Source organism: Gobio gobio (assembly GCF_949357685.1).
Source record: "Gobio gobio genome assembly, chromosome: 8".
NCBI classification, from domain to species: domain Eukaryota; kingdom Metazoa; phylum Chordata; class Actinopteri; order Cypriniformes; family Gobionidae; genus Gobio; species Gobio gobio.
This window is the reverse complement of record NC_137114.1, coordinates 47,991,593-48,063,681: the sequence shown is the minus strand read 5'-3', so window position 1 is coordinate 48,063,681 and position 72,089 is coordinate 47,991,593. Positions and strand designations below refer to the sequence as shown.

General features: G+C 39.4%; 3 protein-coding genes across 3 annotated transcripts in view; all 3 read right to left on the bottom strand.

Moving 5' to 3' along the window:
• The window catches only part of LOC307130716 (uncharacterized protein), a 16,281-nt gene extending 8,892 nt beyond the window's left edge, over positions 1-7,389 (bottom strand). The window contains exons 1-2 of the mRNA XM_079823839.1: positions 7,261-7,389; positions 6,539-6,787 (exon numbers count right to left, since the gene is read on the bottom strand). Of these exons, the coding sequence (XP_079679965.1) occupies positions 6,539-6,623 (85 nt within the window). The 5' untranslated portion in view covers positions 6,624-6,787; positions 7,261-7,389. The remainder of the gene's footprint in view (positions 1-6,538; positions 6,788-7,260) is intronic.
• A 5,992-nt stretch (positions 7,390-13,381) lies between these two features.
• On the bottom strand, positions 13,382-24,195 carry LOC307129937 (uncharacterized protein). Its single transcript, XM_079822742.1, has 3 exons — positions 24,059-24,195; positions 21,385-21,657; positions 13,382-15,377 (listed from the first exon to the last, which is right to left on the bottom strand). The coding sequence occupies exons 2-3, from the start codon at positions 21,491-21,493 to the stop codon at positions 14,254-14,256; spliced, it is 1,233 nt and encodes a 410-aa protein (XP_079678868.1). The 5' UTR covers positions 21,494-21,657; positions 24,059-24,195; the 3' UTR covers positions 13,382-14,253.
• Positions 24,196-46,286: 22,091 nt separating this feature from the next.
• Positions 46,287-66,430, bottom strand: LOC307131150 (uncharacterized protein). Its single transcript, XM_079824638.1, has 4 exons — positions 66,271-66,430; positions 65,559-65,819; positions 52,133-52,831; positions 46,287-48,540 (listed from the first exon to the last, which is right to left on the bottom strand). Exons 2-4 carry the CDS (start codon positions 65,653-65,655, stop codon positions 47,423-47,425), a joined length of 1,914 nt encoding a protein of 637 aa, XP_079680764.1. The 5' UTR covers positions 65,656-65,819; positions 66,271-66,430; the 3' UTR covers positions 46,287-47,422.
• Positions 66,431-72,089: the final 5,659 nt, after the last annotated feature.

The following is a 72,089-nucleotide window of genomic DNA, read 5'->3' as shown; positions in this document are numbered from 1 at the left end:
GTTTTGGATTGCAAAACTAACACCGTGCATTGGTCTGTCACCGTCTGGGTATCCATTCCAGAATAAAGTATAGTTTTTTTCCCGGACAGAACCAACACCGGTCAGCCAGGTTTCACTCAGGGCAGCGATGGAGATGTTAAGTCGGAGTAGTTCTGCATCAATCAGGGCTGATTTACGAGGTGAGACGCAGTCCATGTCAGAACTAACACCAAGAGAGCGTACATTCCAGCATGCGATGGAGGTGTATGCGACAATATTGGTGCTACATAGCACTAAAAAAGGTTGCCCTATGATTACGAACCAAGAACCATTTTTGGTGCCATATAGAACCTTTTTTTTTAGAGTGTAATGACATTTTAACTGAGTTTAACTGTAGGTCAGTTTCATTTAACTGTATGGGCATGGTAGTCACAGTTTCATTTAACTGTATGGGCATGGTAGTCACAGGTAAAATCATGCTCCTCATTACCATAGGTATATGATTTCGAAAATAAATAAATAAATAATAATAATAAACTATTGAATTTGGTTGTGCTAGTATTTACATGGTCGCGGCTGTTTTCAGCTGATTCACCACAGAACCTTTAATGTTCCCATATCACACGATTGTATAAAACAACATTCGGAGTCAAAGTGCCGGTTCATCACTTCATAGAGCAGCAGAAACGCAGCGTACGTTCGTCTGCGGCAGCGCTGTTGCGCGGATATTCGCCTTTTGCAGTTTCATGCGCCCAAATTTTTAAACAGCGCCTAATATGGACACAGTCTATGGAGGAGGGAAGGTCTCTCTCGCTTTGGCCTGTCAATTCAGAAGACAAACCAATGGGCCGCTGTCCCTGCATGATGGGCCAGTCTGTGGCAAAACATTTTATAAATAAATAAATAACCTTGTATCGGCCCCAAAGTGCGTCTGCCCACCGGGAAAATGCCCGGTATGCCAGATTACCTGTCCAGCCCTGCCTGAGGACCCTGGACCCTTGCGAGTCACGCCTCTGGCAGGCTGAAGAAAGGAAGTTGTCTCCACATTGGTGAAAAACCCCACTTCGACCAGTCTCCGAATCCACCCAGATCCATGCAGGATCCTCTGAATCATCCTCGCCTTCAGTGGAAGCTGGAGAGGATGATGAGGGTGCCACATCAAAATCAGGATCTGACTCTCCTGAGTCTGTGGTGTCAGAGGGAGAAGATAATACATCATGGAGCTCGCTGAAGGGGTCAAGCTGCATAATCATTTCTAAAACTTTGGTACAATTCAAGCCCCTTCTCATGTTGCTCTTCTCACCATCAAATGACCAGCAGGATGGCATGCAAGTGTTTAAATCCACCTTGTTTTTGTTTAGTCTGCACTTCTCTCCATCAAAAGGCAGCAGGTGCATAAATACATAATAACTTTGTTTTTGTTTACTCCATGTAGTTCTGAGAGCTGAGGTGCATATTTTGATTTTCTCAGATATATCAAGGTAAGTTGACGTTAAAGTCTCTCTTTCTCTCTCTTTCATACACACACACACACACACACACACACACACACACACACACACACACACACACACACACACACACACACACACACACACACACACACACACACACACACACACACACACACACACACACACACACACACACACACACACACACACACACACACACACACACACACACACACACACACACACACACACACACACAATAATATGCTGTTATACTCCATATAAAAGTCCATAGAAAAGCCAGAAACTAAGCTTTTTTTTTGCACAGGCCTATCTAAAGTGTTAATGGTGCCACCTGGTTATCAACTGTAAAAATTACACAGTTTACCACTTCCCAACAGGGAAAACCATCAACAATCAAAAATGCATGAGTATATGGTGTCATGGCTATGCAATCAAAAAATGTGGCTATAATGGAAGTCAATGGGGCAAAAACAGCCGCGAAGATTAAATGAGGGAGACTTTTTTTTTATTTGATGCTGCACAAAAACTAACAATGCATCAAAGCCAATGTTTATTCTAATCTTTGACATGTCCAAGACTGTGATAAAAGGTTAAAAAAAATCCAGTCCATAATCACATTTTATATTGAAAATAAGTCATTTTGTGGGTTTTTTGTACCCTCAAATCAGTGACCTCAATTATGAACTTGGCAATTAAAGAGTTAAAATCCTGATAATATTTTTCTATTTTAGATTTTTTTTGTACATTTAGTAGTTTTGATCAGGACTGAGTTTGATTATTAGATTTATGCAACAAAAATTTGAAAAAAAAAAAAAAAAATTATCTGATACATTTTTACAGCAGTTTAATTTAGTGGATGTTTTCATCCACGAACATAATGAAAGGGTAGTGAATTTGAACAATGCACAAGGGTTAAGCTTTAACTTAAGTGTCAAACAATTCTTAGTAAAAATTAGGACTTTTCTAAGAGTAGGAGACTTTTATAAAGAAGTTAAAAGCAACCTTCAGCAAAGTCTAAGACTGACTAAAGTGGCACTTAAGTGTTTCAAACTAACGACTACAATGATGTCAACCCAAAATGGCTGCCCTCAACCTCTGAATCAGCCAATAGTGAGCCTGCAAGGGTGAAGTCACAGCAGCATGAAACCAATCATTTAATGCAATTATAATAACATCAGTGTTTCCCCTACCATTGTTCAGGGGGGGCCCCGCCCTCCCAAAACGACCCCCCGCCCCCCCTGAATGAGTGACAAAAAATATTTGTCATTACGGTCGACAATAAGAATTGCCCGATGGTTCAGTGCCAGCGTGAAAGACACTCCCAGAGCTGCATCTTCAGGGAAACTGATCATTTGCGCATTTTTAAGCCTTGCCAATTTAAATATTCAAGCCAAGCGCTCATAGACGAGAAAGTGTCTCTCAGTTTGATACTCGCAAAGGGCAGCAACACAACACACACACACACACACACGCACGGCCACGCGTCTCACAGTGCGCGAATATTCACACAAAATTATATCAAAATGCCTGTCTTGTTGAGTATCATCGTAAACATAGTCGGTTAGGTCTTTTAAATCAACGTAAACATGAAATTTGCCAGTCACCGCCAGTATTTATGGTCAAGTTTGTAAGTTTTAATGGTCCACAGAATATCTAAACATGCAATATATCAAAAGAAAGAACAGACCCACTGTTTTATTCCAGCTTCATATATTATTTTTTTAATCAACACTTGAATGTTGCAAGTTTCATGAAAAAGCAACATTTTGAGCATAAAGCTGAAAAAAATCAAGTTTTTGTAAAAGACTATCGTTATGTCTGAACGATGAACAAAACACAGATGTTGTAGATCGAGTCCATCAACACCCCAAAGCTTCACAGTCCTAGAGCTCGTCCTGGGTTGACAGTTCATTCAATAACATTAGGCAGTTGTGATGTATATGCTGTTTAATGGTGATGATCGAGTTATTTTACATATGCATCTGCTTATGATATCGCACGTTGCTTCTTCGGCAGTGTTTTGATCAGGAGATTCTGTTCTCGTGCAGGAAATGCGCTACAGCGCCCCCTACCGTATAACAGTGAACACACGGAAAGCCGGAAAATATCGTCATTGGCTATATAAATATTGAGATAACAAAAGACAAACAAAAAAAAAAAATTTTTAATTTTAAAAAGGATTTATCTGTATTTTTATGCAGTGACATATAATTTTATGCAGACTATGCAGTGATATTTTACATTTGATTACTATTTTTGTACCTGACAATCTAGTTTAGACCTACATGAAAATAACTGTTTATTTCATTTGTATGTTTGTTCTGCTGTATTTATTTGTGCTTTTGCTCATAATTTGATTATTTGTTCTTATTTTATTACTGACGGTCTTTAACAATATAAAAAAAAATATATGAGTTAGGATATTAGTTTTTAGAGTCATAACCTTATTTATTAAGCTTATATGGCTCAAAAACAATACTAGGCCTATTTTATTTTATTTGTCGTTTTTTTTTGTGGTGGGGTCAGTGAAAATTCTGACAGGGCAAGTAAAAATTTGAACCCCTGCAGGGCTCCAGAGTGCGACTAAATGGTCGCATTTTGCGACTAAAATTTGAGAGTGTGCGACTGAATTTTACATCCAGTCGCACATGTGCGACCAGTACATTTGCCTACTGTCGGTACTGGAGAAATTCAGAAAATACACTTACTATTTATAATTGATAGACGTTATGTCTGGCAAATTCTATCTTTGCCAGCCGTTTCTATATGAGAGAATATTAAACCATTTGTCCGTGATGCATTTTTGCCATTCGCAATCCAGAAGAGAGCGAAAGCGAGCGCTCTCTCACGTGGAGCTACAGCAACACAACAGCACAGTCAGCTTAATGAGGGACGATGGCCAAGAACTAAACAAAAGTTTAGTCTGCTTAAACTTAAGGGATGTGCTGTGATATTAATCAAATTTTATTTTCGATTTTGGCTTCCAAGAATTATAAAAAGATGGTATGAGGTAAAACTATTCCTATAGCCGTGTTCCGTCGAGCTCATCCTTCCCTTCACAGCCTTGCGCTGTCATTTCTCCTTAAACCTAAACTAAACGTCAGATTCAGTGATTGTTGTAAACTGCAGTCTCTACTGTTGCTAAACTGCGGGATGTGTTTGATAATAAAGAGCTATTAAATGCACAATAATCCGCGCAAGAGATGCCGTTTCCAACTTCAAGGCGGCTTATGTGTGTGTGCTGCGAAATGGACCGACTTGCACTTAATATTCACACGAAGCCTAAACCATCAAATAAACAACAAATAGCCGGTGTCAAAATGATCGGATTGGAGAGTAGTTATTTTAACAGTTTATATCTTAAATGGGCGTAAATAGTTTGGAGAAATAGGAGAATATGATAGTATTAGTTCTACATTCGATCGGTCTTAAAGGGGCAGCGTCTAATAAACCTGCTGACGATTGAGCCATTAATTCGAATCGAACAAAAGGCAAATAGAAAATATTCACATCTCTTGAATGAATAACTTAAGCTTTTATAAGCATTAATCTATCAATTTATACAGTGAAAACTATGCAGTGTTATTTTACATTTCATTACTTTATTAGATTTCTTTGTAGGTTTGTTCTTTACTGTAATATTAATGTTAGCAGAGCTTCCGAATGCCTGCACACTGGTCCATTTACACATAGATGTTTTATATTTTTGTTCAAACTTTGCGGTTTCTTTTGCTATAGATATTTTACTCTTCAGATTATAAAGCCATGTGAATTATGTTCTTAATTATGTTTTTGTTTTTTTTAATATATATAAAAAAAATATATAAAGTATAATAAAAAGAACCGATAAGAATACTGTTAAAGTACCGGATCGATAAGCAGTATCGATAAGAGTAGTAATACTATTAAAACCTTAACGATACCGATCCCTATTAGTAATACAGTGGAAATTAGTAGATTTGTTTAGCATGTTGATTTACGGTGTGCGCCCCTAAAATTTCTGGTTGTGCCCCTAAAATTTTCAGTTGGGGGCCACTGTGCTCCTAGTGAAAAAAGTTAGTCTGGAGCCCTGCCCTGAAAAAAATTCTTAGCATTGGGCCCTGAAATATATTCCCCCCCAAAACAACATCAACCAAAAAAAAAAAAAACACGGATTTGCGTGTAGTAACTTTAATGGTAAAAATGTAAAAATGCAATGGAGAAGGTGACGAACCTAAACAGGCAAAAATTAGGGGTTTTTTTTCTTAAAAGCAACAAAATCCAGAGCAAAAACTCAAGCTAAGCCAACCTCTGTTGTGTTGTAAATATTTGTGTGATGTATAAAAAAATGTTGTTTATATTTATTTACCAAATTTATTTATTTATTGTCTATGGCAACACCGAGTATCCGTAACACTCCCGCTCCGCGACACTAGTAGTTTCGGGAGGTTTAACTTAAGTGTCAAAAAATTCTTAGTAAAAATTAGGACTTGTCTAAGAGTAGGAGACTTTTATAAAGAAGTTAAAAGCAACCTTCAGCAAAGTCTAAGACTGACTAAAGTGGCACTTAAGTGTTTCAAACTAACGACTACAATGATGTCAACCCAAAATGGCCGCCCTCAACCTCTGAATCAGCCAATAGTGAGCCTGCAAGGGTGAAGTCACAGCTGCATGAAACCAATCATTTAATGCAATTATAATAACATCATTTAATTAAGATTGAAATTTTAATATTTACAATGATTTTTAAAAATTGCTTTGCATTGTGCAAAATTATCACAAATTAGTATTGATGCAGTGGATTCATTTTCTCTTGATTTTTTATTTTCATATCATTCATATAATTTTCCTCATTTACAGTTGAGTTAAGATGATGATGATACACGGGGCAACTTTTTGAGCAATGTCGCACTGGGCCCACGACCGATATAAAGTATCCAGATAGAAATGTGTTGCCCATTCTAAACGGGAAAAGTGCACAAGCAACATTGACTTGAAACACGAAATCCCAAATTTTAAAAAAAGATCTTTTGCTGCTTATTATTTCACAGCTACTAAAGCAGTCAATAATGAAGAATCAAGAATGAAGAATGAACACCAACCTATTTGTTCCTCAGTATCTTCATGTTTTATTCTGGATGGATCTGGATAACTCATGTCTTCAATCTCCTCTTTAATAAACTCCATCTTTAACAGTCACACAGATTTCAGCTGCTACACCTGGAGTTTGTCCTTCTCTTGTAGGATGATGTGAATATTCCCAGTATTTATTGGTGAATTGTTGTGGGAGGGGCTTCACTGCAGGTGTGAACTGTGATCACTGTGAGATACTGACGCCCACAGGACCAGACCTGGAAAAATCAAAGATAAATTACTGAATTTACGTTGGATTACTTAAATTACATTTACATTTACACTTAAATTAAGTGAACACATGTTTTCTGTCAGGAATATGGAGTATTTTAATGCAAGTTAGATATTAATTGCATTTAAAACAAGGTTTGTTCAACTCCTGTCCAAGTCTGAGAGAAACAACAGGACCATCATGTTTAACTGAGCTGCTGAAAAGCCTCTTTGTCTCCAAAAGTTCCCTGTTTTCACCTCATTCATTATGCTGATGTCTGAGATCTTCTGTAAAGTGGCACATTAAGCACATTTTATTGGTGTAATAGAGTCAAGAGTCTGTGAAAAACTCTCTGCCAACATATTATTACACTCTAATGATAAACCAGGACACACACACATTTCATTACATTGGTCCTTTAACATGTAAACTCTGGAGCTGATTAATGTTAAACTCTGTAATCTGAGAAACATCTCTCACCTGCAGACTGGAAATATAAGGCATTCGGATGATATATTCCACTTTTGTCCTTCATTCACGTTAACAGCGTTGCTTTCAGCTTCAACTGGAGTGTCTGCTCTCATCTCGTCTCGCGCTTCTCTCTTCTGCGCATACTCAGTGCGCATGGTGTCATATTTCTTAAAGGGGCCGCGTTTCCTTAAAGCACCCCTATAGACCCTTTTCAGACTGTGATGACGCGTTTTAACGGTCATCAAAATCGTAAATCCTGCAACGTTTTTTGTGTTTTCATTAAAAAAAAAAGTATGTACATTTATAACACTAATACTTTGCATTTTATTACTTTTGCATCAAATGATAAAAAAAAAACAAGTTATCGCTGCTGTGAGGGCATTTCTACAGTCTATACATGGATTTCTCGGCGACGTCATCACTGCTTGCGCACGCACCCGAGAGGCAGAAAGAAGAAACCTCTCGTGTTGTAGGTTAGTAGCGGCGTGTCTGTAAGTCAAAATGCCAAGGAGTTGCTGCGTGTTTAATTGTATCAACAGAGCCAGTGCTGGGTGCCTGATGTTTAACATACCTAGGGGGAAGCATGCGTTTGCCAAAAAATTATTACCTAACATGATCATTCATACATGTATCACAGCAACACTGCAAAATTAAAGACAGACAAACAGATCCAACTAAAATCACGTTTTATTGAGTCAGCAGTTATATACAAACAATAAGGAAAGCTTCAATGTTGTTGCAGTAGCGGACCAGCGATCTGTCTTTCTGCCTCCAGGATGCGCACGCACCCTGTAATGTTTGTAAACAGGAAACCCGTGTATGGGAGTGATGGTAAAAATTTACATCTTTTTCTCTTTTGACTGCCGTTACCAATCTCACTCTATTTTTTGTCTCTTTTTGAAAGTTGTGAAATCACTATTGTGCGTTTTTCTTTTGCTATTTGAGAAAATGGGTACACAAAAAAAATATTGTATGTATTCTCTCATTCACAACTACAATAGTTAACCCAACCATAATGACTTCCGCTCTGAAAAACACGGAAATGTGAAAAGGGTAAATTATGCTTTTTCGAATATTACATTTCAGGCAATGTGTTATAGGTTTTTTTTTTTTTTTTATGTAGTAGGTCTGCAAAAATGTTAAGATCGACGGGAACATGGTCTTTATTGGCTGTCTGTGAACAATGTGTACTTTGACCTGCCCTCAAACACTGGTGTTGTCGCTGAGACTGGAAGAGTTTGGTTTGTTATGAAGGTAAAAGTATGCCATAAAGAATCGCATGCGCATGGTAATATCTGTAATAGTGTACACAAACAAATATGATCTGTATTCTTTTGACTTCCATTTTTCCACGCTTACACTTCTGACACGTTTTTTTCCCACCAAAATATGACCAAAAGTATTGCAAGCCTCTGAACATCGATTTGCAAATGAAAACAACAGAGTCAGGAACTGCAAAACATATTGGCTGTGTAAACCAATTGTTTAAAAAAAAAAAAAAAAAATATCTAAATGACTTGTGTACGTAGGGCAAAAAAGTTCCCCCTTTAAAGGGTTAGTTCACCCAAAAATGAAAATTATGTCATTAACCTCTTAACAAGCGCCCATTTTTGTGGAATTTTTTGAAAACGATATACCCAAATGAAAATGTCTGCAGCTCTTAAACCCTATGGTCTATATTCATAAACCTGGTCTTATTTTAAACTAGACACTTGAAATATTGCTACCCAAGAGTCATAATAACTCAAAGTAATATGGGAACAGAGTAATATACATGTAAATATACATGTAAGTGACTCACGTTTTTTGTTTTTTGTTTTCAATTAGGGAAAAAAATATTATAATTTAATGTTAAGAGCCTGAAAATAACTTAAATATAAAACTGAATGTCTAATCATGTCATGATTCAAATATGAGGATGATTCTCTCAGTAATGTAGCTTCTGTGAGCTTTTATGTCAAGAAAAGTCTAGGCGTCATTTCAAAAAGGTCATTTATTTCAGAACATTTGCTATTGTAAAGAGTAGTTTTTCATTCAAATAAATCTGCAATAAACTGCAATATACTACTAATTATAATGGATAAACAGTTACTGAAAAACTAAAGCAACTATTTACAGAGATTACAAAGTGTAAAAAACTCATTTAGCTGATGGGAAGCGTCAGTGACAGACTGCGCGCTCCACTGCAGTTGCGCCATGGAGAACGTGCAGCCAGCGCGCAAACAGTATTCACCAAAGCCTACTTACGCAAACTGCGCAAGATAATGCCTTTTGATTGGTTACTAAGTCCATCAATCAAACCTTTGTTGAAAAGGCATTGGCTGGGCACCGAGTGCCTTTATCCAACGAAAACCATGGGCGCAATGATTGACAGCTCACCAAGCCTGTAAGGCACTTCCTCTATATGATGCATCCCAGAAGAGTCTCTGATTGAAGGAGAGAGACGAGGGAGGGCTTAAAATACGTGGGAGAAGCCATTCTAGCAGGGGGAGTTTGCCAGACACGGAATAGAATCGATATTTCATTGAAAATGGACATGATTGATCACGCTAACTCAAAACTCTCTTGCAAACAACGGAGGATTTTTAGTTTTTTCCCTATTTTTTCGTTGTTTTGGATTAAAAAGTGGGATGCATTTTGAAGAATGGACTCTTACACAGAGATGTATGCGGGTGTTTATTGGATTCGTCCGATCTGATCTGAACGACAGGAGATGAAAGATGAGTAACGCTGATATTTTTCTAATGTTTACATGGCCGGTCCTTTAGTGTTTCATTTAACCCTTTCCTCTCTGGTGTATTTATTGCAAAAACAAGTTCAGAACATGAATCTTGAGTGTTTTAGCTTTCAAATGATGCATAGTTTGTGATAGTTGATTGAATATTTTGTATAAAACAAAAGTAGATAAAAGTACACTCCCCCCCACTTCCGTCAACCCCCCCGTCCACGAACCGGTGCGGGTTAAGAAGTTAAATTACTTACCCTTTAATTAAGATATTTTTGTTGAAATCCGATGGCTCAGAAAGGCCTTCAATTGACAGCAATGTAACTTGCACTCACAAGACCCATAAACGGTACTAAATACGTTGTTCAGTTCAGTTCAGTTTTATTATCAGAAGGTTGCGTGTTCACATCACGTCGGGGTCAAGCAATCCCTTCATGATGTGAGATGGAGGTCCAGTGGGTTAAACCATGGAACTGATATGCAGAAGGTTGCTGGTTCGATCCCAGTGGTCACCACCAGTGTGTCCTTGAGCAAGGCAATTTACTCCATGTTGCTCCAGGGGGATTGTCCCTGTAATAAGGGCACTGTAAGTCGCTTTGGATAAAAGCGTCTGCCAAATGCATAAATATTTCATCCGTTTAGGAAATTTAGTTTGCACAGGTGACACACACATAACATACAGTCACACACTTAGACATTCATTTAAAATTGACAGCATATTATCTATGATTGCCGTTGATTTAACATTGAAATCGCAGTCGGTATAAATGAGTGTTTAAACCTCTTAGTTTTATCTTCTACATACTTCAATATTTCCCCTCTCACAATCTTCTCAAATGTTTTCATCACCAGAGAGGTGAGGGCTACTGGTCAAACCCTTTGGGGTCCTACATTTTGCCACAGGAACAACTGTGGAGTGTTTCCAAATTTGTGGGATAATTTGCTTCTTAAGGGAATCTGTAAAATCTGTGTGAATATATCACTTAACCTTGCCACTAATGTTGTCCAGTCCAGGGCTTTTATTTACTTTTATCTTTTTAAAAAACCTAGCCACTGTAGGAGCATCATTATTAAACACTGTATTACCTTGTGAATAATCATACTTTACACTATCATCATCCACATTAAATCTTAAATAAAAATTGTTTAATTCATTAGCTAAACATACATTAGACGAATATCCATTTAAAAAGACCATAGTCCTATTGGTTTCCTGCAGACCTGTCATTAATTTCATTCCGTTCCACACTGCCCTTAGATCTGAATTAAAAAATTGATGTTCTATTATTTCTTTATAATTATGTTTTGCCTTCGCAATAGCTGCTCTTACTTCCTTCCTTTTAACAGAATAAGCAATTTTGTCACCGCTTTTGAAAGCAACCCTTTTTTCCTTTAAAAGATTTCTCAATTCTGAATTAAACCAGGGCTTATTATTTGAAATGCAGGTGACCACTTTAGTATCAATCACATTATCAACACAAAATGAAATGTAACTGCATACCACATCAGTCAACTCATTAATATTATCAGACAGTTCGTGAAAAGCAGTCCAGTCCGTGCACTCGAAGCAACTTGCAGTGCCGATATACCCTCCTCATTCCACACTTGGATCTTCCGCGTTTCTGTGCCTCTCCTTCGTAGCACAGTCTTATATATTGGGAACAAGTGCACCACGCTATGGTCCGAAGAGCCCAGTGGGGGCTCCGCAACGGATCGGTACACTCCGCGTATGGATCCGTAACACAGGTCAAGAGTCTTATTTCCACGAGTATTACAGGTAATGTACTGATGGAAGTGGCTTAATGTTTTTTTGCAGTTACTGTGGTTGAAATCACCCATGACCAGGCATGGGGCGTCAGGTGAAATGGACTGAAGTCGTTGTAACACGGAGAACAATACTTCGTTGGCATTTTTAGTATTGGCTTTCGGGTGGATGTACACAACAGTCAGGAACACTTGAGGAAATTCCCTGGGCAAATAATATGGTCTTACGGAAATAGACAATAGCTCAATGTCCGGTGAGCAGATTTTCTCCTGTACAGTCACATTATTACACCATTGTGGGTTAACATAAAAGCATACTCCACCTCCCTGCTGCTTCCCCGTTGTGTCTGGATCCCGATCAAGACGTACTGATACTCCAAATCCATTGAGGTTAAAAGCAGAATCCGTGTCAGCGGCCGGCAGCCACGTCTCCGTAAAGGCCAACACACACGCATCTCTGAACTCACGTGTGTAAAAAAACTTGTGCCTGAAGTTCGTCCACCTTGTTTTTTAACGACTGGACATTAGCAAGGACTATTGAGGGTAGAGGCAGACGTTTCTTCCTTGTTAAAATTCTCAGCCGCTGTCTCACACCACCCTCTTTTCCGTATCCTCCTACTTCCACGATTTTCTTCAGGACTAAAGAGCCCTTTGTTATAAGGAGTAGTAATGTCCTTAAGCAGGGGAAAGTTTGCTAGTTGCCTCGGTGCCAAGCTGCCTGTGTTCAGTCCAAGGAGAAAGTCTCGGGTGTATTGGATCCTATTCGGTAATGTTCCAATGGCCAAATTAGGAAAAAGTAATAAAACTAGAATAAATATGGCACTCATCTTCCTTAAAACCATCGCCGAATAAGAAAATATTTTAAAAGTAAACCAGAAAACACTGTCAAAAAGCCACGGAACGCACTCAAACAAACAAGACGCAAGATGCAATCATACTCACTGCAGACACCTGTTACGAGTCGCCGCATGAGCAGCGCCACCAAACATCAAAATGTTACAATGTCCATCTCACTACAGTAGTTCTACAATAATTTTATGAAGCGACGAGAATCGTTTTTGTGCGCAAAAAACAAAAAAAACACTATAATAACGGTCTTGTCTTCCGTTTTGGCTTCTGACGTGAACTCATGAAGCATTTTGCAGCTTCATCATCCAGATGATTACAAAGACATAGACCCAGTAGAGGTACGTTTGATTTTACGTTTTATTTTCAACCTCTTTTCATGGGCAATTGCCTATGTAGGCGAAATTTGTTTGACATTTCTAATCGTAAACACAGCCATGTTGAAGCCTGCAGTAATGTTTTTCATTGATGTTATGGCAGTCCACTCTGCTTATTGTTTTTAGAGAATTTTGCACTCCTGTTTGTCATTGGTGCAGGAAACTTCACGCCGATAAATCATCAGAAATATTAATGTCTCGTGCATCTCAAGCGTCCTCTTTATGTTCGTCCTAACGCATGTTAGTTGTCCGTGGATTGGCCTATATTTTGGTGTTGAAATTGGTGTTCAATGTCTTTAGACATTGAAAATAGATTTTACAATCGATTCAATGAACACTTATGTCTCAAAAATCGAACAGGATTTTTTCACAAAAGTGACAGCCGTAGTATATTTACACAATATTAAAGAATACTTTTAGTTAAAGTTGAGTTTTTATTTTGATTTGAAGCATCAGTTTTGCACTACAGTCAAATCTGGACACAGAGAAAGCATTTTGTTATTCATACTAGCTACATACACATCAGGCATAACATTATGACCACAGAGGTAAAGTGAATAACACTGATTATCTTCATCACCTGTTAGTGGGTGGGATATATTAGACAGCAAGTGAACATTTTGTCCTCTAAGTTGATGTGTCAGAAGCAGGAAAAATGGGCAAGTGTAAGGATTTGAGCGAGTTTGACAAGGGACAAATTGTGATGGCTAGACGACTAGGTCAGAGCATCTCCAAAACTGGACGGCCAAGGCATTTAATAGACGAGCTATTTGGTTCTGATAGAAAGGTGTCAGAATACACAGGTGCATCACAGTTTGTTGCGTATGGGGCGGCATAGCCGCAGACCACTCAGGGTGCCCTTGCTGACCCCTGTCCACCGCCGAAAGTGCCAACAGTGGCACGTGAGCATCAGAACTGGACCTGGACCACGGTGCAATGGACGAAGGTGGCCTGGTCTGATGAATCATGTTTTCTTTTTTTTCTGGAGGAGGCAGTGTGATGCTTTGGGCAATGTTCTGCTGGGAAACCTTGGGTCCTGCCATCCATGTGGTTGTCACTTTGACATGTACCACCTACCTAAGCATTGTTGCAGACCATGTACACCGTATCATGGAAACGGTATTTCCTTGTGGCAAACAAGTCCGATCCATGGATGCCCCACCTTGCAATTAACAGGACTTGATCTGCTGCTAACATCTTGGTGCCAGATACCACAGCACACCTTCAGGGGTCTAGTGGAGTCCATGCCTCAACGGGTCAGGGCTGCAAAAGGGGGGGCCAACACAATATTCATAATGTTATGCCTGATTGGTGCAATTCATTATGAATTTGAAGGATTATTTCTCCAGAGTGAATGCGCAGATGATCTTTTAAACCTGTTGCATCTCTGAAACTCTTCTCACAATGTGTGCAGTGGTACGGCTTCTCTCCAGTATGAACTCGCTCATGTGTTTTCAGGTTTCCAGACTGAGTGAATCTCTTGTCACAATATGAGCACTTGTAAGGTTTTTCTCCAGTGTGAGTTCTTTGGTGCAGTTTCAGATTGCTAGTTGTAGTAAAGCTCATCCCACAGTCACAACACACATGATCTCTCACTTCATCATGTGTTTTCTGGTGCAGTTTAAAACTCTTTCCACAGAGAGAACACACAGGCTTCTCATCTGAATGAACTTTCAGATGTTTTTTTAGATTTGATGACAAATTAAAATCTTTACCACACTGATCACATTTAAATGGCTTTTCTCCAGAGTGAATGAGCAGATGCTTACTGAGACCTGATGCCTCTCTGAAACTCTTCTCACACTGAGTGCAGTGGTACGGCTTCTCTCCAGTGTGAACTCGCTCATGTGATTTCAGGTTTCCAGACCGATTGAAACTCTTGTTACAATATGAGCACTTGTAAGGTTTTTCTCCAGTATGAGTTCTTTGGTGCTCTTTCAAATGACTAGATGTAGTAAAGCTCTTCCCACAGTCACAACACACATGATCTCTCACTCCTGTGTGTGTTTTCTGGTGCAGTTTAAAACTGTACAGCCGTGAATAACTCTTTCCACAGAGAGAACACACAAGAGATCTCTCACCTGAATGAACCATCAGGTGTTTTTTAAGATTTGAGGATGAAATAAAATCTTTCCCACACTGATCACACTTGAATGGTTTTTCTCCAGAGTGACGGAGCAGATGAAGACTGAGAGTTGATGTTTGAGTAAAACTCTTTCCACACTGAGTGCATGTATACGGTTTCTCTCCAGTGTGAACCCTCATGTGTCTGTTAAGGTCTTGTTTTTGTGTGAAACTCTTTCCACACTGAGAGCAGGTGTGCAGCTTTTTGGCTTCTGTTCCTTGAGTTTTGAAGTCACAGAGTTTCTTTATGTCATTTAGTTTGTGTCGTTGCTCCGTCACTTCCATCTGGTCTAAAATAAACATATTAAGCAGTCAGAATCAATTCAATGATTGTAAATGTGAAAATTAAAAACACTCAGTAGAAAACAAGAAATCTGGGCACTGGCCCACGACTGATCTAAAGTATCCAGATACAAATTTGTTGCCCATTCTAAACGGGAAAAGTGCACAAGCAACATTGTAACTTTAAAGGTGATGATGTATGGAGCAACTTTTTGAGCAGAGATGTGAACACGAGTTCCCTCAATTACATTAGGAACACTGAGAAGATTAAAATTATGAGATTAGTTTACAATATAAATTGCATTTAAGGATGCACCGATCCACATTTTTTCACTTCCGATCCGATCCCTGAATTTGGATATTGGCCGATGCCGATACTATTCCGATACCAGAGCTGTGTTTGCTTTAATATTACTATTATCATTACTGTTGATTTTATATGACGCTGAAATAAACTCCTCTCTACAGGCAAGTATGATATGTAGGCATTTATGTATGTATGCATGTCCCAAAAGACAACTTGAGGTAAGTATAAGGTAAAAAAACAGGAAGTCCTGTTAACAGGAAAAATCCCATTCTGAAAACAAATATGCAACTGTAAGGGTTTCAAATTAATTGTCATGTCAATATTTAATACATTCCCAAAATGTCAAATACTTGAGTCTGTAAGAGTCAGAACGAAGTCCTGTAAACTTTGGTTCCGACCACATTAGTTCCCAAGCAAAATGGAGGAGAGGTTGATCATTGCTGTGGCGGGTTTGAGAAGGCGCGCAATTCTATTTATAGGCTACAATTTCACGCTGGAGTGCTTGTTTTTCAGCAGGAATGCAAAGCATTTGTAAATTAATGATGTGTTTGTTACCCTCTTGTTTCATGTAGTTACAGGGTAAAGGCCTGTACACAACGGGACGAATATCGCACACGCTTATCGCCAGCAATTTTCGAGAAGTTTTTCTGTGCGTATTAAGTGTTCACACCCAAGCGATTTTCACTGGTGATGTGCCGAGTGAACGTGCAAATTCAGTAGATGGTGCTGCCGGTACACAAGGTGGTGCGGCGCCACTTTACGCTTGACACTCGCTTGTCACACAGAAGAAGAAGAGAGACAGTGGCTGAATCTGAAATCGCCCCCTAAAGCCTCATTCACTATCGCTTACGTTATCCACCAATACAGTTGAAGGAGTGAATGAAAACGAGTGCGTGAAGTCAGACAGGCATTGAGTGTACATCGGCTGTACACTCATTATTGCAGTGCAATGTGGGATTAAATGAGTGCACTCAACGTCCACTATGGTTTCGGACACCCCTACAAATCGCTGTCCCTTCAAATAATGCCCTATTTGAGGGTATAGGGGGCGATTTCGGATTCAGCCAGTATTTATGTGTTAGCAAAAACCATTCACACACTTTTGCTAACTGGCAAGCAGCATTTGCAGCAAGTCGTGTTATACTGTAACTTCAGCAGCTCCAGGCACGCAAACAAAAGCGGCAATCTCATTGGTAGGCAAGTTAACACGCCGCGTCAAAAAAAATAAAAATAGCCCAATGCGTTTTTTTTAATGGAGCTTTTACGCCTGCAGTTTTGCACACTCACATTGGCGCCCTTTGTTCTAAATTACATATATATAAGTTACCGCACATGCTCTCAATGCAAAATGCTGAACAGTTAGTTCATGCGTTCATGACCTCAGGGCTAGATTATTGTAATGCTCTACTGGGTGGTTGCCCTGCTCGCTTAATAAACACACTCCAGCTGGTCCAAAACGCAGCAGCTCGAGTTCTTACTAGAACCAGGAAGTATGACCATATTACCCAGTTCTGTCAACACTGCACTGGCTCCCTATTAAACATTGCATACATTTTAAAATCTTGCTTATTACTTACAAAGCACTAAATGGTTTAGCTCCCCAATACTTGAGCGAGCTCTTAACACATTATACTCCATCACATCTACTGCAGTCTCAAAATTCTGGCCAGTTGATAATACCAAGAATATCTAAATCAACTGCAGGCGGTCGATCCTTTTCCTATTTAGCACCTAAACTCTGGAACAGTCTTCCTAACATTGTACGGGAAGCAGACACACGCTGTCAGTTTAAATCTAAACTAAAAACACATCTCTTTACTATGGCGTACACATAAAACACTTTTTCAATTAAATGATTGTTAGGCTGCATTAACTAGGTCAGCCGGAACCGGGAACACTTCCCATAACACCTGATGTACTCGTTACATCATCAGAAGAATGGCATCTACACTAATGATAGTCTCTCTGTTTTATCCCGAGGTTTACTGCAGTCAGCCGGATCCGGGCCGTATCCAGATCAGATGGTGGACCTGCGCCCAGACATGACCAACACAGGACCCTGAAGTGTCTGCAGAGACCGTGTCAATTAGACTCCTCCTGAAATTGCCTAATCGACCCGGCATCCTCAATAAACCGTCTCCGGCGTGATTCCGATTGTTCGAATATTACAATTTAATAATTGTTAAATTGATATGTCATCCTCAATAAACCCGTCTCCGGCGTGTTGCCTCCAATCTTTCGAATATTGCACTTTAATAATTGTTTCATCAATACGGCATCCTCAATTAACCCGTCTCCGGCGTGTTGCCTCCGATCTTTCGAATATTGCACTTTAATAATTGTTTCATCAATACGGCATCCTCAATTAACCTGTCTCCGGCGTGATGACTCCGATGTTTTCGATTATTCCTATTTAATAATTATTGAATCGACACTTCATCCTCAATAAACCCGTCTTCGGCGTGTTGCCTCCGATTTTTCGAATATTCCGATCTATTATGACCTCTGACCTGTTGAGAGTTGCCAGAATAATAATCATGTGCTGTTTGTTAATTGGCCAGAGGAGAACTGGCACCCCGACTGAGCCTGGTTTCTCCCAATGTTTATTTTTCTCCATTGGGTCACCTGATGGAGTTTTGGTTTCCTTGCCACTGTTGCCTCTGGCTTGGCGTGCTCAGTTGGGGACAATACATTTTTCAACTAAATATCCAAATAAAACGAATTAGTAAACTAAATTAACAATATAAACTAAATTACTGATCTAAAGCCCACATTGTCACTGTATGATAATTGAAATGAGCTGATGACAATTTTCTCCGGAGCGGCTATACGACTGAATAAAATTTCCTGTTTAACACTGTGAAGCTGCTTTGAAACAATCTGCATTGTTAAAAGCGTTATATAAATAAAGTTGACTTGACTTGACTTTGTTTAGTCACGAGGCGTTAAAAGCTCGCTAAAATCATCCCGGTGTGAACAGGCCTTAAGTGTGACATCCGAGGGCTGTAAATTAAAGTGGGGTTTGTGTGAGTAAAGAGCAATATGAAGCTTCAAGCTTTATTGACAGCCTCCGACATCCGCGTGACCCGAGTTTCTCAGTGCGCTTAAGTCAAGCTTCAAGTTACGTCAAGCGTGAACTCAACCCTCTCATGCTCGTGCCTGTTGGTCAGAAATGATAGTCTACAATTTAAAATATTGGTATTTTTCATACAAACACGTATCGCTTCACTTCAGAAGACATTGATTCATCCATTGGGGTCGTGTAGATTACTGTAGTTATTGCTGTATGTGCAGTTTAATGCTTCAACTTTTAGGAACCCAAATGAGTTTTAATTAGCAGAGGATATTTATTTTTCTGTGTTGATCTGAAGAAAGTCGTATACATCTCAGATGGCAAGAGGGTAAAAAACGAGTTAATGGTAAGGACATTTCTGGGTGTACTGTATTTTCTTTTAATACATAACACAGAATAGAACATTTTTTTTAAATAAAACATTTTCAAATACATAATATATAATAGCAGATGTCACACTTACCCAATAACAACATGGAACAAGAGTATATTTCCCCAGTATTATTTTTATTTATTTTAAACACAAAAGCCCAAATTAAAAAAAGATGCACTTTTGCTGCTTATTATTTATTATTTACTGCTTATCAGAGTCCTGCACGGTGCGGGTACCCGACGGGTGACCCGCGAATATTGCTGAAACATCCTATCTGTGTCGGATATGGGAGAAATACGGGTTTAAAACAGTCACGTGCAAACGTGAATCCAAATCAGTTTATTTGTGCCCGAGCGCGCCCTCCCAGGAGAATCACAACTGCGCCCGCGGACTGCACTGCAGTCATCGAGATTTTTTGTTGAAGAAAATATTGTATATTGGATAGCCGCAAATGTGAACTCCATCTCTGAGGAAGCACGCTGATAACTGTGGTAACAAACCAAGCACACGCAGTTCTATCGTACAGTATTTTTCAAAAGGGGACAGAACTGAAAGTGCCTCGTAGAGATGATAAGGACACATAATCTTGTAATTCATGATGTAGCCTTTTGACAGGTTTGGCTGAAGTTGTCCTTGTGTTAATGGTCGTGTAATAACTTCTGTATTCTGGCGTCTATAATGTGATATGCTAAACTGATTTTATTTCGGGTGTGGGTCAGGTGTCGGTTCTATTTTAAGCGGGTCGGGTGCGGATTTTAATTAGTGTTAGGCCTGTCGCAATAGTCAATAAATCAATTAATCGCATGATTTAAAAAAATGAGCTCGATAATTTTTCCTGCCGCGATAATTTCCAGCGTCCATTTTTATATCCATTTTTGCCGAGCGTTACATTATATGATCACGTTCTTATAGATGTAAATGCTTCTAAGCGCTTAAAAGACACGAGAACGCGCTGTATGTCAATGTCCTGCCTGTGTGTGTGTGTGTGTGTGTGTCAGTGTCCTGTCTGTGTGGCTGCGTCTCATCTCAGCTAATCGAGGGACACTCTGACACACACACACACACACACTCGACGCACAGACAGACTTGCATTTTACCTGCGAGTCTCCTGCTCACATCGTGTTCTCTTTTGCTCATGAAGAAACAACAACACAGAGAAATTTGAGTATTAAATTAGTTAAATAACATCTTAAATGAACTTAAAGAGTTGTGAGGAAATGAGATGCGCGGGACAGCGCGTGAGATCCGCGGCTGTTCTTAAAGTGACAGGAGCACTGATGATGCCTGTCATTAATGTTCATCAAAGAACAACGGGAACAGAGAAATTTGGATCTTTAATGATGATTAATCTATATTTCATTGATTATTTATGCAGTTAAGAAAGGTGTTTGATAACCATTACATTTCTGTATATGTCTAACAGGGAAGGCCACAGGTAAAAATAACATTCATGATAATGGGGTTATGTAAAGATTGTTTTAACTTCACTTAAATTAAAAGTTGTTTTTTTAACGCCTAATAAATGTTGAAATTGGGAGCTTTCAGTTATACTGAAATGTAACGTCATTAATGTTTCATAGAGACATCAGTGATACTGGCCTTCATTCATAAAAACATGACAATACAACACATTTTAAATATGCTGTCAATAAATTGTTTCTACATTAATTTGGAGAGTAACTGAAATTATTACAATATCAAAACATTAAAAACGTATTAATCGTGATTAATTACAGAATTTTTTTTTATAAATGTTTTTTTTTTTTTATCGATTCCCAGCACTACCTAAAACACAATCATCCGTTGCCGTTTTCAAGCTGTTTATTCAAGTGCATTTTTTGTTAACAGACTGAGAGTCCATTGCTTTTTTTGTTTTGGTTGTTTTGTTAATTTATTGTGGATATTTAAAATGCTTTCTATTTTCAGTGTTAAAAAGTCTTTAGAAATAAAAGTTTATTGATCTTTGTAAAGGTGTACTTGCATTATTAGGCCATTATCATTATTTTAGATGAAAATGGTCTCAGAACGACAATATTATCGTTTATCGCAATAATTTCTTGGCCAATTTATCGACCAGCAAAATTTGCTATCGTGACAGGCCTAATTAGTGCTGCTGTCGGAAAACGGGTCGGATCCGGTTTTAAGCACTGCGGGTACGGGCGTGTGCGGATATACAAAATGGGACCTGTGCAGGACTCTGCTGCTTATTATTTCACAACCACTAAAGCAGTCAATAATGAAGAATCAAGAATTGACACCAACCTATTTGTTCCTCAGTATCTTCATGTTTTATTCTGGATGGTTCTGGATAACCCATGTCTTCAATCTCCTCTTTAATCTCCTCTTTAATCTCCTCTTTAATAAACTCCATCTTCAACAGTCACACAGATTTCAGCTGCTACACCTGGAGTTTGTCCTTCTCTTGTAAGATGATGTGAATATTCCCAGTATTTATTGGTGAATTGTTGTGGGAGGGGCTTCACTGCAGGTGTGAACTGAGATCACTGTGAGATACTGACGCCCACAGGACCAGATCTGGAAAAATAAATTACTGAATTAATACTGGATTACTTTAAAGCTGCAGTAGGGAGTTTTTAGAAAACGTTGACTCAGCCTGAAAATTTGAACAAGCACAAATTTGCACTCCCCCTTGCTCTCTGCTGCGCTACAGCCCTCCCTCCACAGCTCCTCCCCCGTCACAACGGAGCCTACCGTGAACGCGAAGGCTAGTAACTAAGCTAGTAGAACGTAGCAGGGCCACCGATTACGGCGGAAAAACAGTTAAGGCACATTCACTGGACGAAACATTAACAATATGATTTACATTGACTATGGCCTGCCCATACTTTGACTACAGACTTGGTCCTCAAAACATTACGTATTTTGCAATACATGTAATGTAACTATATGACGTTGCACTATTTCTATAAGTAATAAATAGCTAGTAAGATAATATAACGGTAACTAACGTAAATAACTTGCAGTGTGCAAGTAATTATTCTATCGATATGTAATGCTAAATAAGGTTTGCTAGTACATTATTTCAGCAACATGACAAGCTAGTGAATTAGTAGGTTTCAATAGTTGCTTTGCACAGTGCGTGACATTTTATCTGTATGTTATGCGGCTAGAGTTTGAGTCAATGGGCTCCGACGAGGATTCACACCCACAGCGACTTCGAGGAGTCAACGGGCAGGGAGAAGAGGAAGCCGGAATACTTACTTGTCAAGCAGAAATGTGGCTAACTCTGCATTGGTTTTTAATCCTTTCAGGACACGTAGCCTAGCTCCCTCCACCTCGGAAAAGCCACTCCGATATACCCTCGTTTTATTTCGGTCTTTATCTAATTCTTTCTTTTTGTCTTTTTTATCATCGTCATCTGTCTCTTTCCGTTTACCCGTCTTTATTTTATGAGCAGGTGCCACTCGAGATATCAGTTTGGATTGTTTGTCCGCCATAAGCAAAGCTGTGGCACACCGGTAATCTTGGATTTGATTTTGAACGCCTGTACGCGCTCGCGCTGTGCATGAGAGGGGTATGATCAGCGCGCACACAAGCTTGATTGACACTGCTAAGACACTCCTCCTGGCTCTGATTGGTTGTTTCTTACCGGAAGCAGTGTATTTCTGCAAATGGCAAAAGGACCACTGGGAGGAGCCAGAGGAGCTTGAATTTTTCACAGATTATCAGTCTCATATTCTACTGTCAGGACATAATGACAGGTTTAACAAATATGTAAAAAAAAATTTTTTACCAAAGTTACCAACTGCAGCTTTAAAGGACAACTCTGGTGAAAAAATGAACCTGGGGTAATTAACACATGGTTACCGAGTAGATCGTTCTCTGGGATGCGTTTTCATGAAAATCGAATGTAAAGAGTTTTATCTCTAAAAACAGATTAGCTTATAACGCGAGTAAATGGGGCACAGAATAAGTCAAATTAAATCGCTAGTTAATACCACTAACAAGGCTCAAAAAAGCCTCACACTAACACGGTGGCAAAATGACGGTCATGCAAACCGAAGCATTGAGAACTTTGTAAGTGTACAAACAGTTTAATAAGAAGATACTTTATAAAGACAGAACATTACGCGTATACAGACAGGAGCCATCTTGGAAAACAGTCTCGACAAGTCGAGCCACGAACGCTGTGCTAAGCTGCGATAATTCCTATCGACCAGCTCATTTAGCACAGCGTTCGTGGCTCGACACGTCAAGACTGTTTTCCAAGATGGCTCCTGTCTGTATACGTGTAATGTTCTGTCTTTATAAAGCATCTTCTTATTAAACTGTTTACACTTACAAAGTTCTCAATGCTTCGGTTTGCATGTAGGGGCCCTCATTATGCTACCGTGTTAGTGTTATTTACTCGCGTTATAAGCTAATCTGTTTTTAGAGATAAAACTCTTTACATTCGATTTTCATGAAAACGCATCCCAGAGAACGATCTGCTCGGTCACCATGTGTTAATTACCCCTAGGTTCATTTTTCACCAGAGTTGTCCTTTAATTACATTTACATTTATGCTTAAATGAAGTGAACACATGTTTTCTATCAGGAATATGGAGTAGTTTGGTACAAGTTAGATATTAATTGCTTTCAAAACAAGGTTTGTTCAACTCCTGCCCAAAGTCTGGGAGAAACAACAGGACCATCATGTTTAACTGAGCTGCTGAAAAGCCTCTTTGTCTCCAAAAGTTCCCTGTTTTCCCCTCATTCATTATGCTGATGTCTGAGATCTTCTGTAAAGTGGCACATTAAGTACATTTTATTGGTGTAATAGAGTCAAAAACTCTCTGCCAACATTATTAACAGTTACACAAAAATAATAAACCAGGACACACACCGCATTTAATAACATTGGTCCTTAAACATGTAACGTTAAACCCTGGAGCTGATTAATGTTAAACTCTGTAATATGAGAAACATCTCTCACCTGCAGACTGGAAATATAAGGCATCCGGAGAAAATATTTCACTTTTGTCTTTCATTCACGATTGTTAACAGCGTCGCTTTCAGCTTCAACTGTGGTGTCTGCTCTCGTCTCGTCTCACGCTTCTCTCTTCCGCGCATGCTCAGTGCGCGCGGTCGAATCTGTCTTAAAGGGGCCGCACATTTTTAAAGCATATTCTTTGTAAAGGTGCAAATCGCCTTTCAAGTGTAAGAAATTTTTTTTGCAGCATTTTACTCTAATTTGTAAATGTAATTAATGTATTGTGAAACTGCATCTTAATGCTGACACAAAACAAATATGATCTGTATTCTTCCAACCGGGGCAGTCGCCAGAACAAACCAAATGGGCATTTCATTTTCATAGGGGGGCACACTTTTTTTTAAAAAGGGTCATATAATGGTACATGCACTTTTACAAGTTGATGTGTGTTGGCAGTGCCTGAACACAACCATCCTATACTCAGTGTTCGGGGTAACGAGTTACAAAATAACGGATTACAGTAACGATATTACTTTTTTGGGTAACGAAGTAAAGTAACGCATTACACTAAAAATATCGGTAACTACACTACTTTACTAGACTATAGGAACGCGCTTTCCTGCGTTACTCAAGCCGTGTTTGCCTGCGTGTAAAGTTCTGATCTGTTTAAGTGCTGCATGTATGCGTGTTGTCTGTGTGTGTGTGTGTTTGCCTGGGCACCGTTGCCATAGAGATCGATTTGAGTGACGTAAATGCTACCTGCCTGCAAAGGAGAGCGGGAATGGAGACAGAGACGGAGACAGGGGGTTTCGCCCAGTGGCGATATTCGCATTACTTTCAGTTTATTGCTCGAAAGGACAAAAATATTCGTGTGAAATGCACTCTGTGCCCAGGCGACAAGTGTCTTTCCACTGCTGCCAACTCAATGAGCAACCTGTCTAAGCATTTGTCAGCCCAGCATGGCAATACAAAACTTTTGGCGAAAGATCCTGCTCGCCGATCATTTGAAGTCACTCAGCAGCCGACCCCGCCTAAACAAGTGAAGCTTTTTTTGAGTCTTGGAGCGCAGCAGGTAACACAAACAGAAATGAACAGGCTAGTTGCAGGGTTCATTGTAGAAGACATGCTTCTCCTGTCGACCATTGAATCGCCCAGGTTTAGAAAAATATTAGATAAAATACCCGCGACTCGCAAGCCAACGTCTGACAGGAAAACGTTTTCCCAGTACCTGGACAAGTGTTATTCCGACATGGAATCGAAGCTCAAAACAACTTTTGAGTCCCTGGATCATGTGTGTACCACAGCGGACATTTGGACCGCCAACAACAAAAGCTACTTAGGAATGACTGTGCACTGGATAGACAGCATTAGATTTAACCGCGAGAAGGCTGCTCTTGCTTGCAAGAGGGTGAGAGGAAGACACACCTTCGATGTCATAGCTAGCGAAATAGAACAGGTTCATTCATCCTTTGGACTATCACATAAAGTAACAGCATGTGTCACTGATAATGGCAGCAATTTTGTAAAAGTCTTTAGAATGTTTGAATCCCATCCCGATGATGGGTCTGACTCTGACGAGCCATCTGATGATGAGGAGGAGGTCACTTTTACTGATGTTGCTGAAGCACTCTCCACAGAATCAGATGAGACATTTTCACTGCCGCCTCATCTCCGCTGTTCATCACATACGCTAAACCTCATATCAAAAAATGACGTGGAGAAATGGCTGACCAGTAACAATGACTGTAAAGCAGTTTACAGAAGTGCTTTAGCCAAGTGTGCAGCTCTCTGGACAAAAACTAGTCGCTCTACTGTGGCTTCAGACCAGGTTGAAGATTTGCTAAAAAGAAAGCTCATCATACCCACTGCTACACGCTGGAACTCGACTCATGACGCCTTGTCTCTCATCACAGAAATCCCAATCAGAGATTTAAACACCATTTTTTCCAGATTGAGTGTAAAGGGCATCACTGAGCGAGAGTATCAGTTCCTGAAGGAATATTGTGCAGTGACAAGACCTCTTGCTGCTGCATTAGATATACTACAAGGAGAAGATGATTGCTACTACGGCACCCTCCTGCCAACCTTGGAGATTCTCATCTCAAAGTTGCTTGCATTGAAGGATGGCCTTTCCCAAATGACAGCTGGCATGCCTGATGCTATTGTACAGGTAAACACATATTAAATAATAAAATGAATAGGCCCCTACCCCGCCTTAAATAATAGTTTGCAGTGTAGGCTTTAGGCCTGCAGTTTAATGTAGCACTGTTTCTTGAGATGAGGAAAAAACACTAACACTATTTTATTAAAAAAAAATATTTTTGTAGACAAAGGTCTCAGATAATGAACCATGTAAGGGAACAGGCTTATTTCTAAATATTTTTTTCTAAAAAAAATAAATTTATTCACTTCATAACTTAATTTGTGTCAACTCCGTCAGACGCACTAAAAAGCATGCTAATTTAATCGATCTAAAAAATAATGTAAAATATTCTATTGTGATATTGGTTTTCAGTAAAGGATCTAAATCTTAAAATACATTCTCTGCTTATTTTTTTGTTTGTTTTCACACCCTTATGATGAACAACCCAGTTTCTAAATTCCTTAATTCTCCTCCCTCTTAATATTAAACATATATACACTATTGCTTATGCAATTAAGACATATCATCATGTAGTTCCATTGATGTTTTAACATTTTTACACAATAAATTGAAAAAAGAATCAGACATTTCTTTCAAAATTATGAAAAACGATGGAGTTGACAAATACTGACAGTATTTTTATTGTGTTGACATTCTTACTGTTTAACATAAATAGGGCTTTTTTGTGTTTTGTCCCTTATCTCAAGAATTAGTGATAGCTGATGTAGCCCAAATTTTAACTGTATATGTTTGTCTAATGTAGCCTACTATTTCATATCACAGGCAATCAAAGACAGATTTGCATCTGTCTTGGACAGCAAGGATGCTCTGATGGCTGCTGCCACAATGCCCAAATTCAAGCTCCGCTGGCTCAAAGATGAGAAGAGAAGAGATGCTGTTAAAACCATGCTAATTTCTGAGTGTCGTTCCCGGATTCCTGAAGAGCCACTGATGAGACAAGCAGTTCAGAGCCCTGCCACCTCCAGTCACAATGACTTTTTTGAATTTGAAGAGGAATTTTGCTACACAGCAGAGACTGAAGTCATGGAGTACTTAAAATTGCCTGGATCTGACTGGGAGGTTCTCTCCAGGTTCCCCAGGATTAAGGAACTTTCAAAGCAGTACAACACTCCAATACCGTCAAGTGCACCGGTCGAAAGGCTTTTCAGCCTGGGCAGTCTTGTTCTGACCCCAAGGAGGAATAGACTGTCAGATAAAAGATTCGAAAGACTTTTACTTATGCGATACAATCGTTATTTCGATGAATAGAGAGAAAAAATAATTAAATGGGATAAAGAGATAAACGTTTTGTTGCACTTTTTTTCACTGTTGCACTTTTGTTGCACTTTCTATTTTGTGCATTGTGACAATTGCAACACATAATAACTCATTGAGGTTCAAGAGTTTGTGACTTGGTATGTTAACTTACCAACTCTGGCAGCTACATCTCCAGGAGGCAGAGGAGAGCGAGCTACATTTTTGGGATGATGTGAATTTTCTATTTAATTAATTGCATTTTCTGTTTCCTTTTTATGGGCTTAAGTAGCCTGGATGCCAGCCGAATTTAGCCCCGCCCACAAACTTTTTTGCTCGGGCAATACGGTCTGGACTCGCTCCATAGAGGAGTAATTATGCCCGAACAGAAACTGTTCGGACCAATGAAATTGTCAGGGCGGGCTTTAGACGATGATTGACAGATGATCAACAGTAACGTAATCATCCACGTCATTGAAGGCTCTTGGGTTGAATTTGCTCTTATCCTAAACTGAGAACTTGTTCGTATATGCATTCACCTTCACTATTTCTCTCAGAAACGATGATCGTGTTGGTAAGTACTCTGTATATCCTTAAATTATTTTATTACTGGCAAAGATCGTTTACACTCATCTTTTTCTTGTAACGTTACTTGATCCAGCGTGCGTGCAGACAGGGTTTCCAAGTGTTTTTGCAATGTCGCGCACAATTGCTACTCAAAACTATAGCCCAAAAAAATAACTTTCCGGGGGGTTCTCCGGAAAAAAATGGCGTTTGGTTGGCAAAATATGTTATTTTGGCAAGGTTGCCTGCTAAAATTCGCATTCCTGGGTTTATATAATCACATAATTGGGGTCGCTTCAACCCGCGGACATGGAGAAAAACACGGACTTGGCAACACAGTGCAGTTGAGTTCTGTTGACATTTGACAACTAACGTTACGCGTCGCTCCGTTGCTCTGATTGGTTGTGGGTCAATCCAATTGAGGTCTTTCCTGGCTCGGTTGAAACACGCCCCATAATCAAAGCTCAATGGAGCGGTACCAGACTCATATTCTGACTAGAATTGAGTATGGCCACGCCAGGCTAGGGCTTAAGTGCATTTCTGTTTTAATTTTTTTGTGATAAAGTGACCTTTATTTTTATATTTTTCATTGACCATTTAATTTTGTTTTGCTATGAATCTAATAAAAAGCTGGTTTTGTTCTCAGGAGAAGAGTTTTGTTCTCATGTTTCCCAAAGCCTGTGTTTTGAAACTTGTGTGTTAATCCATTTTAAAATGACCCCACCATAGCCTCCTTTATGCTGTTGTTTGTGCATTTTACAGTGAGGCATATTTCTTTGTGCAGACAGGGATATTGTTCTTTTATATGGTTTTACACCATTTTTACAGTGATGATAGGGCTATGATGTTTGTCCATGTATCTACATGGTAAATTAAGAAATGGGAAAGTAAAGTAATAAGTAGTGAAGTTACTTTTCAAATGCAGTAACTAGTAAAGTAATCTAATTACAATTTACAGAAGTAACTAGTAACTAATTACTTTTTTTGAGTAACTACCCCAACACTGCCTATACTGATAAAACTCCATCCAGTGTTTTTTTTTTAAAAAATCTCCTTATATGTTTTCCCCTGTCTCAAATCGAGCCGTTTGACGGTGTGATGTCACATGGTATTTGGTTAAACATGAAGGCAATACTGCTTTGGATGACCATGCTAAAACGAAGAAACATCAGAGTTGCGTTAAAGTAACCAGACACACAAAGGCAATTTCATCATTCATGATTACAAAAAAACTCTGAGGACAAAATTACTGTCGCCGAATTAACAGCTACCTATCACGGTGTGCGACATAGTGATGTGTCGTTCATGAACGATTCGTTCATTTTGAACGAATCTTTAATATGACTCGGGACTACCGAGTTGTCTCAGAGAGTGATTCGTTCATTTTGTGTTGACCGCGCATGCGCATTACGCTGAATCTGTACTGGGAAGAACAAAAATGATTAGTTCATCTTTCGAGTCTCGAGTTCGGGTTTGAGTCTTTCGTTCTTCCTGTCAGTCCCATAGAGTCTATGCTGTCAGTAACGGAAACAGAAAAGATTAGTTCTTACGAGTCTTTCGGGTTTGACGTTTGAGTCATTCGTTCCTTTGCCACGTGACTTGTCACTGTATTGAACACTAGTTCACAACCTTTTTACTTTTATTCTATTTTTATTTTTTTATATATAATTCTCAGTTAATATCAGACATATACAAATATGGGAAATATATTGACTATTCAAGTCTAACATCACAAATTCAAGTCAATTAGACTATTACTCGTTTTAAATCAACTTTATTTTATTTTTCTCTATTGACTTATATTATTATTTTTTTTGTCCTTGTGTTATTAATGAATAAAAATCAGTTTAAAAATGTTACCTAAACCTTTGTAACATAGCTTGTGCTATATGATTCAAAATGAGTAACAGTCTAATTGACTTGAATTTGTGATGTTAGACTTGAATAGTCAATATATTTCCCATATTTGTTTATGTCTGATATTAACTGAGAATTATATATATAAAAAAAAAAAAAATAATAATAATAATAATTACGTGCTTGTTAGTAAAAAGGTTGTGAGCTTGTGTTCAATACAGTGACAAGTCACGTGGCAAAAGAACGAATGACTCAAACGTCAAACCCGAAAGACTCGTAAGAACTAATCTTTTCTGTTTCCGTTACTGACAGCATAGACTCTATGGGACTGACAGGAAGAACGAAAGACTCAAACCCGAACTCGAAAGAACGAATCTTTTCTGTTTCCGCTACTGACAGCATAGACTCTATGGGACTGACAGGAAGAACGAAAGACTCAAACCCGAACTCGAGACTCGAGACTCGAAAGATGAACTAATCATTCTGTTCCCAGACCTGTGTCACATGGCCTGGCCCAGCCCCAGATCAGAGTCAGACACAGACGAGTCGACACAAAACGTCTCGAGGAGTTCGAAGACACGAGAGGCAGAGAACAAACATGATAAATATGAAGTTGCAAAAGAAAAAATGTCTCGGATCAGGAGGTGAGGTGAACTAACAGAGTTAGACTGCAATAGCCTGACCCAACAACTAATCAATTAATTAAATGTTTCAGTTTCTTATCATTTGGCTTTGGTTGCAGTACCCTATAGTTTATTTTTATTTAGTTTTACAAATGTAATCAACATTTTCATAAGTACTAGATGGGTTGGGCTATTTAACATGTCATTTTAATTATATTTTTCTGAAATGAACAAAATGACTCGAAATGACTCGAAAAAAGATTAGTTTAGTTTGCTGAAAGAGACTCAAAGATCCGAGTCAGTAAAATGATCCGAACTTCCCACTACTAGTGCGACATGGCCATAGCTACCTGTCAACTGACTGTGGGAACAAGGTCAGTGCAAAAATATTCAGTGACTCTGATATTGCAACTAAAATGTCTTGTGGCAGAACTAAAAGTGAGGCCATAGTAGAAAATGTGTTGGCACCATTTAGTCAGCAAAGATTAGTATTTTGCAGTATGTTCTGATGCATCCAATTCTGGGCACACAAAATTGTTTCCCTACACAGTCCAGTATTTCTGTGCATCCGAGGGTGCGAAGTATGGATTGTTAGACTTTTACGACGACTCCAACGAATCTAGTGAAGCCATTTTCAAACAAATAGTGTCTATTCCTGAGAACAATGGACTTTCAGTCAGCCAGATCAGTGCCTATGGTGCAGATAACGCATCAGATAATTATGGTCGGCACAACTCAGTTTTTCAGAAACTCAGAGAAGCTAACCCACAAATTGTGAAGGGCAATTGCAAGTGTCACATCATAAACAACACTGTCAAAGCAGCTAATCGTGTCTTTAAGTGCTGGAGGGTGTGACGTGGAGGCCTTTGTGCTGAAGGTGTATAGTGAATTCAGTTGTTCTGCTAAAAAAGTGGAATTGCTTAAGGACTTCTGTGAATTTACTAATACAAAATACAGGGAGATTCTGAGGCATGTCCCCGATACAGAGGATTTTAGAGTGTTGGCCAGCTTTAAAGTCTTATTTTGTATCCCTGGGAAAGGAGGGCTGTCCAAGTATCATCTGGACATTTGTGTGTGGTGCAAGTGATGCAGAAAATGTAGACTGTACTGTAGCTGAATGTATCCTTGCATTCATGCACAATGTGATGCAAGAATTTGATTCATCTATTAGGGTGCTTGAGAGTGACAGTGCTACTGTGATTGACTTTTACTCTGTGATGAACCGATTGCGCAGTCAGCTGATCGCAAGGCGCACAGACAAATTCTATGGCAGCAAAGCAAAACAAATACTGAGGAGCCTTTTACCCCCGCAACAGGAACAGTTCAGGAGCCTGGTGGACAGATTTTTTTGAGAAGGCAGTGCTGTATCTTGAGGATGAATTTGACTTCAATGACCAGGTTCTTGCACACATTGGCTGTCTCAGCCTTCATGAAGGACAATCACTCCAGTGGTCAGAGTTGGAAGATTTAGTGGAAAAACGGGCCCTGGGTGTTGAAGAAGAAAAGCTGTATGGTGATGTAGTCATTCTGAATCAGGTCTTACACATCATTCCAACAGACCATTCCCCAGACAGAAAGAGGGCCTATTTTTTTAGCAAGGCAACTGAATCCACCGAGCTGTTGAAAGTGCTTTTGTTTTTTCCATACCAGTCAGTAATGCCTATGCAGAAAGAGTGTTCAGTCATATGGAGGATGTTTGGTCCGATAAAAGAAACATTGCAATGGTGAAGTCTGAGCTTCAGGTCAGATTGAATTTCAAATTGTCATGCACTGAATTCAAGACATTCATTGAAGAACAGAAACCCCTGATAGCTGCAGCAAAGGGAAACGCCAAGTATAGATGGAAGACTAGGTAAGCTAAGGCCTATTTATGTATGATTTTGTTATTCCAATGTCTGATTGAGACATAGCCTACTAAATAAAAGTGGCTATAGATGTGGCTAAGGTATGGTAATTGCAAATCTAATCAGGTCATCCCTCTACTTATTTCTTTAACAAATAGGAAGCAAAAGCAAGCACAAGCACCAGTATCTAAGCGATCAGGTAAGCTATAAGTTAAGTAAGATAAGTGAGAATACTTGAGATGTTTAAAATATTCACGAGTCACGACTATGCACAATCTTACTGCACAAAGGCCAATTTTGTCTTATGGGTCTAATGTCTAATGGACATTTTCACTTGTGAGCAAAGCGGTCAGTCAGGTCATCGATATGTCCAGGTTTTTTATCAGACATAGGTGGCAACCCTAGATTGTGGTGTTCTGTTCTTGGGTGTAATAACGAACACAGCAGTCATTTTGATGTTCCTAAATTCGAACTGCTGAAGACGCAATGGCTGAGTTTTGTTTTTGAAGGGAATATCCCCCGCGATCAACGTCAACGCTTTCATGTTTGCGCGAATCATTTCTCACCAGACTGCTTTATAAACGAGGGTCAGTATAAAGCAGGTTTTGCTAAGAAGAAAACTGTGTACACTGGTGATAAAGTTAACGTGGTAACACTACAATCTGTCAATGAACTAACGTATACATCAGTAAACACATAGCATTTGTATATCAATACGCTACCCTGCCAGTACAAAGATAGATCAAAGTGACATTACATTAACCAACCATTCAGAAACGTCAGAAACCTAAATTGACGAACTTCGTTGGGGCCATCATCTTGTTCCGGGTCCGACTTCGGTTCAAATTGATACGGTTGCACTCAGAGACTCCCGTTGCCATTCTTAATCCGAGATATACCCTCAACTGTTGTCAAGGCAAAACTCCAAGTGTGTTGTGTCGAACCGAACGCGCCACAGAACAGAGGGGCGGGGTGAGCAAAGCTCATTATCATTTAAGGGCACATGCACTGAAATGGCTTGCTGAAAACAGAGCTGTTTTTGACCAGGTAAAATGAGTGTTTTCTTACAATACTAAAGAGCAATTTTAATTAAAGTATATTACAAACTTTTCATTTAGACACTAAAGAATCATATTAAATTGTACAAAAATGGCATTATATGACCCCTTTAATGATCTGAGACAGACCAAAACAACAACCCATAGGCTATAACTAAAATAGACCGTCTGGTTCAAATAAAATACTTCACAGTATAATCTCAACGTCTCTTAACATTTCCACATTTAGCTAGTAGCCTATATTTTTTGCTAATCTGCATTGTTTGTCACATACACAGCACAGTGCCATCTAGTGGCTTCTCAAATGCCAGCTGAATGAGCTGGGCCTTACGTGTGTGGCGCATAGAACGTCTGTGGTCGGTGAATACATTCCTCAAAACTGAAAATGAATTTCCACACATTGCGGTTGAAGCACCAAGCTTCAATCCGGTCTTCAAAGCTGTCAGTACACTTGGCATTGCTTCTAATGTTTTATGGTACTTTGAAAGGAAATTTTGTGTTGTCAATTTCGCGCTTCCTTCTTTGTTTATTTGTGTAGAAATAAAATGTTTAACAACAATTCATTCTGTCTCAACGATGGATGTTTTTGCTAATGACATGATGTGCTGAAGTAACTTCGGATTCAAAAATGTATCACTCTCTGGGTTCAAAGCAATCAGCGATTGCGCAAGCTGTGTGTTTCGCTCACCGAAGCGATGGTTGATTTCTCCAAGAAGTGTGTCAAGTGCACTGTAATAAAGCCTTCGTAGCTCTGATTTGTCATTGTCCTTTTGTCCTGTTGTTTGTTCAACAAAATACTGGTGTAAATTCTTATTTACTGTGCGCTGCCGTTTTGAAGGTGCGGAAGTAACATCTAAAATCGGTGACCGCATCCCACAGCTCTGTGAACTTGGCCTCACAGCGGAGTTCACTCACACACTTAGTGGCACTCGCGACCAGTTCCAACCCAGTCAACAGGTCCATGTCCTCACTTTGCAAAAGCTTGTTAGGGCCATCCAGCAACATCAAAACTGTCTTTACAAAGTGTGCGATGAACATAAACGTAGGCTGAAAAATTTCCCTCAAAAGCCCAATGGCTTCCATCCTCACATCAGCACCATATGTGCGCTCTGCGTCGATCTCCGAAAGCAAAGAAATGATCTCCTTGTAAGACTTAATGATCGCAGATACTGTTAATAAATGTCCTGTCCATCTCTGCTCAAGAAGTCGCTTTAATCGCTCACCTTTGTACTGCGCCGAAACAGTAGGCTTCCGAAAGAATCTGTACAGGGTGCAACATACATCAAAAAAATCGGTGACTGCTTTCTCTGCTGTCAAAGTGTTCACAACAACCAGGTGCAGCTGATGGTTCATGCAATGAACATATGGGATTTCTCAGCCCAGCTTTTCTTTGAGTAGTTTCTGCACACCGCCATTCTTTCCAGCCATAACCGAGGCTCCATCATACACCTGACTTAAAATTTTTGACGTGTTTAGTCCGGCATTTCCCAGTTCTTCCATGATTTTGTTTGTCAGTGTGTTGGCATCACCGGCATCTGCTGTGGCTATTGTGAGAAGACGTTCTGTTGTTTCATGTAATGCAGACACGAAGCGAATAACTATAGATATGTTCTCACATCCAGTGGTGTCCCATGTCCCATCCACTTTAATAGTATACACGAATCGCCCACCTCTTGGACAATGGCATTAGTCACGACGTTACTCATAATTGGCGATCAGTTTATTTTGCATATCTGGACTTGTGTAGCTTGCATTACGGGGGATGTGTTTTATTATTTCAGACAATGTAGGGTCTTTCTTAACAGTATAATTCAACAGGGAGAGAAAAAGACCACTACCATCCTCTGCCATGTCATCAAAAGCACCACAGCTCCCTCTGAAAAGTAACTGATTTTCAGCGAGAAATCCCACAACATCAATGAGAGCAGACACGTAATAACGATTTCTGCCTAGCTGATCAGAATTAAGAAGTGTGGAAATTTCCCTTCCACTTTCCATGCGTTCTTTGGTGTTGGTGCATCTTGCCAGACATGTCAAATGTTCTTTTGAACTTGCGTGTTTATGGAACCCCTTGTCTTTTTCAGCGGCATGTTTCCAGTCCCGGTACCCTTTCACTAGCTATGTTTCCATCCACCTATTTTTATGCGCATTTTGGGATATCGCACCAAAAAATGCTGAATGGAAACGCCAAGATGCGCATAAATTTAAAAAAATGCGCATTAAAAACTTATTAAAAGAGAAAGAGACAGGATCATGACAGTAACAGCATAACTGTACTAACCAGCGGAAAAATCTTGTTTGCACAGCATCTGAAATGCTGTTTTGGTCTTTAAAGGGTAACTTCAGTGATTTAGCATTAAGCTTTGTTTCAGTAGAAACCCCGTAGTATATTTGAATTATGGTACTTTCCCCCCTCATGTCCCCCTGAGACGAGAGAATTATGCATTTTATTTCTGTTAAAATTCCTCCGATGACGCAAATATCATAATTTTGCGTCATCTGAGGTTTTTCTGGCCAGAGGCTAAAAACTACAGCCAGTAGAGGGAGCTGTTCTGCATGTTATTAACCCGCCCACAGGGTAGAAATCTCACTCACAGAACGTAAATGTGCTCGCGGCTCGACCTCGGGCATTCATAATGGAGCAATGCAGAGCAAAGGGAGTGTTTCAACTTTTCAATTAATTCCTATGAGAGTTTAGCTTCCATATGCGATCAGAAAACGCGCCAGACTGGACACGCGCTGAGAATGACAGCCGCGCTTACCTCAGCTCTTACTTCCCTCTCGTGTTGAATGAAATCGCATTCCTGCTGTGTTTGTCCTGTGACTTTTATTCGGCTCACTCACACTTTATTGAAAAGACACGTTCAGTTTTGATCACATGAATTTGCTCCAAGAATCGGTAGCGAACCGCGGTGAAGGCCGCACGCGCGTTCAGTGTTTCAGCTGGAAAATTTTTTTGATTATAATATTCTTTATCTGACACCATTTATCATAGTTGTCGCATTTAGAAGAGAATCTCAACTGGTTGTTTGGTCATTTATATTTGATAGTTAATCATACATTTAATCATTCCGTTTTAACCCTTTGTTGCAATAACACCATTCCGTATTGGAGATAGCAAATAATTACAGATTAATTCAGAAAGGATCAAAAATATTACAATTTATTAACAATCAAGTAAATGTAAAATGTCAGTTACATAATAGACAGAAATCTCTTTTAAAAGGAAACACAAATTCTAATTATGGTTACACTTAAAATAGTTCCAAATAGATGTAAACTTAAACCCTTAATTATAGCCTCTGCCTAGAATGTTATCTGTGAGATAGAGAGAGAGAGAGAGAGAGAGAGAGAGAGAGAGAGAGAGAAAGAGAGAGAGAGAGAGAGAGAGAAAGAGAGAGAGAGAGAGAGAGAGGTTTACACATCTTTATTTTTATCCTTGATCATATTTCATTCCAATATCATTCAAAAAACTACAAAACCTTAAAAAATTCAAAATTACAAAAAATTTAAATTAAAATAAAAACAGCAACAAAAACGTCCAATCAAAAAGGATTTTCACCCTTTCATTAAATCTTTAAAACCAACACTTCATCCTGCCCAACCTCACACAAACCCCTTCCCACAGACCATATTGCAGAAAATTCTATAATATTATTAACTAATTTAAAATAAGCAAATTCTATTTTGATTCGAGCAGCCACCATCCCTTTCAGAACTCTTTCTGCATCAACTGAACCAGTACCCAATGTTTTGTTTTTCCTAGTTCTCCAAATTGCCATTTTGGCTGATCCCACAAGGTAATTTAACAAAACCACTTTTTTCCGTTCACTGACTTTGTACTTTGGACCACTGATAAAAACTTGATAGGAAAATTCTTCACCCATACTTTCAAAACAATCCTTTAAAAAATAAAAAAGACCTCTTAACCTCCCACACTGGATAAACAAATGATCAACCGTTTCATCCATCCCACAAAAGAGACACTCCCTCCCTACTTCTGGATTCAGGTGCGCCACGTGTCTGTTTGTTGCTATTATGCCATAGATGAGTCTCCACTGTAAATCTGCTGTACGTTTCTCAATAGGAGGCTTGTACAGAGATCTCCAGCATCCTCTAAAGTCTGGCCCAAACACTTCTGGCCACCTCCATGTTCTGACTCTTCTCAAGACAGTCTGATGTGACACTTTAACACACACAACGTATAGAGCCTTTTTACCAATGTCTTGAAATAATCCCAACTCTGGAGTTTTAAAGGATAAAAAGGTATCTTCATTCTGAATTTCCTGTGCAGCAGAGACTCTTATGGGTGGAAAACTGTAGCTCCGTTCTTCCAAAGGAATTTCTAATGCTTCTCTGCCTGCTCCAGGCAGCGCTGCACGTACTTCCATTAACATCTGGTCCAGCAGACCTAAAGAGCGTATTCCTGTCTCGTTCCGGATCGAAAGTGCTGTCCTCCACTCGTTGCCGTCTCTTAGATGTTCGATTTTTTTGCATCCAGCTCTGACCAGACAGTTCCTCACACTGCTTGAAGACAACATTTTTGTTGGTATCAGAGGGTTATGAAACAATGGTTCTTCCAATAACCAGTCCTGTGGTCGCAACATTTCTCTGGTCACAGTAAAAGTCATATTCCACACTTTTAGCATGGATTGGTAAAAAGAAGTCAAATGGTTCAAATCCAGTTCATTCACTTTCAGTAAGAACAGCTGTCTGTCATATCCCAGATTCGATGTTCTCCTTAACAGAGCGCATGCCACATTTGTCCACTCCACATCCTCTTCATATAATAGTCTCTGCGCTGCTTGTAATCGGAAAGTGCAAATCCTGCTTCTGATGTCAATCAGACTTTGTCCGCCCTCATGGGTTGGAAGATACAAAACTGACGCAGGAATCCAGTGCTGCCCTGTCCAAAAAAACTCCACCAACTTTCTCTGGATACTTTTAACAAGGTCCTCTGGTGGCTCTAAGACGCTCAATCGGTGCCATAACATGGAAGCAGCCAGGTTATTTATAACCAAAACTCTACCCCTGTAGGATAGCTCTGGCAATAGCCATTTCCATTTAGACAACTTGGCAGACACCTTCTCCAGCAAACCTTCCCAGTTCTTATCCCTATAACTTTCTACTCCTAAAAACACTCCAAGAATTTTTATACCTTCTCTTCCCCAAAATAATCCCCCAGGAAGTGAAGGTGGCCCACCATTCTCCCACTGACCAACAATAAAACCATTACTTTTTCCCCAATTTACTTTAGCCGAAGACGCTTTCTCGTAAACATCTAGACACTCACATACAACATTTACATCTTTTTGGCTGGTAACAAAAACAGTTACATCATCGGCATAAGCAGACAAAAAGCATCTTGAATCTCTTGGGTCACCTGGAACCATAAAACCCCTTAATTCATTCCTTAATTTACATAAAAGGGGCTCAATTGCTAGGCTATAAAGTTGCCCTGAGAGAGGACACCCCTGCCGAATACCTCTTCCCACAGGCACTGGATAAGTTAGACCAGTCCCCATCTTGAGCATTATTGAAGCACCATTATATAACAAACGTATCCATGAGATAAAAACATTCCCAAATCCAAAAGATTCCAAGACTTTAAAAATGTACTCATGACCCACCCGATCAAAAGCTTTCTCCTGATCGATAGATAAAAAACCCACATCACAATTTTCATTAATAGACACATCCATAACATCTCTTATTAAAAACAGATTGTCCATGATTGTGCGACCCGGAATACAATATGTTTGGTCTCTTCTGACCACAATATGTAAATATTTCTTTAACCTATTGGCTAAAACTTTAGCCAATATTTTATAGTCCGAGCACATCAAACACACAGGTCGCCAATTTTTTAATAAACCTAGATCTCCATTTTTTGGTATTAGAGAGATCACAGCCCTCTGACAACTAGTTGGTAATGTGCCTTTTTCAAAACACTCACAACAAACTTCATACAAATCTTCACCCAAAACATTCCAAAAAGTCTTATAGAATTCAGCAGGTAAACCATCTATTCCTGGTGCACGCCCAGTGAAAAGTTGTTGGACTGCATCTGAAAGTTCATTAAAGTTGATCATGATATCGAGATTTTTCTTATCCCCAGGTTGCAACTTTGGTAGTCCTTGTAATAATTGTGCCATATTCTCAGAGTCACAGTCAGTGTGTCCATACAAATCAGCATAAAAAACCATTGCCATTTTCCTCATCTCTGTTGGATTTGATGTTAATGTTCCATTTTCCTTGCGCAGATGAAGCATTCGCTTTTGTTGTGCAACTTTCCGCTCCAGATTAAAAAAATAAGAAGTGGGAGAGTCAATGTCCTTGATAGAAGAAATTCTTGCTCTAATTAGAGCACCCTTTGCTCTTTCCTCTAAAATAGATCTTAATTCAAATTTCTTATTCCTTAAACCATTTGGCAAACCCAAGACATTTACATCCATCACACTTTCCATAGCTTTTATTTCCTTCTCCAACTGCTCAATTCTCTCTTTTACACACACAGTATTGCTATAGGAAAAGTTCTGACAAAAAACCTTTATCTGCGTTTTCCCCACCTCCCACCACTGTATCTTTTTTTCAAAATTACCTTTATTCAATTTCCACCTTTTCCAAAAATCACGGAATTTCTCACAAAAAGACCCATCCTGCAGCAGTTTAGTATTAAAATGCCAATAAAACCTGGGGCGTGCTGAAGCAATAATATTAAAATCCATGGTCACAATGTGATGATCAGAAAAACCATTAGGGAAAATGTTTGCATTGAATACTCTATTCATAGATGTTTTACTTATATATATTCTGTCTAGTCTCGGTCCAGTAACATTAGAGTCTAATATTTTAACCCATGTATATTGTCTAATTGTTGGATTCATATTCCTCCACACATCCATTAGCTCAAACTCCTTAATAATATCCAGAAGAGCATTACTTGACAGTGGATGGGATTCCTCCCTGTTCCTATCTAAAAGAAAATTTGTGGTGCAATTCCAATCACCGCCCATTATTATGCAAGAATCATTATCACATTTTCTTAATGCACTCTGTAACTTTCTAAATAATAATACACGATCTGATCCATTGTTTGGAGCATAAACATTTATGAAAGAACATTTTAACTCATTAACTACTCCTGTGACCATTAAAACTCTGCCCTTTTCTATTTCTTCAGTTGATATAATTTTCATGTTCAAATTTTTTGAAAAAAGAATAGCTACCCCAGTACTCATATTTGACCCATGACTGAAAACACTCTCAGCCTCCCACCATCTACGCCATTCTAATTCATTTTTACAATCTGTATGCGTTTCTTGCAAAAAAGAAACATTTACATTCTTAATGTTGATTAATTCTGCCACCATTGCTCTCTTGCTCCTGTCTCTCCCCCCATTAATGTTAAAAGAGGCTACCCTTATCATCTCCATAGAAAATATAAAGAGAGGGAAAAGGGAGACAAAAAGAAATAAAGAGTATAGTAAAGTCACCCTGAGTGGTATATAAAACATTGATTCAATTATTTAAATTTACGTTTTGTAGGGACTTTACCCTTTCGCAGTTTCACAAGAAACTTCTTTAAACGAAACCTCTTTCTTTGACTGAGTCCATCTTCTCCAACCTTTCTCTGCCAATAAAGAACAGAGGTCTCAAACCTTTTCAGATCAGAAAAATAATTCCGCACATCAACAGATTTTCCAAACGTTTCATCCAAGAATTTGTTTATTTCATCTAGTGAATAAACCTGCTCACATCCTATTTGTGAAACGTCTGACACGTCTGAGAAATCAGACAATACACCACCACCATCATCATCATCATCATCATCATCATCATCATCATCATCATCATCGTCCTCATCAGCATCCATTTCCTCACCAACCATTTCTGATTGCACCTTCTTAGTCAAAGATACGATCCTTCCTCTTTCCAAAACATCACCTTTCAGAGCGTTTGCACCATCATTCTTCTGGCCTATTTCCTCTGGATTCTCCACAGCCTCAACCTGCTCAGACACTTGTACCATAATACTTCTCCCATCAGAAGCAACAGTTACATCAGTTCCAACATCAACAATTCATTTTTCTCTGTTTTGTCTTAGGATCAAGACTTATCTCTGTATTATTTTCCTTCCCAGTTGAAACCACATTCTGATCTTCATTAATCACCATTACTGCTTCATTTGATTCGATAATCTTTTGCACATCATTTTCCTTCCTCTCACTTGAAATATTACTTGGGCCTGCTTCATTCTCAGATTCAACTCTATGAGGACAAGACAGCCGAACATGTCCAATATTCCCACAATCAAAACAGCGCATCTCTCCAGTGCTCGCGTACATCATATACGATTTGCCCTCAAAAACACATCTAAATGATATATTCAGCGTTGGTGTATTTAAAAACATGAACACCTGCCGCCTGAACGACATTACATGTTTTAAAGCGGCATGTTTACATCCAAGTGGAACCGTTCTAATTCCACTGGCGAGTTTACCAAAACGAGAAAGCTCTCGTTCAATGTCAGCGTCAGGTATAAAAGTTGGAACATTAGAAACAATCACCTTCGTCGTGATTGAAACTAGTGGTTGAACAGGAATAAAAGTGCCACTCACCGAAATCCCGCTCTCTATCAAACTATGGACAAGATTTTCTTCCTTCAAAAATACCACCACAGCCCTGTTCATCCGCGACGCCGAAATGATATTGTCATGCCCCACGCGCTCTGCCACATCCAGTAGCACGTCCTCCACCGGTACACCTGTTTGGGTCACACATCTAATCCCATGCCGAAGCGACAGGGCTGACGCCTGCACACTCGCGTGAGACGCCATCCCTGCCTCCAACACGAGACAACTCTCGCAAAAAGTTTTTTTTTAATTTTTTTTTTTTTTTTTAAATTGAATACAAGAAAGTGAAGAAAGAAAGGAAGAGAAAAAAAAACCAGTGGTATTATTTTTCCTGTAAATTACCTCTCACCTAAGCACTCTCCCAAGCATTCCCTACCCAATTCCCAGCATGCACAGAGAGAGAGAGAGAGAGAGAGAGAGAGAGAGAGAGAGAGAGAGAGAGAGAGAGAGAGAGAGAGAGAGAGAGCCAAAGAGCAGCTCTCTCTAGAGAAAGCAGAGAATCAAAAGAGCCAGAGCTACAGTTTGGATCTTCTTTTGATCTTCTTTTGATCTTCCCTGATGTCACCAAACTCAAATATGACTCTTTCAAAAATGACCAATCAGACCAAACCGTAAGAAGTTTGAAAGTAACCAATCAGACGAAACTTCCCCCATTGTACCAAAGGTGTGAAAACCATTTGGCCAGTAAGCCATTCTTTTGTCCTTAGAAACTCCAACTGGCCCCTCTGATGGCGTTAAGGGGGGAGGGGGTTGAGTCCATTTCAAATATCTTGGTCACGACGATGGCTGCTAACAGGAAAGCAGATGATTTTGTTCTATTTCAAATATCTTTGATTATTTTCCACCTTACAGTTTTTAATTGTAGTGTTTATTCTCTAACTGAATGAAATTATTGTATTATTATGAAGATAAAAATGACGCTGGGGGTGGTGTACGGAGTGGCCTCGTAGGGCAGCACAGCAAGTGAATTCTGGGAGTTGTTGTCTTTCATCCACATGAGACAAAAATACATTTTCTGTCTTTTCTCAGTCTAGAAGGCACCAAATTCAAAAATAATTCCACATTTCTACTACATAAATGACAGTTTAAATATACATTCATCTTCCCAGCGCTGAAGTGACCCTTTAAGAAGTCTGTTGTCAAAGATGCTCGGTATATTTCCCTCCTAGAACTGTCTTACACGACTGCGTTCCCAAACAGCACATCTGCCTCTGAAAGCATGACAACAAGTTTGTTGAGACGCACAAGTTTCTCTGAGATGCAAATCATTTATTATATACGAAAATTATTATATGTGGTGGCTTCTCCTATGTTTCTTAGTGATTTTTTAGCGGTAGTTTATCAGGAAGTGACGATTAGGTTCTCTTCGACTCACTGGATGGAAACGGTGCTTTATTCGCAAATGTTTTATGCGATATTGCATTTTTACGCATAAATTATATTCACAACTTTGGATGGAAACATAGCTACAGTGAAAGTCGAGTCTACTATGTCGTGCACACTATTGAACACTCGACATGGGAAGCAGAATTCTGCATCAGCTTTGACACTATATTCAAGCCAGTTACGAGTCTGATACCATGAAAACACAAAGGGCGATTTTTATTATTAAACAAGCGAGCAGGATATTGCTGTAAAATGATCCGATTCGGTCCTTCATTTCCAAGGTCATCAATGGCCTGCAGCTTTGGCCCAGTCAATGCCGCAGCGACGGCGATCACGTCATTGGTAGTAGGCCCATTCATAATTTCACTCGCTGCTCTGTCTACGCTGTGAACTTGTGTCTCATTCGACAAATTTTCCATTCCTACCATCTCATTAGCTCCAGAATCGTCTCCACACACGTTGTTGTTGGTCAAAGTCGTCTTTGTCAACAACGAATCTTTAAACCACTTTCTTATATTCATCGCTTTGCTGTACGAAACCACCAAAATTGTATTCTGAGAACGCTTGCAATACGCAGCTGCGCAAAGGAATTACGTATAAACAATACTGTATGTTTATCTATATGAATTACATGATTTATATATATATATACATATACTACACACAAACTGCATATTGTAATTTGAATAAATAAAAGTGCTAACACAAAAATATAAATATTTAAAGATATGCTGCTAGAGACATGCCATTGGTTGTTGTATTTGAATAATTAATGAGGTAAGTCTTTGCAAGGTTTGGGTGTTGTTTTGGGATGTTTTAACAGTCATTTATGAATATAATTAATTATATTTCAAGTTACATTCTGTGTAATAATGTGTTGAAAAATGAATTTTCTGAATTATTTCTGAAGATTATGTTATGCATTTCTAGTGATACCGTTGTAGAGATTACTGTTCATATGAGGTAAGTTCTGCTGAAACAAATTACTCAGATAATGAAAGTGCTCACAATCGCAAACAACATATATCAAACATTTAGTGTAAGATATTTTTTAATTTTGCGAGTAACATTTAGGGGGGCACAATAAATAATTAGGGGGGGCACTGCCCCTCAATGCCCCTTCTGCGATGGGCCTGTTTCCGACTTCCATTTTACCACACTTACACTTTTGACATGTTTTCAACTCCCGATTTGCACAGTTCCGTCTTTCCTTTAGCTGCGCTTAAAGTTTTGGCGCGATTCTCTCACTCACTGAGTTTTGCAAGCACAAAGAGGAAGGCGGGTCCAACTTCTTCTGTAGCCAATCAAATGAGCGTCTTGCTGACTTGCTGACGATTTACTCTTATCTGATTGGTTAAATAAACACCCCAGACGCCAGAACACATCTTTATCTTAATTTGACTCAGCATCGTTCTCGTTTTTGATGCACACATACATGTTAATAAATAAATAAAGCATGGTTGCTTAATACGCTGTGCACTATTAGTCTGACTATATGTGTTCATACTGAATTTTGAGCTGGTGTGTTGAGAAAGAAAATGTCTGTGTATTCAGTGCATGTATCCTGCTCAACATTATCCTCCTCAGCAGGCCATTATATTAGTTTGTAATCTTGATTCTGCTGAGAGTAGAATTTGTATGTGCACTATGCATGCATAATTTCACCAGGGGCCTGTACCATGATGGTAGTTTAACAAACTCAGGGTTACAGGATTAGTTTTGAGTTGACAAAACCAAACCAATCTATTCAGGCTTTGTTGGTCCCATGAAGCTGATCATCAACTTTCTCTGTTAACTCAGGCTTTGATCCTGAGTTTAGGAGTTTAGCTGTGACATCAGTAGTGAACAGCCAATCACATGCTGTGGATCAGTGAAACTGAGATTCACTTCTCGCTAGAGAAGCAGCTAGATTCATTTCTGTCCTCTGCAGAATATACATGATTGAAAAATATTAAGAATTTAAAAAAATTTACAAGAGCTGTCGAGGACAAATTTAAGAAAAATCTTAAACGTCAATGCAAGTAAAAGTTATGAAGTTAGTTTAGTTGATATATAGAGAGAATTTAACATTTATGCCCACATGTAATTTTTTATAGATTTAGTTATTGAATTTAAAGCTTATTTGTATGACCTTTATATAGGCTATTTATTTTAATATTAACAAAATGCCTATTAATGATTGATTTACTAAAATGATACATGTGTAATTGATTATGGGTATACTAACTACATAAATTATATTTAAATAATTCAAAATTATTAGTATCATTATAAATAAGCATTGTTAAAAGCCAGAGGCTTAAGTCTTTAATAGCCATTTGCTATGTAGTGACCTTTAATTTGGAGTAGAAAAAGGGGGAGTGACTTTATTGCATCAGAGGTGTGTCACTTTGCTCACAACTGATTGGTCCAATTTCAGTTTGAGATCTCTTATCCAGAACATAACCTGCCCTGGAGCAGGTTAGCTGTGGAGCATAAGTTACTATGGAGATGAACACAGCTAAAAGCCAAACCACTTTAATGGTACCTTAAACCCAGGATTGGCACAAACTAAGCTTAAATATATCTGGCTAACCAGCTAAACTGACTTCATGGTATAGGCCCCTGATCAGGGGTGATTCATGAATTATAAGATTTATTATTTTTCTAAAATGAGTTATAAAGTTTTTTTACCCTTTAACATGTATTTTAAAGGTATCTCTAAATTATGCACCATTTATCAAATATAATGCCATTGTGTGACCTCTCGATGGCTGTATAGCCCTATATATAAAACATATCAACATGACGTTTTGATTCAGACATAATTAGTAACTTTGCATTTGATTTGAATATGTATATTTACACAACATTAAAGAATACTTTTAGTCAAAGTTGAGTTTTATTTTTATTTGAAGCATCAGTTTTGCATTACAGTCAAATCTGGGCACAGAGAAAACATTTTGTTATTCACACTAGCTACATACACAGATCAGGCATAATATTATGACCACTGAGAGGTAAAGTGAATAACACTGATTATCTTCATCACGGAACCTGTTAGTGGGTGGGATATATTAGGCAGCAAGTGAACATTTTGTCCTCAAAGTTGATGTGTTAGAAGCAGGAAAAATGGGCAAGCGAAAGGATTTGAGCGAGTTTGACAAGGGCCAAACTGTGATGCTAGACGACTTGGTCAGAGCATCTGCAAAACTGCAGCTCTTGTGGGGTGTTCCCGGTCTACAGTGGTCAGTGTCTATCAAAAGGGGTCCAAGGAAGGAACAGAGGCGAACCAGTGACAGGGTCATGGACGGCCAAGGCTCATTCATGCACGTGAGGAGCGAAGGCTGGCCCGTGTGGTCCGATCAAACAGACGAGCTACTGTAGCTCAGATTGCTCAAGAAGTTAATGCTGGTTCTGATAGAAAGGTGTCAGAATACACAGTGCATCTCAGTTTGTTGCGTATGGGGCTGCATAACCGCAGACCACTCAGGGTGCCCTTGCTGACCCCTGTCCACCGCCGAAAGCACCAACAGTGGCACGAGAGCCTCAGAACTGGACGATAGAGCAATGGAAGAAGGAGGCCTGGTCTGATGAATCACGTTTTCTTTCGAATCACGTGGATGGCCATGTGCGTGTGTGTCGCTTACCTAGGGAACACATGACACAGGATGCACTATGGGATTAAGGCAAGCCGGCAGTGTGATGCTTTGGGCAATGTTCTGCTGGGAAACCTTGGGTCCTGCCATCCATTTGGACGTCACTTTGACACGTACCACCTTCCTAAGCATTGTTGCAGACCATGTACACCCTTTTATGGAAACGGTATTCCCTAGTGGGAAACAAGTTCGATCCATGGAGGCCCCACCTCGCCATTAACAGGACTTAAATGATCTTCTGCTAACATCTTGGTGCCAGATACCACAGCACTTTAGGGGTCTATTGGAGTCCATGCCTCTACAGGTCAGAGCTGCAAAAGGGGGGCCAACACAATATTCATAATGTTATGCCTGATTAATTCATTTAATTATTAATTTGAAGGATTATTTCTTCAGAGTGAATGCGCAGATGATTTTTTAAACCTGATGCATCTCTGAAACTCTTCTCACACTGAGTGCAGTGGTACGTCTTCTCTCCAGTATGAACTCGCTCATGTTTTTTCAGGGCTCCAGACCGAGTGAAACTCTTGTCACAAAATGAGCACTTGTGAGGTTTTTCTCCAGTGTGAATTCTTTGGTGCTCTTTCAGATGACTAGATGTAGTAAAGCTCTTCCCACAGTCACAACACACATGATCTCTCACACCTGTGTGTGTTTTCTGGTGCCGTTTAAAACTGCTCAGCCGTGAATAACTCTTACCACAGAGAGAACACACATGAGGTCTCTCTTCTGAATGAACTTTGAGGTGTTCTTTTAGATTTGATGATGAAACAAAATCTTTACCACATTGATCACAGTTAAACGGCTTTTCTCCAGAGTGAATGCGCAGATGCTTCCTTAGAGTTAATGCATCTCTGAAACTCTTCTCACACTGAGTGCAGTGGTACGGCCTCTCTCCAGTGTGAACTCGCTCATGTGTTTTCAGGTCTCCAGACTTAGTGAAACTCTTGTCACAAAATGAGCACTTGTGAGGTTTTTCTCCAGTATGAGTTCTTTGGTGGTCTTTCAGATGACCAGATGTAGTAAAGCTCTTCCCACAGTCACAACACACATGATCTCTCACTTCATCATGTGTTTTCTGATGCAGTTTGAAACTGTACAGCCGTGAAAAACTCTTTCCACAGAGAGAACACACATGAGGTCTCTCTTCTGAATGAACCATCAGGTGTCTTTTAAGATATGAGGATAAAATAAAATCTTTCCCACACTGATCACACTTGAATGTTTTTTCTCCAGAGTGAATGCGCAGATGATTACTGAGAGTTGATGATTCAGTAAAACTCTTTCCACACTGAGAGCATGTATACGGTTTCTCTCCAGTGTGAATTCTCATGTGTTTGTTAAGGTTTCCTTTTTGTGTGAAAATCTTTCCACACTGAGAGCAGGTGTGCAGCTTTTTGGCTTCTGTTTCTTGAGTTTTGAAGTCACAGAGTTTCTTTATGTTATTTAGTTTGTGTTGTTGCTCCGTCACTTCCACCTGGTCTAAAATAAACATAAATAGTCAGAATCAGTTCAATGAGGTTAAATATGAAAATTAAAAACACTCTTAAGAATAGTCTTAAAGGTCCTGTTCTTCGTGATCCCATTTTTCAAACTTTAGTTAGTGTGTAATTTTGCTGTTAGAGCATAAATAATACCTGTAAAATTATAAAGCTCAAAGTTCAATGCTAAGCGAGATATTTTATTTAACAGAAGTTCCCTTTCAAAGCCTACAGCGAACGGCCGGTTTGGACTACATCCTGGTATTTCCTGCTTTAATTACGTCAGTAGAACAGTTTGTTGACTAACCTCCGCCCACAAGAATACGCGAAAAAGGGGGCGTGGTCTGGTTGCTCCCTCGTGGAGAAGAGGAAGTGTTGCGTTCGGTTCGGTTCGGTTGCGTTTGTCGCCTTGTCGTCCAGACGCTGTTATTTTCATCCCGGAGTCAAATCACCTTTGTTTGGCCTTCAGGGGCTGTAGTTTGAGCGCGTTCATCTCCCCGTTATGGTAAGAGGCGTGACCTTCCCGGGCAACGTACGCTAAGCTGCTGTCGAATCACAACACGGGAACCGCTGGCACAATCAGAACTCGTTACGTATTTCTGAAGGAGGGACTTCATAGAACGAGGACATTCTCAGGCCGTTTTGAGGACAGTGAAAACAGTGGTATACAGATAAGTAAATTGTGTGAAAAATACTGTGTTTTTTTACACATGAAACATGAACACATGTTATATTGCACACTGTAAACACAATCAAAGCTTAAAAAAAACACGAAAAACGGGACCTTTAAGCTTTAACTTAAGTGTCAAAAGATTCTTAGTAAAAGTTGTCTAAGAGACTTTTATAAAGAAGCTGAGAGGTGGATTCTGAAATCCACTACCGAACATGGATATACGTTCCTAATTATATCCTAATTAAATTTATAATCAAAGCCTCAATACCAAATTCATCCTCCTATATAATAATGATTTTAATGATTCTTTCTAGTTATGAGTTTGCTTATATCAATAGGACCCATGATTGTTTCTTCCTTTATAATTTCTAAAGTTTGTATTTGGTCTCTGAGTGGTGACTGAGGGTCTGTCCTGGTGGTGTGTGATGTTTCGCAAAAACACTTGATTTCAACATGTGGTGTGTTTGGATTTTAGAGGCATCACACACCTCCAACTCGACAGGAATGCAGTAACAGAGATTGCTCATTTAGCCCGGCTTCCAGAGATGAAATATGGATTTGTCTTTCATGTTATTTCTTTATTTTATATTTCCTTTTACTGAAACCCCAAAGAATCGAGATGAATATGGTCTTTACTATTGTCTGTATCTCTCACTGAGAGAAAAGCACATGTTATCAATATGTTTTGGAAAACGTTCTCTGGTTGGGACCAGATCTCACCAACTCCAACCTTGAAAAGACTGTGTATCTGTGTATGTGCGCAGTATTCGGTGTAACAGATCAGTATTGGAGGTGGATTGCTGGCATCCTAAAAAAGGAGGGGCTTGTTGTTCTGGACAAGCTGGCGCCTGCTCCAGAATCTGGAAGGTCATTACATGCCTAATTCTGGGGTGAAAGCGTCAACAAGTGATATCTGTACACGTGAATCTGATTAACTGACAATGTGTGGAAATTTACCATGACTAGGGGTGGGGGAAAAAAAATTGATTCTTAGATGCAGCGGGATGCGGACGTGGGCGATTCTGAATCGATTCACAAATGCCAAAAAATCGATTTTCTAAATGTTGATAACGTAATAATACGGAACGAAAAAAGGCGGAACTCTGAAGCGCATCGCCCGTACAGTCTGTGGTTTGCTCATAACAGATACGCATGATGGCGGAGCGCGAAATCCAACCGCCGCCCTCAACATTAAAAGCAAGCGTGTGGAAGCACTTTGGCTTCTATGAAAGGGAAAATGACATTGATATGCTGAGTCTGTAGCAGGGCTGTCACTTTTTATTTGATATTCGAATATGCATTCGAACATGACGTGAAATATCTGTAATCGAACTATAAATAAACTATCCGGTTTTTAAAGTGCCAAGCAGAGTCCTGCACGGGTGCGGGTACCCGCGAATATTGCTGAAACGGGTGAAAAACATCCTGTGTCGGATACGGGTGCGGGTCAGGTCAGACAAGGGAGAACACGGGTCCAAACACGGGCGCGCACAGTATTTTGTTATGTTTCCTGAGTTTGGTCTTTTAATAACACTGTCTTAGTACATTAAGCCACGTTAAGCGTTTTCTGCGCTTGGTTTGGTGCGCTCGTAGATATTCGAATACATTGCTTGATATTTGAGATCCGTTCGAATTAGATTTTTCTCAAAAATGACAGCCCTAGTCTGTAGACACAGACTTCACTACAAGTATGCTGCTAGCCTGGGCTGCTACAGGCATTTTTTTTTCCCTGTTGGTTCTATTCTGTCAAATGTAACCTTCCTGTTCACTTGCAAAATCCCTTCCATTTGTTTTATTAAATAGTAAATTCATTATGGGTCATTACAAATACTCTGCTTTAAAATTACCATGTGAGAAAAAAAGAAAATCTGTATTGAGAAAAACATGCATCGATAATCGTATCGCAGCCCTCTGAATCGTAATCGAATCGAATCATGAGGTGCCTAGAGATTCCCACCCCTAACCATGACTGTCCATTTTCTCGGAGCCAATCAGAATCATTCCACATGACAATAATGACGTGGCTAGACCTTGAAAACAGTATAACTGTTCAGAAATTGTATTTACGATAGGTGGAGGTAGGGAGACTGTTAGAGGGAGCGCGGCCTACGAACTCCTTGTGAGACTTGAAGCTGGCTTCTGCTGATGAAACTGCAAACTATTCTTCAGTAAATTTTTCTTTAATTAATCTAACTCCTGTCTCTTGGTCTTCATTTTTTACTACTGGTCCTGGGTCCTAAACTGTTAGCCCAACAAGTGCATGTATCCTGCTTAACATTATCCTACGCAGCAGGCCATTATATTAGTTTGTAATCTTGATTCTGCTGAGAGTAGGCCTTGTATGTGCACTAAGCATGCATAATTTAACCTGATCAGGGGTGATTTCTGAATTATTAGATTTATTATTTTACTAAAATGAGTTATGTTTTTTCCCCCGCTTTAACATGTATTTTAAGGGCATCTCTAAATGATGCACCATTTATCAAATATAATGCCATTGTGTAACCTCTAGATGGCTGTATAGCCCTATATATATATATATATAAACATATCAACATGGTTTTGATTCAGACATAATTAGGGGCCAAGCACCGAAGGTGTGGAGGCACCTATTGTATCCGTTCCCATATTCTTCTTCTTCCACCATTGAAGTCTATGGTAGCCCATAGAACCGTTTGCGGGAAAGTTGTAACGATTTGATATTCTGATAGAGGATAGTCCCAACATTAAATACACCAATTTTGGTGTCTCTAACTCAATCCCTCTAGTGCCACCACCTGTCTAAATTTGTACTAATTTTTATGCTAATAACTTTTGAACCCTAAGGGCTAGAAACAAAATTATTTTCCTCTGATTCCTGAGCTCATGCCGATTCAAATCGCACCAAAAGAATTCGGAGATGAGGAATTAAAATCTTTACCACAATGATCAGAGTTGAACGGCTTTTCTCCAGAGTGAATGCGCAGATGTTTTCTGAAATATGTTGGATCGGTGAAACTCTTCTCACACTGAGTGCAGTGGTACGGCTTCTCTCCAGTATGAGCTCGTTCATGTTTTTTCAGGTTTCCAGACTGATTGAAACTCTTGTCACAATATGAGCACTTGAAAGGTTTTTCTCCAGTGTGAATTCTTTGGTGCAGTTTCAGATGACCAGATGTAGTAAAGCTCTTCCCACAGTCACAACACACATAATCTCTCACTTCATCATGTGTTTTCTGGTGCAGTTTAAAAACCTTTAGCCATGAAAAACTCTTTCCACAGAGTGAACACACATGAGGTCTCTCATCTGAATGAACTATCAGGTGTTGTTTTAGACTTGATGACGAGATAAAATCTTTCCCACACTGATCACAGTTAAATGGTTTTTCTCCAGAGTGACGGAGCAGATGAACATTGAGAGATGATGTTTTAGTAAAACTCTTTCCACACTGAGAGCATGTAAACGGTTTCTCTCCAGTGTGAATTCTCATGTGTGTGTTAAGGTCTCCTTTTTGCGTGAAACTCTTTCCACACTGAGAGCAGGTGTGCAGCTTTTTGGCTTTTGTTTCTTGAGTTTTGAAGTCACAGAGTTTCTTTACGCCATTTAGTTTGTGTCGTTGCTCCTTCACTTCCATCTGGTCTAAAATAAACATATAAAGTAGTCAGAATCAGTTCAATGAGGTTAAATGTGAAAATTAAAACACTCAGCAGAAAACAAGACATCAGGGGCCGTATTCACAAAACATTTGATCTTACCACTAAGAGTTCTCCTAAATGGTAGTAAAAGTTCTTAGTTACGATTTTTCTCTTAAAGCCCATTCACAAAGCTGCTGAGAGCAACTTTTACTAAGGAATAGAGTGAAGTCGTAAGCTAAGAGTAAGGGCGGGGTTGACCTCGTTTCTATGGGTGATGTCATCACGCTTACTAACTATGACCACAGTGATTGGCTGATAGGGGAGGAATATGAATAATATCAAAAACTTTAGGAGTCAGCCTTTAAGATACAGCAAAATAACACATTCAGCAAAAACCGTCTAATTATCGTTATCGAGAAAATCCCAGAAAATATAGAGAAATAATTTTTTTTGTCAATATCGCACACCCCTACTCCTAGCTTTTCATGGATTTAGGAGCTAGTTTTAGCGCTAAAATGCTCTTAGAGCAAAAAATTAGGAGTCCTAAAATAAAGGTTGACACGGCCATTATTATTAAGAATTTCTCCTAAATCTGCAAGTTAGGAGCTACTTTTAGGCAGATGGTAACCAATGGTATTTTGTGCGCTGAAGAGGCGAAGTGTTTTTCGGATCATTGGCAGGTTTCAAAATGATCATTTTTACTTTTTTTTATCAGATGGTGCCACAAGGGTTAAGTGAAGTTACTGTGAAGCAAAATTTGCAACATTAATGACACACACTTAACATATCAGTTTAGTACATTTATTAGTTAATTAATAATATCACAATACAATAAACAATAATAAAAAAAAAGTGTGTCCTTAATTGTCCTTACTTTACTGACCTTCCACAAAAGCTGCTGCATGACTACAACAGTGTCCTGGCCCTGTAATACATGAACAACCCGCTGTCTGTACTTCACCTGTCACTGATGCTAGCACCCATGCCTTGTGATGGGATACGTGTAGGCCATGGGTCTCAAACTCACGGCAAGTGGCCCGCGGGATGATATTTTGTGGCCCCTTACTTGACATCAAAGTTTAGTGTTAGCGCGGCCCACACGTCCTGAAAAGCACCTTTTTGCTGAGTCGTTGCGTGTGCTGTGCTTGCTGCCTCCTGTGTGTGTGTGTTTCCGTGAGAGAGTTGGCTCGCCCCGCCCTCATTGACAGGAACAGAATGTGAGGCTAACAGCGCTCGTCAATGTCAAAATGATTGAGATGGTAGACAGGTAGACTCAAATCAAAGTAGACAGGGTTTACGTTCTCTTTTAACTTGTGCACAGACGAGCGCGTCAATCTATCGCTTAATGCCATTGTGGAGAGAGACTATTCTTTCCAGGTGAAATCACAAACCAAAATGCACACAAACGTGTCCATGCTCTTAATATACATTCATTGATGAACATCTTGGATTTTAATGAAGAAAAAAAAAACTATATGAGAGAGGATTAGAACCCAGAACCTTTGACACGGTTTACAAAACTTCTACCACTAAAGAGCTCAAATGTTAACAGCGGATCTATGTATTTATTCACTCATGCGAAGAATCTTGGGACTAATAATATATTTGACGCAAATTAATGCAAATATTGTTTGCAAATAGTCCCAAAAAGATATTTTCCCTAAATTAGACCTAGAATTTTGTTCACTGTTCTGTTTGATCTGGTTACGGCCTTGCTTTGAATTAGTCTACAGTGTTTTCCACACATAGACTAATTCATGGCGTTGCGCCACAGAATCAACACCTAATGCGTGTCGTTATTCTTCTTTTCTTTTTTTACGCTATTTAAAACACGCAGCGTATTTGTTCAGCTGCATTTTAAAATATTGGTATTTTTCATACAAGCACTTATCGTTTCACTTCAGAAGACATTGTTTCATCCATTGGGGTCGTGTGGATTACTGTAGTTATTGCTGTATGTGCGGTTTAATGCTTCAACTTTTAGGAACCCAAATGAGTTTTCATTAGCTGAGATTATTTATGTTTCTGTGTTCATCTGAAGAAAGAAAGTCGTATACCAGAGTCCTGCACGGTACTTGACGGGTGACCCGCGAATAATGCTGAAACGAATAACATCCTACTGTGTCGGATACGGGTGCGGGTCGGACAAGGGAGAAACACGGGTCTAAACACAGGTTTTAAACGCTCACATGCAAACGAATCTAGGCCTATATATAAAAACATATGCATATTTTGTAATAGTGTGTCAGTAGGTAATATGGATGGGCATTCGATTAAATTTTCTTAGTCGATCGTAGGGAGAATTAACGTTCGACTATCGATTTATCATTAATATTTTTAAAATAAAATTAATTATTTCACTTTTATAATTCAAATATGCAATGAATACAAAAATACAGTGTGTTTTTCCTCGATGAGACCTTTATTACAAGATCAACTTGTGGCAGACAGTTAAACTACATTCAGGTAGGCAAACCGAACATATATGCGCGTGCAAATGCGGAAAAAGCAGCGGAACCTGCAGCTGCGAGCCGGCGTTCTCAAACAGAGACCTCATTTGTTCACCTGGTACGGTCACACATTGCTCCCAAACAGGGCCTACATACTAGTTATAACTTTTCACTCAGGTAAGAACGAGATCTTATGTTGTTAAAACAACATATATTTTATAATAAGGGCAGTGGCGTAACTTTAACCTAGTCGGCTAATGACAGAGCCCCGTGCAGCCACAAATATCTCACTGTAATGGATTACAATTAATGGCAAAATGAATGTTTGAAAATGTAACCGATATTATCTACTGACACACTTTTACAAAAGATATAAATAACTGGTTTAAAACCATTTTTGGGGGTGAAAATACTAACGCATTAAAAAAAAATTTGCCAGCCGCCAAAACTAATTTTTGTCCCGCCAAAGCCTAATTTGATGAGTTATTGTGATTTATGAATAATGTAGAATAGATGACTGCTGCGCTTGTGACAGGGTGCATGTTATCTGAGTGACAGAGAGAACGATCAGAGAGCTCCTCCCCCGGGCGCACTCTATCTGTCTTCAAAATAAGCATCATCTTAGCTCCTTCTCATATTTCACATATTAATCAAAATCAAAAAGGTCGGAAGACCGAATCCATGTTGCACGTGGTGCATTCGGACAAATTTTCCTTGAATTACCGCTGGGTGTGAATTGCGCTCAAAAAACGCTGACTCTTCTCCGACCAGCTGACATTAAGCATACTTTCAATAAACGGGAAACAAATTATATCCAGTTACGAAGTGTTTTCTGTGTTTTGACAAATCTTTCGCGATGTTCTACTTCTAACAGACGGAATGGCCACACAACGCGTCTGCTAATGTCTGATTCGCGACCTTAATGACTCCTTTGAACCAAATCATTTTAACGACTAGTTAAAAGAACTGATCTGTCCAACACTGAACTAACGAATCAGTTTAATCATTTACTCAGAACACCTCTGAAATGAGAACAAGTGTGCTTACTCAATTTAGCAATTGAGTAAATTGAGTGTTTAGTGAGAATTAGTTTTAATTATCCACAGTATTTCCACTTGTTTCTGTTGACAATGTGTAGTAAAATAAATAGGCTAAAATCATTTAGACTGGAGTGAGGTGAAACCAGAACAAAGTTGTTGTGAGCTATAGCTGATAATTGTATTAAATTGTATATGGGAGAAAATTAGCCTATTAGTTAATTTTTAATGCTACTTTTTAATATTGATATGATTATATACCAAAACAATTATCTGTAAAGTGTGTAAAAATTGAGGAACAAAAGAAACAAACATTGAGGTAAGAAATCATACATAATATGAGATCAAAATATGATAAGAAAAATTATTAACCGTTTCTTTGAATTTTTTAATTCATTGTCAGTATTGCGCTCACAGTTCACGTGGTAGGATACTTTTTTACTGTGTGTGTGTGTGTGTATGTGTGTGTTTATGTATGTATGTATGTATGTATGTATGTATGCATGTATGCATGTATGCATGTATGCATGTATGCATGTATGCATGTATGCATGTAAGTATGTATGTATATATATACACAACCCCAAATCAGAAAAAGTTGGGACAGTATGGAAAACGCAAATTAAAAAAAAGAAGTGATTTCTAAATTTACTTTGACTTGTATTTCATTGCAGACAATATGAACACAAAATATTTCATGTTTTGTCTGGTCAACTTCATGTCATTTGTAAAAATGCATCCTTTCCTGTCATTCAGACCTGCAACACATTTAAAAAAAAGTTGGGACACGAGCAATTTAGGGCTAGTAATGAGGTAAAATGGTTAAATAATGATGTGATTTGAAACAGGTGATGTCAACAGGTGATTGTAATTATGATTTGGTACAAAAGCAGCATCCAAGAAAGGTCTAATCCTTTAGGAGCAAAGATGGGCAGAGGATCGCCAGTTTGCCAACAAATACGTGAGAAAATTATTGAAATGTTTAAAAACATTGTTCCTCAAAGAGAGATAGGAAGAGATTTGGATATTTCACATTCAAGAGTGCATAACATAATTAAAAGATTCAAGGAATCTGAAGGAATTTCAGTGCGTAAAGGACAAGGGCACAAGCCTAAGCTGAACAACCGTGATCTCCGATCCCTCAGGCGGCACTGCATCAAGAATCGTCATTCATCTATAAGCGATATCACCACATGGCCTCAGGACTACTTTGGCAAACCTTTGTCAAGTACCACAATACGTAGTTACATCCACAAATGCCAGTTAAAACTGTACGGTGCCAAAAGGAAGCCCTATGTTAAAGGTCCCGTTTTTCGCGTTTTTTTGAAGCTTTGATTGTGTTTACAGTGTGCAATATAACATGTGTTCATGTTTCATGTGTAAAAAAAAACAGTATTTTTCACACAATTTACTTATCTGTATACTGCTGTTTTCACGGTCTTCAAAACGGCCTGAGAATTTCCTCGTTCTATGAAGTCCCTCCTTCAGAAAAACGAGTTCTGATTGTGCCAGCGGTTCCCGCGTTGTGATTCGACAGCAGATTAGGGCACGCAGAGCGCACGTTACCGGAAAGGTCACGCCTCTTACCATAACGGGGAGATAAACGCGCTCAAACTACAGCCCCTGAAGGCCAAACAAAGGTGATTTGACTCCGGGATGAAAATAACAGCGTCTGAACGACATGGCGACAAACGCAACCGAACCGAATGCAACACTTCCTCTTCTCCACGAGGGAGCAACAAGACCACGCCCCCTTTTTTGCGTATTCTTGTGGGCGGAGGTTAGTCAACAAACTGTTCTACTGACGTAATTAAAGCAGGATATACCAGGATGTAGTCCAAACCGGCCGTTCGCTGTAGGCTTTGAAAGGGAACTTCTGTTAAATAAAATATCTCGCTTAGCATTGAACTTTGAGCTTTATAATTTTACAGGTATTATTTATGCTCTAACAGCAACATTACACACTAACTAAAGTTTGAAAAATGGGATCACGAAGAACAGGACCTTTAACAGTGTCCAGAAGCGCCGTCGACTTCTCTGGGCTAGGAGGCATCTGGGATGGACCATCACACAGTGGAACGTGTACTGTGGTCAGATGAATCAGTATTTCAGTATTTTTTGGGAGGAATGGACGCCATGTGCTCCGGACCAAAGAAGAAAAGGATCATCCAGACTGTTACCAGCAACAAGTCCAAAAGCCAGGGTCTGTCATGGTATGGGGTTGTGTCAGTGCCCTTGGCAAAGGTAACTTGTACTTCTGTGAAGGCACCATTAATGCTGAAAAGTACATAGAGATTTTGGAGCATAATATGCTGCTTTCAAGAAGACATCTTTTCCAGGGACGTCCATGCATATTTCAACAAGACAATGCAAAACCACATTCTGCACACATTACAAAGTCCTGGCTGCGGAGGAAGAGGGTACGGGTACTTGACTGGCCTGCCTGCAGTCCCGACCTGTCTCCAATAGAGAATGTGTGGCGCATTTTGAAGCGCAAAATGCGACAACGAAGACCCCGTACTGTTGCCCACCTTAAGACTTGTTTGCAGGAAGAATGGGACAAAATTACACCTGCAACACTTCATCAATTGGTGTCTTCAGTCCCTAAACGTCTTTTAAGTGTTGTGAAAAGGAATGGCAACATTACAAAGTGGTAAATGCTTTACTGTCCCAACTTTTTTTGAAATGTGTTGCAGGTCTGAATGACAGGAAAGGATGCATATTTACAAATGACATGAAGTTGACCAGACAAAACATGAAATATTTTGTGTTCATATTGTCTGCAATGAAATACAAGTCAAAGTAAATTTAGAAATCACTTCTTTTTTTATTTGCGTTTTCCATACTGTCCCAACTTTTTCTGATTTGAGGTTGTATATATATGATGATTGTCATAATTATGTGGTAACGTTACTGATAGGCTATTGTAGGCTACGGTAGACTATAGTTTTTTATATTTCTTAATAAAATTGTGCCAGCTGGAACAAATGCTATAATGGAATTATGAATTATTATGGGTAGATCATCGCAGGATTAAAACTGGTTGAAAGTTTTTTCAAAGGGCCAGAAAGTAAATTTGCAGCAGGCACAACAAATTAACAATGATACTAACATTAGCGTTTCAGGTAGGACCGATATATCAGCAAATATTGTTCTCAAAGAGATTATTTTTGGAATATAATATAACAATGCACAATCACAGTAGTGACGCCAACTGGGTTAAGCATTTATGTTACCGTATCTGAGGGAAATGTTACAGCGCGTTGATCTCTTCAAAGTAGAGTTGTTCCGATTCTGATACTAGTTTTAGAAATATCACCGACACCACAACAAATTCTGGCATCGGTATCGGCGAGTACTTGAACCCATGTACCGATCCGATACCATTTTCTTAAACAAGACCTTGTTATTATGACCGCTAGCTTTGCCTAACGACTGCGCGGTTCTTCTTCGCTGCTCAGAATGCATTGCAAACACAGGAAGTTTTGCTGTGTTGCCACAAGCAACCCCTGTTTACAGCAGCGAAGAAGAAATTAAAAAGCGTTAGCACTATGTCCGCAGTTTAGCAGTATTTAGTCTCTGTGTGGATGGCGGGCGCCTGCGCGCACACACACACACAGTCTTTTTTAAAATATGTTATTTTTTTTAATATATATATATATATATATATATATATATATAAATATAAATATAAATATAAATATAAATATAAATATAAATATAAATATATATATATATATAAATATATATATTAAATATATATATATATATATATATATATATATATATATATAATGCTATTTTTTAATTTCATCTGATTATTATAAATGCAAAGATGCCAGTGGGTCAGGAATGATTTTGGTGCTTATATTTTGTTTAATATTAAGTTGTGTTTTGTAGAAAGCCTTTCTATAAAGTGAATTACGTTTTGTATAAATCTTAATTTTAATCAAGGTTTCGTCAGCCAATTGCCCGGATTTAATAAATAAGAATCAAATAGACTTGCAGACTATAATCGTGACGAAGGCGCGGGAGCGATCACTTACATTGCACATGAACTGGAGCACGTCTCATAAATAAACCCAAACTCAGCGTATAGGCTACTTACCTCACAAACATGATAAATATGTGTATAGAAAGCTTGAAACTTCCACTTTTAAACGAAACAATTCGAAACGAAAAGAAATAGGCTAGATAAGCAAAGCGCAGCGCTCACGCGAGCAGCTCATGATGGCGTCCCAGCTGTCCTGCGCGCTCCATCACTGCATGTGCTGCGAGTTTAACGTGCATTTTAGACTAATCCTGACTTGTGCTTTGTACAGATTTGTTTCTTAGTTGTAGTATTAGTTCTTACTTTGCTAAAAAATAAAATAATAAAAGTAATAATAATAAAAAAAAAAAAATCACAAACGCTTGATCAAAGGCCCGGCCCGACCCGGCCTGTGCGGCTGTGCACATTATACTTTCACTTTAGAATTAGAGTCAATTTGGGAGTGAATTGCTTGAAAGGTGTGTTCAATATTGTTCTTAATGAAAAACACAAAAACAAGCTCGATGACAAGATCGCTTAAATGGGCGCTTTTAGCTTTATACCAAATCTTCCGCCATTTCAGCTCCTCACTCTTGTGATAAATTCATTCTGATTCCTGCTGCTGGTCTGTGCTCAGTTCAGTTCAGTTTTTAATTGTAACGTCTGTTCTCTAACTGAATTATTTGTATTACTATACAAAAATTAAACGACAGTCGGAAAGCGATGTAACCAGTGTAACACCGACTATCCCAAGAAGATAACATATAGCAGCACGCGGTAAGGAACTGTTGTTTATGATATAGCCTATCATACAGCTATATCTATAACGAGAAAACATTTACAAGTCTTGACATCCTATCCGGGAGAGAAGTCAGTAAATACGAGTCAAATCACAGGCTTTGCTTATCACGTGCGAATGCATCCCGTGCGTAATTTCTAAATCACACACGAGGTCCCAAGATAACAGCCTAGCTACTAATCCCGTGCGAATAGGGCTATAGTTCACCAAGTAATTTATTGGTCACGCATTATTGTTAACTCGCAAGACTGTAAGAAGAAAATGACAATTTGACTCTGTAAATCACATTTAGGTAATGTATTAATTCCACCGTAATCTAGCCACAGGACGTCACATGCCAGTGTACCTTTTGTGCCGGTCCCAAGCCTGAATAAATAGAGAGGGTTGTGTTTTAGGAAGGGCATCCGACGTAAAACTTTTGCCAAATCCATTATGCGAATCACGAATATGACTTCCATACCGGATCGGTCGGGGCCCGGGTTAACAACGACCGCAATCGGTGCCGTTGACCTACAGGGCACAGGTGGAAATTGGGCTACTGTTGGTCGAAGAAGGAGAGGAGGAAGGCGTGTCCATAGGCAGAGAGATAGGAGGAAAGGCAGGAGTTTAGGACTGAAAATAGAGACTTTGAATGTTGGTACAATGACAGGTAAAGGCAGAGAGCTGGTAGATATGATGCAGAGGAGGAAAGTCGACATTCTGTGTGTCCATGAGACCAGGTGGAAAGGGAGCAAGGCTAGAAGCATTGGGGCAGGGTTTAAACTGTTTTATAATGGTGTGGACAGGAAGAAAAATGGAGTAGGAGTGATCCTAAAGGAGGAGTTTGTGAAGAATGTTCTGGAGGTAAAGAGAGTGTCAGGTTGATGAGTCTGAAGCTGGAAATTGAAGGTGTGATGTTGAATGTTGTTAGTGCCTATGCTCCACAAGTAGGTTTTAAGCAAGAGTAGAAAGACATTCTGGAGTGAGTTGGAAGAAGTGATGCAGACTGTTCCCAGAAGTGAGAGAGTGGTGTTAGGGGCAGATTTCAATGGACATGTTGGTGAAGGGAATAGTGGGGACAAGGAAGTGATGGGCAGGTTTGGTCTTCAGGAAAGGAACCCAGAAGGACAGAGGTTGGTAGACTTTACTAAAAGTATGAAGATGGCTGTGAACACATACTTTCAGAAGAGGCAGAAACACAGGGTGACATAGAGTGGTGGCAAGAGCACACAGGTGGACTATATTTTATGTAGACGCTGTAATCTGATGGAGATTAGCGATTGTAAAGTAGTGGTAGGTGAGAGTGTAGCTAGACAGCATAGGATGGTGGTGTGTAAGATAACTCTGCCTTTGCTCTTTTCATCTTCCTCACCACCAGAGCAGAAGACAAAGTGGTGGAAGCTGGAAAAGGAAGAGTGCTGTGTGATTTTCAGGGAGGAGTTGAGACAAGCTTTAGGTGGTCAGGAGGTGCTTCCAGATGACTGGACTACTACAGCCAAAGTGATCAGGGAGACAGGTAGGAAGGTGCTAGGTGTGTCATCTGGAAGGAGGAAAGAAGACAAGGAGACTTGGTGGTGGAATGAGGAAGTCCAGGAGAGTATCCAGAGGAAGAGGTTAGCTAGGAAGAAGTGGGACAGTGAGAGGACGGAGGATAGTAGACAGGAATATAGGGTGATGGGGTGATCCCATTTTTCAAACTTTAGTTAGAGTGTAATGTTGCTGTTAGAGCATAAATAATACCTGTAAAATTATAAAGCTCAAAGTTCAATGCCAAGCGAGATATTTTATTTAACAGAAGTTCCCTTTCAAAGCCTACAGCGAACGGCCGGTTTGGACTACATCCTGGTATTTCCTGCTTTAATTACGTCAGTAGAACAGTTTGTTGACTAACCTCCGCCCACAAGAATACGCGAAAAAGGGGGCGTGGTCTTGTTGCTCCCTCGTGGAGAAGAGGAAGTGTTGCGTTCGTTTCGGTTCGGTTGCGTTTGTCGCCTTGTCGTCCAGACGCTGTTATTTTCATCCCGGAGTCAAATCACCTTTGTTTGGCCTTCAGGGGCTGTAGTTTGAGCGCGTTCATCTCCCCGTTATGGTAAGAGGCGTGACCTTCCCGGGCAACGTGCCCTAAGCTGCTGTTGAATCACAACACGGGAACCGCTGGCACAATCAGAACTCGTTACGTATTTCTGAAGGAGGGACTTCATAGAACGAGGAAATTCTCAGGCCGTTTTGAGGACAGTGAAAACAGCAGTATACAGATAAGTAAATTGTGTGAAAAATACAGTTTTTTTACACATGAAACATGAACACATGTTATATTGCACACTGTAAACACAATCAAAGCTTTAAAAAAAACACGAAAAACGGGACCTTTAAATAAGCTGAAACAATAAAAACATGTAAATTAAGATAATGCTGCCCAATTAAAATGAAAGATGATAGCGCATAAGATAACGCAGCCTCTGTTGTTATTGATTCTTTGCAGACGTCTACCGGAAGTTAAGTTTGGGCCACAACAGCGTGCATGCGCAGTAACGTTTGTTTATGTTGTTGCCGCTGAAACAGTCTATATGAGGACACGAACGCATAAACCGCCACTTCATGAGAATTTACCGTGTCATAATTAACACAGACACTCAATGACGTGAGGTGTTCACGGTAACCTGTCAAAATAAAAGTTCGGTTTAAAGTGAAGAAATTTTCAGAATATATTAGGCTACTGTTATAGCCTACTGTAGATTTAGCTACGTCTCTACTAATAATAATATTTAGAAGGTTGTAAAGAGATTATTTCCTGATTAATATATATTTTTTTCTATTCCTACATTTATTTGTTGCACTGTTTTTTTATACAGTTATATTTTAAAACTAAAATACCTTTTTCAGTTTGCAGTGTTAGATTTGTGGCTGCATTTGAAGTTCTTTTTCTCTCAAGAAAAATAATATTACTGTCGAATGCATGTCAGATAATAAAAATACTGTAATAAATAAAGTAGTTCACTGTATGTATTTGTTCATGTTTTATTAAGGGATAAGTCTGAAGCACACCATATAATAATTCTAGCAATTCATACAGGGCTAGTAGTGTATACAGCTGTATATACAGATACACACCCAGGTATCGGAATCGGTATCGGGAAGGGAAAAAGGGTATCGGATCATTTCTACTTCAAAGGAAGATTACAAACGGCAAACGCCAAAATTATTACACACAACGATTTTGGTGGTTTGCTTGACGATCTGAGTACAGGACTCACTTTAATGGTAACGTTAGACATTTTTTTAAATTTGTCTAAAATATACGAAGCTATTCCTAGATGTTTTGATTCTCGCGCCCCCTGAGCTTACACTGACAGCCGGTTGTCTTGACAGTGACAGTTTAGGGAGGCACAAGTTAACGTTCATTCGCTCTCACACACGTGCACTCACACACACACACCTTCAGTGAAATGGATGGACTCACAAACCGTTTCAGCGTCGCATTTATTTAGCTGATGCTGATTGCCGTAACTGATTCTCTGGTGCTGCTCACGTCGCAATTTCAATCTCACGGAGCATGAATATCTGGACCACATCCAAACAGAGGCAAAGACCCGCCCCAACTCTGTCTCTGATTGGTTTAGACCATGACATGATCCAACCATGAGTGTGTGAGTTCAGTCAAAGGAGAACAAACGCTTCGTTCGTGGAGAGGCAGCTGAGCGGATGCAATGACGTTAGGTGCACCGGTGCGACCTAGGAAAAATTTAGGTTGCACCTTTACAAATTTTGCCCGCATGTGTTCCCAAATTGGTCGCACTCTAGAGCCCTGACATCTCACATGTAGGGCTGGGCGATATATCGCATGACATTAAGCGCATCTCGTCAGTAAATCCGGTTCCTTGATTAGTAGTAAAACGCCATCACATGCTTTCAGATGGAGCGGCATTTACTACACAGAGCCGTAGTTCACTGACAAGCTGAGCCATATCGCCTTAATTATCACGGACGCATCGCCTGCGATAATTAATGCAATATGGCTCAGCTTGTCAGTGAACTACGGCTCTGTGTAGTAAATGCCACTCCATCTGAAAGCAGGTGATGGCGTTTTACTACTAATCAAGGAACCGGCTTTACTGACGAGATGCACTTAATGTCATGCCATATAATCGCCCAGCCCTACTCACATGGCATGAGGGTAAAAAAACTGGGTAAATGGAAAGGACATTTCTGGTTGTACTGTATTTTCTTTTAATAGATAATACAGAATAGCAGATGTCCCACTTACCTTGTAACTACATGGAACAAGAGTATATTTCCCCAGTATTAAATAAAAAGAAGTTTTACTTGGCTTGAAACTACCCCAAATTTAAAAAAGATGCACTTTTGCTGCTTATTATTATTATTATTTCACAGCTACTAAAGCAGTCAATAATGAAGAATCAAGAATGGACACCAACCTGTTTGTTCCTCAGTATCTTCATGTTTTATTCTGGATGGTTCTGGATAACTCATGTCTTCAATCTCCTCTTTAATCTCCTCTTTAATAAACTCCATCTTCAACAGTCACACAGATTTCAGCTGCTACACCTGGAGTTTGTCCTTCTCTTGTAGGATGATGTGAATATTCCCAGTATTTATTGGTGAATTGTTGTGGGAGGGGCTTCACTGCAGGTGTGAACTGTGATCACTGTGAGATACTGACGCCCACAGGACCAGATCTGGAGAAATAAGTTACTGAATGAATACTGGATTACTTTAATTACATTTACGCTTAAATGAAGTGAACACATGTTTTCTGTCAGGAATATGGAGTATTTTGATGCAAGTTAGATATTAATTGCATTTAAAACAAGATTTGTTCAACTCCTGTCCAAAGTCTGAGAGAAACAACAGGACCATCATGTTTAACTGAGCTGCTGAAAAGCCTCTTTGTCTCCAAAAGTTCCCTGTTTTCCCCTCATTCATTATGCTAATGTCTGAGATCTTCTGTAAAGTGGCACATTAAGCACATTTTATTGGTGTAATAGAGTCAAAAACTCTCTGCCAACATATTACACACAAATAATAAAGCAGGACACACAACGCATTTCATGATTACATTGGTCCTTAAACATGTAAACTCTGGAGCTGATTAATGTTAAACTCTGTAATCTGAGAAACATCTCTCACCTGCTGACTGGAAATATAAGGCAAAATAGGAAAATATAAGGCAAAAAAGGAAAATATTCCACTTTTGTCTTTCATTCACGATCGTTAACAGCGTCGCTTTCAGCTTCAACTGGAGTGTTTGCGAGTCTCGTCTCGTAACGCGTTTATCTCTTCTGCGCATGCTCAGTGCGCACGGTGTCCTGTTTCTTAAAGGGGCCGCGTATTTTAAAGCATATTCTTTGTAAAGGTGTAAATCGCCTTTCAAGTGTAAGAAAAAAATATTTGCAGCCTTTTACTGTTATTTGTAAGTGTAATTCATGTATTGTGAAACTGCAGCTTAATGCTAACACAAAACAAATATGATCTGTATTCTTCCGACCAGGGCCGTCGCCAGAACAAACCAAATGGGCATTTCATTTTCATAGGGGGGCACACTTTTTTTTAAAGGGGTCATATAATGGTACATGCACTTTTACAAGTTGATGTGTGTTGGCAGTGCCTGTACACAACCATCCTATACTGATAAAACTCCATCCAGTGTTTTTTTTTTCTCCTTATATGTTTTCCCTTGTCTCAAATCGAGCCGTCTGACCGTGTGATGTCACACGGTGTACGCCCCTCCCATGATTGTTGATTAGGCTTGTTTGAGATGAGCAAAATCTGCGCAGAAGCGATCACCGGTGATCCGCACGAGATGCATGCTGGTTAGAAATGTGTCCGAGGGCGGTCCGCCTTGCTCTGATGTCATGCTGACGTATGTCAAAAAACTCTCGTGAGCGAAAGGCGGATGTGTCGGATTCTGCAGTCGAGCACAGTTGCTTTCCACCAACTGCGCTGAGCAAAAGCATGATGGGAAACGACTTGCTGACGACACAGCTTAATGCTTATAGGCTTAAACAACCGTGATGTATGGTTCTTTTTTAAAATGTTTGATTTTAAAACTCTGATATATCATGTTTTTATGTGTGAATATTCCCAAACTCTCGGACAGTGCGATCTCTCTGTGGGTTATGTGATTGTTGTCATATTTATAAAAAAAATATATAAAAACATGTATAATTAAAGTAAAAATGATTGATAAACACGTCTTTCGAATGGAAATAAATAAAAACTTTGGGTGTCTTGTTCATAATATTTATTTTCATATAAAAGTAACAGAACTTAAATTACATCCAGTTTATCAGCAACAAAGCGCACAAGTGTGAATCCTGCGATATCCGCCTTTGATCTCGCAGGTGTCTGATTCACTACGAGAAGAGAGAACTCCGTCTTGCCTGCACGATTTTCACTCCTCCCCTCACTGCAGCCGCCTAGTCTCGGCTGAATTTCAAACAAGCCTATAGACAGCAGCGTTTCAACACAGACCCGCCCTGAGCGAGCTGTCATCAGTCCGCCATTGTTGATATGCTGGAGCAGAATGGCGTCTAATCGATTGTGGTAGGGTTGCCACCTGTCCCGGTTTTACCGGGATTGTCCTTCTTTTTAATAACCTGTCCCGGGAAGTTTATCCACTCTCCCGGGACACTGAATGTCTCATCGGGTGTCTCTTGTGTGTAGAATGTGCTATCATTGGCTCTGGGACGGGTCGGGTGTGTCGTGTGACGTGACGTAGGCACGTCATCTAGCGCATCTGTCTTGGCAGCTAGCCAGTTACTACAGGCGGCAAATTGAAGCAGTGAAGAAGATTGTACGTCGATTGTACAAAAAAACTCTGAGGACAAAATTACTGTCGCCGAATTAACAGCTACCTATCACGGTGTGCGACATGGCCATAGCTACCTGTCAACTGACTCTGGGAACAAGGTCAGTGCAAAAATATTCAGTGACTCTGATATTGCAACTAAAATGTCTTGTGGCAGAACTAAAAGTGAGGCCATAGTAGAAAATGTGTTGGCATTATTTAGTCAGTAAAGATTAGTATTTTGCAGTATGTTCTGATGCATCCAATTCTGGGCACACAAAATTGTTTCCCTACACAGTCCAGTATTTCTGTACATCCGAGTGTGCGAAGTATGGATTGTTAGACTTTTACGACGACTCCAACGAATCTAGTGAAGCCATATTCAAACAAATAGAGTCTAATCCTGAGAACAATGGACTTTCAGTCAGCCAGATCAGTGCCTATGGTGCAGATAACGCATCAGATAATTATGGTCGGCACAACTCAGTTTTTCAGAAACTCAGAGAAGCTAACCCACAAATTGTGAAGGGCAATTGCAAGTGTCACATCATAAACAACACTGTCAAAGCAGCTAATCGTGTCTTTAAGTGCTGGAGGGTGTGACGTGGAGGCCTTTGTGCTGAAGGTGTATAGTGAATTCAGTTGTTCTGCTAAAAAAGTGGAATTGTTTAAGGACTTCTGTGAATTTACTAATACAAAATACAGGGAGATTCTGAGGCATGTCCCCGATACAGAGGATTTTAGAGTGTTGGCCAGCTTTAAAGTCTTATTTTGTATCCCTGGGAAAGGAGGGCTGCCCAAGTATCATCTGGACATTTGTGTGTGGTGCAAGTGATGCAGAAAATGTAGACTGTACTGTAGCTGAATGTATCCTTGCATTCATGCACAATGTGATGCAAGAATTTGATTCATCTATTAGGGTGCTTGAGAGTGACAGTGCTACTGTGATTGACTTTTACTCTGTGATGAACCGATTGCGCAGTCAGCTGATCGCAAGGCGCACAGACAAATTCTATGGCAGCAAAGCAAAACAAATACTGAGGAGCCTTTTACCCCCGCAACAGGAACAGTTCAGGAGCCTGGTGGACAGATTTTTTGAGAAGGCAGTGCTGTATCTTGAGGATGAATTTGACTTCAATGACCAGGTTCTTGCACACATTGGCTGTCTCAGCCTTCATGAAGGACAATCACTCCAGCGGTCAGAGTTGGAAGTTTTAGTGGAAAAACGGGCCCTGGATGTTGAAGAAGAAAAGCTGTATGGTGATGTAGTCATTCTGAATCAGGTCTTACACATCATTCCAACAGACCATTCCCCAGACAGAAAGAGGGCCTATTTTTTTAGCAAGGCAACTGAATCCACCGAGCTGTTGAAAGTGCTTTTGTTTTTTCCATACCAGTAATGCCTCTGCAGAAAGCGTGTTCAGTCATATGGAGGATGTTTGGTCCGATAAAAGAAACATTGCAATGGTGAAGTCTGAGCTTCAGGTCAGATTGAATTTCAAATTGTCATGCACTGAATTCAAGACATTCATTGAAGAACAGAAACCCCTGATAGCTGCAGCAAAGGGAAATGCCAAGTATAGATGGAAGACTAGGTAAGCTAAGGCCTATTTATGTATGATTTTGTTATTCCAATGTCTGATTGAGACATAGCCTACCAAATAAAAGTGGCTATAGATGTGGCTAAGGTATGGTAATTGCAAATCTAATCAGGTCATCCCTCTACTTATTTCTTTAGCAAAGAGGAAGCAAAAGCAAGCACAAGCACCTGTATCTAAGCAATCAGGTAAGCTATAAGTTATGTAAGATAAGTGAGAATACTTGAGATGTTTAAAATATTCACGAGTCACGACTATGCACAATCTTACTGCACAAAGGCCAATTTTGTCTTATGGGTCTAATGTCTAATGGACATTTTCACTTGTGAGCAAAGCGGTCAGTCAGGTCATCGATATGTCCAGGTTTTTTATCAGACATAGGTGGCAACCCTAGATTGTGGTGTTCTGTTCTTGGGTGTAATAACGAACACAGCAGTCATTTTGATGTTCGTAAATCCGAACTGCTGAAGACGCAATGGCTGAGTTTTGTTTTTGAAGGGAATATCCCCCGCGATCAACGTCAACGCTTTCATGTTTGCGCGAATCATTTCTCACCAGACTGCTTTATAAACGAGGGTCAGTATAAAGCAGGTTTTGCCAAGAAGAAAACTGTGTACACTGGTGATAAAGTTAACGTGGTAACACTACAATCTGTCAATGAACTAACGTATACATCAGTAAACACATAGCATTCGTATATCACTACGCTACCCTGCCAGTACAAAGATAGATCAAAGTGACATTACATTAACCAACCATTCAGAAACGTCAGAAACCTAAATTGACGAACTTCGTTGGGGCCATCATCTTGTTCCGGGTCCGACTTCGGTTCAAATTGATACGGTTGCACTCAGAGACTCCCGTTGCCATTCTTAATCCGAGATATACCCTCAACTGTTGTCAAGGCAACACTCCAAGTGTGTTGTGTCGAACCGAACGCGCCACAGAACAGAGGGGCAGGGTGAGCAAAGCTCATTATCATTTAAGGGCACATGCACTGAAATGGCTTGCTGAAAACAGATGTTTTTGACCAGGTAAAATGAGTGTTTTCTTACAATACTAATGAGCATTTTTAATTAAAGCATATTACAAACTTTTCATTTAGACACTAAAGAATCATATTAACTTGCACAAAAATGGCACTATGTGACCCCTTTAATGATCTGAGACAGACCAAAACAACAACCCATAGGCTTTAACTAAAATAGACCGTCTTGTTTTGTTCAATTATACAAATAAAATACTTCACAGTATAATCTCAACGTCTCTTAACATTGCCACATTTAGCTAGTAGCCTATCTTTTTTGTTAATCTGCATTGTTCGTCACATACACAGCACAGTGCTATCTAGTGGTTTTGTTGAGTAACAGGCACAATCAATGTAACGTATATACAAGTCCAACCTAAAACTACACCAAAACCAATTTGATTTATGACTCTAAACTTCATAAACATGAGTCACAAAATTAAGCTCCTGGTTTCCACCAACAACACAACAATAATAAAAGCAATGCATATACTGCAATAAAAATGTAGCAATGTAGCAGGCAAGCAGTGTATTCACAATTGATTAAAAGGGCCTAACGTGTGTGGCGCATAGAACGTCTGTGGTCGGTGAATACATTCCTCAAAACTGAAAATGAATTTTACATATACACATTGCGGTTGAAGCACTATGCGTCAATCCCAGGGCCGGCCCAAGCCCTTATGGGGCCCTAAGCATCATTTTATTTGGTGGCCCCTCGTGCCACCTATACGATTGACTATTGTCAATTCTTGATAATTCGCACACCCAGTATCAATGTTAATATTTAGCTGTATTGCTTACATCATGTCTGCCTGGCATGTTTTTGCCCTATACGGTTTTGAATTGTAACAGTAGCAAACCCACAAGAGGTAAAGTGTTAATATTTAAAGTCTCAGTTCTACAGTTCAGACTGGGATTTATATTTATTATTTATTTTTAAGCAGTATCTTATGCTGAATATGCTAATTTTTCCAGGATTCTTTGATGAAAAGGAGGTTCAAAAGAACAGCATTTCTATAAAATAGAAAGCTTTCAAAAAATCCTAAAAACATTGTACACAATTATTTTCAACACTGATAATCATAAATGTTTGTTGAGCATCAAATCGTCATTACAATGATTTGTGATAATAAATTCAGCTTTGATCACAGGACTAAATTATACTTTACTATATATTCACATAGAAAACAGCTGTTATACATTATAATATTATTTCACAATATTTCAGTTTTTACTGTTTTTTTTTTCATTTTTAATCAAATAAAGGCAGCCTTGCTGAGTAGAAGATACTTCTTTTAAAAACAAGAAATGTTGTTTTCTTTCTTACTTTAAACTGTTTTTTTTTTTGCATTCCATTCAACTTTGCAGAAAGAACCTTTTTATTTTCTAAATTAAAACTTCCAAAATGTAGGCTATACAACTTATAATTCGAAGGGGACGATATAGCACTTGCAGAAAAACATCTACTGAGAAACCGGAAGCTATGCTAGTGTAGCCTACTCCGTCCAAAACATGCAGCACGACAGACAAGATA

Excerpts from the sequence above, each read along its gene's own strand:
- LOC307129937 (XM_079822742.1), bottom strand. The coding sequence starts at position 21,493 with ATGGAGTTTATTAAAGAGGAGATTAAAGAGGAGATTAAAGAGGAGATT. Across the intron at positions 15,378-21,384 it reads AGATACTGAGGAACAAATAG|ACCAGATGGAAGTGACGGAG; the intron begins GTTGGTGTCAAT and ends TGTTTATTTTAG.
- LOC307131150 (XM_079824638.1), bottom strand. The coding sequence starts at position 65,655 with ATGGAGTTTATTAAAGAGGAGATTAAAGAGGAGATTGAAGACATGAGT. Across the intron at positions 52,832-65,558 it reads AGATACTGAGGAACAAACAG|ACCAGATGGAAGTGAAGGAG; the intron begins GTTGGTGTCCAT and ends TGTTTATTTTAG. Across the intron at positions 48,541-52,132 it reads GTTCAACTCTGATCATTGTG|ACCAGGTGGAAGTGACGGAG; the intron begins GTAAAGATTTTA and ends TGTTTATTTTAG.